The sequence below is a fragment of the Saccostrea cucullata genome, unplaced genomic scaffold (genome assembly GCF_032062105.1).
Source record: "Saccostrea cucullata isolate Sc308-1 unplaced genomic scaffold, CSIRO_AGI_Scuc_v1 ctg2366, whole genome shotgun sequence".
Lineage (NCBI taxonomy): Eukaryota > Metazoa > Mollusca > Bivalvia > Ostreida > Ostreidae > Saccostrea > Saccostrea cuccullata.
Genome location: NW_026940676.1, coordinates 32596 through 104684, shown reverse-complemented (window position 1 = coordinate 104684; position 72089 = coordinate 32596). Strand labels below are relative to the sequence as shown.

The 72089-nt window shown below is 33.0% G+C and overlaps 4 protein-coding genes across 5 annotated transcripts in view; 1 reads left to right on the top strand and 3 right to left on the bottom strand.

The window, feature by feature from the left end:
• LOC134255986 (uncharacterized) overlaps positions 1-2741 on the top strand; it is a 7642-nt gene extending 4901 nt beyond the window's left edge. The window contains exons 4-6 of the mRNA XM_062738584.1: positions 373-487; positions 1833-1917; positions 2318-2741. Coding sequence (XP_062594568.1) covers positions 373-487; positions 1833-1917; positions 2318-2641 — 524 coding nt within the window. The 3' untranslated portion in view covers positions 2642-2741. The remainder of the gene's footprint in view (positions 1-372; positions 488-1832; positions 1918-2317) is intronic.
• Positions 2742-4999: 2258 nt separating this feature from the next.
• On the bottom strand, positions 5000-7474 carry LOC134255983 (perlucin-like). Its single transcript, XM_062738581.1, has 4 exons — positions 7315-7474; positions 6780-6859; positions 6303-6399; positions 5000-5214 (listed from the first exon to the last, which is right to left on the bottom strand). Exons 1-4 carry the CDS (start codon positions 7472-7474, stop codon positions 5000-5002), a joined length of 552 nt encoding a protein of 183 aa, XP_062594565.1.
• A 31306-nt stretch (positions 7475-38780) lies between these two features.
• On the bottom strand, positions 38781-44111 carry LOC134255985 (uncharacterized). 2 transcript variants are annotated; one of them, XM_062738583.1, is made up of 2 exons: positions 43791-44111; positions 38781-41755 (listed from the first exon to the last, which is right to left on the bottom strand). In XM_062738583.1, the coding sequence occupies exon 2, from the start codon at positions 41743-41745 to the stop codon at positions 40333-40335; it is 1413 nt and encodes a 470-aa protein (XP_062594567.1). In that variant the 5' UTR covers positions 41746-41755; positions 43791-44111; the 3' UTR covers positions 38781-40332. The 2 variants fall into 2 exon arrangements, with proteins under 2 accessions (XP_062594567.1, XP_062594566.1); XM_062738582.1 differs by lacking the exon at positions 43791-44111 and adding an exon at positions 43021-43160.
• Positions 43001-43624, bottom strand: LOC134255982 (uncharacterized). The gene has a single exon (XM_062738580.1). It carries the CDS (start codon positions 43622-43624, stop codon positions 43001-43003), a length of 624 nt encoding a protein of 207 aa, XP_062594564.1.
• Positions 44112-72089: the final 27978 nt, after the last annotated feature.

Sequence of the window (72089 nt, the reverse complement as noted above, 5' to 3'; positions counted from 1 at the left end):
TACTAATATGAAAGTTTTCAAATTTAAAGTAAGATTCATTAATCTAATTCTTGGTTTTATTCATACTGGTGTTATTAAATCAAATATTTTAGCATAGTAAAAACAATAACCATATATTTTAGCAGCATTTTATTTTCATAACACAGATTAGCAGAAGTAAAAATGAATGTATATTATAAAACTAAAAAAACACTTTTAAAATGGTATTGTGACAACATGCATCTAATAGATTTTTCAACACCTGTGCCTTAAGGCTTCCTGTAATTAAGGTGACACTACAGCTATCTTGAGGTAAAGCATTTTAAATATGCAAAGCATCGTATTATGTTCAGTGTTATGATATAAAGAGATTAATTAAAAAATGAAATATAGGTTTCTCAGCTGGAGTTGTGGTCGGCGTGATGTTCGGTGGAGTGTTCCTTGGATCTATCATTACCTCATTTGTTTTTATTTTCCTTTGGCAAAGAGCAAGAAAAGAACAGGAGAAGTATTACATTTTATATTTTCTTGTTTAACGTATTGTTACATATATTAAAGATAACTTTAATAAAGATTCTATGTTCTGATCAACATTGTCCCACTGACATGTTGCAAGAGACCTATAAGAGATTTTTAATAAGACTTAATCTACTATTTATTCCTTATACATGTATCATTTTCTATGCATAACCATCTGAAACTGAAATACTATATAGACTCAGGGTCCACATCGCTCACCTGAGCACATTATATTGCCTAGGAAAAAACAGAAAATTTAATCACTTCAGTATTGAACATTAACACTACCACGGGATGCTCTTGAGCAGAAAAACTAGAAAAAAAAACTTTATGTTACTACTGTATGTGAAATTCTGATTCGTGATGTTGCCCCACATATCTACCCTTAATTTCAAGAACTTTGAATCTGCACGACCTGAGGAAGTTTCGATGATGATATGATCAATTAATGATTTACTGTTCTTGTGCAGACATTTTATTTATATTCCTAAACAATTTGTTCTTGAAAAGACGACTTAAAACATGCCACTCTGGCATTTTTTTTTTTTTTACAAATTCTCAAATTTTCAGGGCATAGAAAATCTATCTTGTGAATAAACTTAAATAGTACTGCGTTCATACTGACATGAATGTTTCTATTAGCTTAGATTGATAACGAGACGAAATATTGATTTTGCTATATGCTTGTATTTCGTTTCTTTATACGTCTTTATACATACATATATATATATATATATATATATATATATATATATATATATATATATATATATATATATATATATATATATATATATATATATATAAAAAAATGCACAAAGAAATTCACTTTTACATGGATACCCACTTCCGCCCCAGCCCGGGGTTGAACTCTCGACCTTCGGAACCTGCCACGGCGCTGCCCTACACTACACGGTCATTGAGAATACTCAATGACCGTGTAGTGTAGGGCAGCGCCGCGAAATTCCATCGGCATCGAAAGCAAGTTTTTTTAACTTGCCTAGATAGCCGAGCGGTCTAGCGCGCTGTATATCCTGCACTGCTAGGAGACAGGTTCCGAAGGTCGAGAGTTCAACCCCGGGCTGGGGCGGAAGTGGGTATCCATGTAAAAGTGAATTTCTTAGTGCTTTCTATATTAATATTTCTTCACTTAGGGCAGTTATGTTAGTTTAAGAGTTGTTGTAAAATGTGCTTTATATATGTATATATATATATATATATATATATATATATATATATACATATATATATATTTCCTAGTTTTATTTATTATATTTTCGAGATTAACCTTTGGTTTTATAGATAAAGTATAAATACTGATTTCTCCCTACTAGAAAGAAGAATGTCTTGGAAAATTGTAACCATAACCCAGCGTACGAGAACGGAGATGATGATCAAATGAATACAAGAAACAGGACAGTAAGAACAAATTGTGTCTTTTATTATTATTTTAATAACAAAGATTTTATTGCAAATTTGACATAAAATTACACTATCCAATTTAATGTGAAAGTAATTTTTTTTTAATTAATTTATATCACTTTGCTTGTATTCAGTATCGATACCTAAAATTTGCATATTAAAAGATTTATACCTGATTATGGAAATAAGGAATTCAGAGAAAAATAATTCTGCAAAAAATGTTAATTTTAAATCAAGATTTATTTTCTTTTTAATGAATCAAGACATTGAAATTATAAATATCAATTTATATGTTTCAAGGTTTCAAATAAATACGCAAATATTGTTGGCCATGTATACTTGATAATGCCTAATGAATATTTGAATCAAATGCACATATGAAAACGCAAAATTTCAGCCAAAACCTACAAAAGTATCACATGTTAATCCCATTCCAAGGGAAAATATTCCTACATCCCAAGCCACGGAAGACGGTGTATATAACCATTTAAATGAAGCATCTACATCTACAAAAACAGATGACGTTTACGACCATGCTAGACCGCATTCCTCGACATCAGTACATTGTGAGGGGTACGGAACGTTGGTGTTTGATCATGAAGGAAATGATGTTTACATGGAAGGAGATGGCAAGGGAGCTGGATGTAGTGTTGAAATGGAAACTAAAAATGAATACACTGCTCATAATTACTTTGTCCTTGAAAAAGAAACACCAAAATAGATGTAATCTATTATTAGTAAAAAAAAAGGTGTTTTTTAATTATAATGTAGATATAATTTCAACATGTGATTGTGCGCGCAATTATAAATTCATTTTTGTAAGGATTAAAACTTTGTTGTTGAATTTCAACTCAAAACGATGTAAATGTTAAAAGTGTTGACGAATTTTTACTACTATTAAAACAGTTTAATTGCTTATTTTTTCTAAGTAGGTGTCTTTTTTATTGAAAACATCAAACGAGGGGTGATCAAAAAGTTCACGTACCATCTCTGTATTAAAATAAACAGCAATTCAGATCAGAATGACATTTGGGATACATAGAGTAATACACGTGTTCTATACATAGCATATATGAAATGAAAGTTTGCTCTATGTCTGTGACGTCACGATGTGAACATGACGTCAATAATCAGATCACTTTTGACAAAAAATGGTTGACTATGTCATACTGGAGAAACGAACGGCTATTAAATTAATCGAATATCTTGGAAATTTCTTTGAGGTAGTATATAATGAAACATATGGGGATGACAAAGGGTATTCAAGATCAGAAGTCCATAATACAATACAAAATAGGAGCAGAGCAAACACGGACTTCTAAAACATCCGAGGTGAGATAAAGTGCCAACGAGGAGTGCGCATCCCCTGCCGATCTGATTTGTTTGTGAAGACAAAAGACTTGAGTTTGTCTTCAGAGGTTTATTCATTAATTTGGTTGATTGTTTTAGTGAAAGTAGGAAAAAATAAAAGAAATGTTTGTTCTTAGAGATTAGAAAGAGATTACATGTAAAAAGATTAGGAGACAAATATAATTTTAGGACAAAAAATACTACAGACAAGCAGGCAGGCAGTTAATTTATTGCATTTTTTTTACCAATATTTTCCATTATTTTACCGAGCAAAATTGTCCGTACAATCCATACTTTCTCCAGTTCATGAATAAGTCAATTATATAGAATTAGATTGGTTGAATTTAAAGATTAACATGGGTATCTTAACTGTGAAAACAGTTCGTAAATTAACATTAAACTTCAGACATTCAGGGAGAGATGGAGATTAAAAAGATTAGGACACAAATATAATTTTAGGACAAAAAATACAACAGACAAGCAGGCAGGCAATTGCTTTATTGCATTAATTGCTTGCATGTTGAGATGAAGAATATTTCTTGTTTAAAATTATTTTATTTAGAACATCATTTTCTAGCATCGTAAGAAAAAGATACAGTCATAAACGTTTATGAAAAGAAATTCATTACACACACACACTATTAGTTACACAGTCAGTTAGTGACCTAATACGGAATCATACAGGGTGTGAAATGGAAATCCGTATTGGACTCGGCTTCGTCTCGACCCAATACGGATTTCCATTTCATATCCTGTATGATTCCGTATTAGGTCACTAACTGACTGTGTTACGAATTTATCCAGCTGAAGACGTAACGTTAATTCTAATTTTTTTTTTTAAATCTATGTTCATATTATGAAAATATGATGTTTTAATCCAATAACAATCAACATATAATATCGTAACAAGAAATTTAAGCAATCAAACTACCTACGCAAACCGTTTCTTAACCGCCATTTTTACTTACAATAACAAAGCTTGGAACGGAATCGCGTGCCCGATTTTCATATTACGCTTTGACAGAGTGACGTAATGCGGAAAATTTCAGGGCGTCACGTGATTCGCTTTTATCCAATCGGTAATCGACAAATTTGTCTGAAGCGGGATAAACACACACACACACCCTCACACACCCTCCCTTCCTCTCTCACACATCCTCACACACCCCCTTACACACACACACGATAACTGTGATATATTTTCTAAGAGAACATAATATTACAAAGAGTTATTAAGGTCAGACGACACGTTCCTCAAATTTATGTTTTGTATCTCTTGGTATCATTTAAAAAATTACTCATATATGTCATTCCCTTCTGATTTCTACATTGTTTTCAAAATATTTTTCAATATAAGTACACCAAAAATTGCGATATAGGCCATTCAGAAGATAACCCATAAACCTTTAGGGTTATATAAGTAATATGACCCTGTGGCATTTTGTCCAAATGCCTCGTAAGGTACCCCTACTTTTTGTGAGTAAAGTTGTTTAAGTACCTATACATCAATGAAAAATTCTCAGCAAAAATTGAATATGTATGTTTTTGTCTTTACCATTTAGTAAAAAAAGTGAGTTGGTACGATGGCTTTAAATGTGATTATCACTGCAATCACATTCTAAATTATACACATTTTTCTGCACAGTATCATGGTGAGACATTATATTTAACAGAATATTCCAAAATGTAAAGTGGCTTATTCTTTCCATCATTAGAAATCTCTTATGAATTAAAGGTCTTTTTCACAGACAAACATGAACAAAGCTGAACATGGCAAATCATTCCAAGTTCCGTCCTGGGAAAGTATTCCCATGCAATCTTCACTTCCTTCGTCATTGTTTGGTTCTCCCTGCCTCCAGTTAGAGAAGCGTAATGGTAACCCTGAGTAATTCCAAATCCAGGTGTTTTCTTGTGTATTGTCTGAAGCACCCAACCAGGCCTGGCCTTTATTTTTTAAATAAAAAAAAGATAACATTTCATTTTTGATTATCAGAAAGATTAATAAATTGCATATTGTTTAACGTCCCTCTCGAGAATATATAAGTCATATGGAGACGTCACCGTATGCCAGTGAAAGGCTTCAAATTTAGACCTATGCTCGGCACTCAGGGCCATTGAGCAGTGAGGGTTCTTTATCGTGCCAACGTCTACCATGACACGGGACCTACATTTTTAAGGTCATATTCGAAAGACCCGTGACTTTCACTCCTAGTGCCGAGCAATTGGCGAAGGAACAGTCACTACGGTTTACGTCTAAGGTTTGACGCGGCGCCAAAAATAGAATCGAACCCAGGCCTAACGATCACGAAGAGAACGCACTACCACTAGGCTACCTTAAACGGTAGTATAAGAAAGAAAAAAAATATGAGAAAACTGTATCTATGGTAGTAATTTCAATAAAAAGGTAAATGAAAGAGTTTCTAACAGTCCATCATATGCATTTTTTGAATGCACATGTATATTGTATTTTTGACATTCATCGAAAGAGAGGAAATTCAATAAAATGAACTTAAACTGTACACCATACTGAACACACAGTGTAAAGTTATGTACTGAACGGAGCGGAAAGATTTTATGTGAAAATAACAAAATTTTATTTCCGTAATTAACATTTATAGTCTAAATACTAGACTAAGAGTTATTGAAATCTGCTTAAAATATGTATGTGGATTGGAAGCAAAGTTTCCATATGCAACAGAAGTTGATTATTTGTCAATCAATACTTGAAGTAAAAAAAAAACAATTAAAATTGACATATTCGTAATACTGTATACAGGGACATTTTCGTCTTCGATTTATTTTCGCCCCTTTCGCCCTCATTTGGGCGAATTTAAAACATGACGAAATGAAATAATATGGTATAATTTCTCTAATGAAACTCTGATTTGGCGAATTTAAAACGGGGCAAAATTGTTTGCAAGTGAGAAAGAGCGAAAATTAAATGGGGCGAAAATAACCCTGTATACAGTATTCTCTTATGTCAAGTTCCTTCGTAGGTCATGTAAAATTGTTATAATAAAACAAACACTAACCGTTAGCTTCTCTTTTCTTTATGATGTTTTCTATAAAGATGTTCTCGGGCTTTGTCTCTATTTCAACCAACCTGGCTGACAATCCTCGACAATTATCCTGTAAGATTATGAAATGTGTACGTCTTTTATGTTATTGCACACCTACTCTGTGTTAGTGCAGCCTTGACAAAAACTGTATTATAAGATGGTGGGACTATTAGACCTTGAGGCAAATCCCTGAAAAGTTTGTAATTAGAAATTGATATTTATTTAACAATATGCATTACAATGAATATACATGTATGTTAAAACAGACAAAACCAGAGTAAAAGCAAGCTATTATAAGGTGCATACTAAGTTAATAAAATTGTTTTATACCTATGAAAGAAGTGCAAAAATGTCTAGTATTAAATAATGCGCTTTGTTCTATTTTCATTAAGTACTGAACGGGTCATTATTACAGATTATCTTCGAATGTAAATCTTGTAGATTCCTCACGTTTGCTTGTTCCCATGTTAACTTCTGTGTGTTTAGCATGTAGCATGAATTTCCATGCTTGACCCATCCTTTTAAACAATCTGAAAATAGACCATCAAATAGATTTTAGGAATTTTTGCATTTCATTGCTTTATATTTTTAAACAAACGTTTAAAAGAAATTTGTTTTAAAAAAGGGAATTACAAAAGAAATCGTACATGATACATGTAAACCATAAATGTATATAGAAATATTTGGTTTTTTAAATACTTTGGAGCACATACTATGTAAATTGTTTATCTGTGTTTGAAGATTTTGGAATCTCTTTATGATTTCTTTTTTCACTGAAAGTAAAAGAAGTTTTGAACTCTAATTTATCTGGGTAACCAGCTGTAAGGTTTATAACCACAAAGCAATAATACGTGTGTAGAATGAAATAATTAGTTTTTTTACAATGAATTCTTTCACCAAAGAGGATTTCGGTTTGGTTAGAATACATAAATTTTCTTGTAACTATTCCTATACAAAATCAAGATTCCAAGTTGATTTAAAGAACCTTTCTGTTCCACGTCTTGTAGTTGGGAGTTTAATGACAGCAGAGATTTGTCCGATGCTCCTAGCACACATTTATCATCGCCATTTTTCGTGTCCAGACTTTGGGAAAAACTTATTTGTAGCTGTGACAAGAGGAATATGACAGCAAACATTTGAGCCATAATCTGAAACGATATGCAAATCCTGATATTATCTGCCTTAGACAATGCAGCTAATATAATTTTTTCTTCTTTCTGCAGATAACTGAGGAAGATTTAAGCAACTTTTGTTGGAAGACAAATCCATGGCTAATTGAAACTGTTAATGCAATACACTGAAAACTGAATTAGATTCAGACGTTTAAATTAGTTCTTAAAGGATTTTTTCTAAATCTATATTGTATATAAAAAATTATTTAATTACCAATTTGATCATGAATAAAATTCATTTTCCAGACAAGAATATTTAAGTCTTAACATAATTCGTGCAATTTTGCAACCCGTCCTCTTTGTTTGTATTTTATATTTAAATGAGTTTTTGTTGTTGTTGTTGTTTTTTTAAATAGCAAACACGTAATGATGTTCAACACATAATGATGCTGCAAATAATTTTGATTAGGTACATGTACATATATCATGTTGTTTTATTTTTTGTCCTTTTCATTTAGAATTATACTCGTCTGTCAAATATTACTTTGCTTCGTCTTCCTAAAATTAGATTTCTCATAATTTTGCAGCATTTAACCGATTGTCTTTAGGACTGATTTGAAGACAAGGGAAGAAATATTGCAGGTAAAATAAATATTAGAACATCAAAATATTAGGATAGATATTACAACCTGATTTTCATATAGCCACTGGCAATTATTTCAGGAAAAAAAAGTAACACACCTGTGATTCTTCAAAGAAATCAACTCGTTCAGTATGATAATGGAAATGTGCCGATTTACATGCGAATAAAAGCTTTAAAAGAAACTATCATCTTTTGTTATTTAAATATTTACAAAGCATGAAAACATAACATTTAATGTATGTTTTAATTGCTACAGTCAATTTTAAAAAAAATAAATTTATAGTAAATATATGAAATGTGGTAATATGGAAACTTTATTACATAGGTACATCTTATGTCGTACAAAGCATAGAGTATATTGTCAAATAAAAAATCACTAAACATGTGTCTTTTAATATATATTTTCATATGATTATAAACCTGTAGATCACTTTATTTTCACAACACATTATGCTTGCGAGAGAGTTATCCCGAGATGAAATTTTCATGAATTTTGATTGTTCTTCTTTGCAAAATAATGATATACTAGAGGATGAAATTTTTTGTTAGCACACTGTCTCGCGTAGTTTCGCAAAAATTATAGATGGTTTTTCCACTATGCCCCTCAATCGCTTAATGCGAGATTTTAACATATATATACAAACATTCAACAATTGAGACAAAGTGTTATGATCTCTTGCTTCATGTCTTACCCATCGCCTGGTGTAATTTTTCATTGAATCCATTTTTTTTTATTTTGACTCCAGTTCAAACGTCGGGATTCCCTTAATTTAAGGCCTTTTGAAATTTTTAATACAAGGCTCTCAATATCTAATTGATTTACACAACAATTAATGAAGTGTCCATCAGGACTATAGGTATAGGCGAAGAAGAACTTGAGCACGAAGGAGAATTATGTTTCAAATATTCGATATCTGGGCTCTGTAAAGTTTTATTGTGTTTAAAATGTTTGGAAGTAATAGTCGATGTATATGAAATACAAGGTGCATGTTGTCTACACCTTGGTGGATTTCAAGACGGGACCCTTTGTGATTGAGAATATTAATTAATTAATATGAACCGTATCAACTCCTTTGTAGGTATATTGGAGTTTAACAAAAACACGGGTTGCTTTAACTACATTTTCTTTCGTAAAACGTGGCGGTTTGGTTTAAAAAGCAATGATTTGCAATACAATCAGAGGACCGAGTCTGTATTCAGTCGAGTAAACAATAAATGGTCTTTCTTGACCTACATGTATTCAAGTAGACTATTTAAACGACTTATGTGCTGATTTACATAGAGTAGAAATTTATCAAATGAGACATCATGAGTAAAAGGTTAATTGTAAGACCGATGTCAATGAATTCGCTTACTATTTTGTGTATGTTAAAATAGTCCCATATCATTTAATGTCACTGTGGACTGGAAAGATTCTATGTACACTATAGAATAGTGTCGACACTATCGACATTGTCATTGCACCCATAAGGAAAGACTGTCCTTAGTTTTCTAATATAATATTCTTCTCCGTTGTCTACGGAAAGGTGTACTCACCGTTGGAATGTTTGTATGAAGGTAAATCATTCTACATTTTAACTTTTATTGACAAAAATAGCATGATCGGGTACGTTGACATGTTTGTTTAGAAGCTGTTTGTACACAGTGTTTATTTGAAATTAATGTCCTGATATTCTTTTGAACACTTGGGTGCACCAACATTAAAGCAATATGAGCTGCATGTTTGACATCGGAAATTTTTTTTGCAAGTTTGTAATTAACTATTTCAATGACAGAAAAATCGAACATTTTTAAACTTCTGTTGTTGTTCATATTTGCTTTGAAAGAACTTTTTATACACGTTGATTGAAGCAAAATTGAATTATAGTCGTCCTGTACAATAATGATTTCTTACATGATACTGTATATTCGGTCGTACAAAAATATTTCTTCTGAAACATTTTTAAACTTTATTTTGGTTTTATTGATCATAAGGGTGTAAATTACATACAGATTAATCAAAATAACACATTTTACCAGCAAAATAAAATTCTCAAAAATTCAGCTCATATTGCTTTATTATGTCCACAAGGATTACATTCAATTCCACAGGAAACTTTTGTAGAATATCCACATTTTGGCAAAGAAACTCTGTCCTGTAAGATTACTAGTAAAAGAATTGTACATTATCAAAACGTGACAGGTTTTAAAGTTTTTCGCAGAAAATTTTGAAATAAAAGACATTCGATCGGAAAAAGAAATCTTCAAATATATCTGAATCAGAAACTTTATGTTCTTTTATATTTTGTATGATCTTTTTGTTTAATACCAAAACTCGGATTATTAGGACTGCACATATGGCATATGTTTAATACCCCTGAGGATTATGAGAGGGGCATAGAATGAACTCGTTGAGCCTGTGTCACTTATAAATTCAAAAGAGTGACGCCTTTTTATACTGAGTGACATATCTACAAGTATCATTTCATGTTTTTGTATACTCCTGAAGGAATAGGTAACAAACGACAAGTATCCTCGGTGAGCATCCGTTGCCGTCCGGTAACCCGCAATGTGCTCCTTGTTATGATCGGGAAATCTGTCGGCAATTCAGTGCATATATAATGGTCTAACAGTTATAGAATAAACTAGATGAGATCTCGTTGCGAGCAACGAGTAGGTCTTCCGCTGAATTTCTCGATAAGATGAGATGTGATTTTGACTGAGATATTCGTTAAAAGAGAATGACATTAAGTTTTCCTTCATTAATTTTAAAGTTTCTGTTTTTTATCACGATATCCTGAACATCTTTTGTTCAATATGGCTTATAAAAATACTCCCGCTTTACGAGACGTAAAGCATAAAAAAATAAATAATTTTGGCCCTTTGCAACCAATTATTACGTAACATATGATCAACATTTTATAATATATTATTGCAAATCGTTAAAATGAATAGCTTTGCTTTTAATAATGGATACTTATAAAAAATTATTGATGATGAAAGAGTTGAAGATGAAAAACTTTTGATCCCTCTAAGCCCCTAATTCAAGGAGTCAGCCCCTTTTCTTGATATCAAATGAAAGGTCTTGTGATTTCAAAGATTTTTGTTCAATACCTATCAAGAGATTTCTTTTCCTTGTGGAGATATGCTTCATATACATATTTAGAGGTCAACCCTACAAGTCCTTAATTTGACCGTTTTACAAATATTCACAGTAGGCATATTGTTCAGAACATTATTCTGACAATCTTTTGTTCAATATTGCATATCAAAATATTCCCCCTTTTCGAGATATAAAGCATCAAAGATTTGACATTCTGGCCCCTTATGACCCCAATTACGTAACATATGATCTAAATTGTATTATATATTGTTGCAAATCGTTAAGATAAATACTTTTGCTTCAGTGATATATAACAAAATATTGATCATTAGAGAGTTATAGATAAAAGACTTGCGGCCCCTCTGATCCCCTAATTTGAGAGGTCAGCCCCAGTTTCTTGATATCAAATGGAAGGTCTTGTGATTTTGAAGATTTTTTGTTCAACACTTATTCAGAGATTTCTGTTCGTTGTGGAGATATGCTAAATGGAAATATTTAGGAGCCGCTCCTACAAGTCCTTAATGGGGTCCTTTTACAAAAATTCAAAGTATGCATATTGTTAAGAACATTATTCTGGCCATTTTGTTCAATATTGCTTATCACAATATTCCCCCTTTTCGAGATATAAAGTGTCAAAGATTTGACATTCTGGTCCCTTGTGACCCCTAATTACGCAAGATATGCTTAAAAGTTTATAAAATATTGTTCCAAATGGTCTAAAATTAAAAGATATCAAAAAATCAAGCAGAAAAAATGATAAAATTATATGGTCACAAGGATCGAACCCGGGTCGGCCGTGTGACAATCCAACGCGCTAACCATTTAGCCATTGGGATCGCCGCTTCGTGTTTTCAAATGCAAAAATCTCGAGAGTGGCTTTTTCGATTTTCAAACAAATTACATATTTGGCTTCTGCAAAAGGGTCTATATTCAAAGCAAAAACAAAAATATTAAAAAACAAAAGCTGAAAAAATTGCGGTTTTTAAATTCGCTTCCGGTAGCGACCGGAAGTATTGATGACACACGGAAAGGTGATTCTGCAAAGCTATAAGTCATGAACTGTCATTTCAAATAAGTTTCCAGTTCAAATCTTAAGCAGTTTTCGCTACTAAGTTCAGACAAAATTGCATTTTAAAATCAGGAAATTGTAGATATCTCACGACCGGAAGTGACGTCATAAAAACGCTCTAAAACCTATCAAGATCGATTGATGATCTATTATCTACGTAAATTTCATGTAAATCGACCGAGCCGTTTCTGAGAAATCGCGTGCACATAAATCAGTTGGAAAAAAATAATAATAATAGGGAAAAAGAAACCGAAGAATAACAAGAAGGTCTTCCGTTGGAAACGAAAGACCTTAAAAATGTCAGTCAGCATTTGACCTAATGATAGATTTTCTTTGCAAAGAACGACAGAGGAACGGCCGATTGGGATTTTAACACAACATGTGTATTCATTATACAAAAAATTACGAAAATAAAATAAGGCTTGCTGATTTCTTAATTTTTAAGTCCTTATATATCAATTATAACATCCTTGGTATATGCTTGTAAATTTTATTTCGTATGCTAAAGTTTGTTTACATTAATTCTCGTTACTTGTTTTTTATATTTATTTAGAAACTGTTTGGTATGAAGGATATGAAGATAATGAACAGTAATCAATATCAAAGTCCATAAAACAATACAAAATAGGAGCAGAGCAAATTCAGACCTCTAAAACATCAGAGGTGGGATCAGGGTTACCGTTTGGTATTTAATCTTAGTGGTAAATATATAGCTACATGTATAAATACCTCCTCAAAACGACAGGATCTTTTTTTGATATATATATATATTTTTTTTTTGCATGTTTCCGATCATTTTTAGGAACGGAAATAAATTTTTCAATGCAAGATGAAAAATAATCTCTATAACAAAAGGGTTGATATAAGCAAGTGTAATATATTAGTGTAGCGTTAATTAACGTTCTCGCGAATAAAACCTTCTCTTGTACATCTACTTAATGTATTTTCTACATCAAAGCTTTGTAAGTGAAAACATTGTGCTGTTAAACACTTTGTGCTTTAAAAGTTAATTTCCATCACGGAAGTACATGTATTCAATAAATATGTTAAGAAAAAAATATGAGACTTGTTTTATTTTACATTGGGATGGGGATCTTACATAAAATGTTTGTAAAAAGGGGTTTCACAGAAAAAAAGTTATTTGTTATCATACAAGTATGACAACTGATCAAGAAAAAAACACTTCGTTGTGAAGACAGGATTGAAAAAAACTTTTTTGTCATAAGAAATAAGTGGCAAAAAGTTTAATAAATTAAAAATTATAATCGTTGAAAACATATTTTGTTGCATCGTATTGAGGGTTTTCCATGTAATTGCTTCTATATTTGGCAACGTTTTAACGTTTGTACATGAGTGAAAAAAACTTAAATGAGACGTGAAGTAGTATCAAATTAATCAATTAATCTACATGTATCTTTTTATCTGTCTATAATAATGTTGTACAAGATAGATTCTAAATATATAGAGTTTAAAAGTATTAAAATTAAAAAGAAATTTAATGCAATCTAGATATTGAAACCATATAAGATTTCATGACAACGCCCTATTAATATATTTATACAATCCAGCACCTTCGTTGAATATCATGTCTGTGATTTTTAAGAAAAAAATTTAACTTCACATAACGCGTCATGAGATTGCACTGTTGTTATTCAAATGATTTCCCATATTGTAACAATTTTCAGAAAACCAAGAGTAATAATAATCAAAGGTCAAAAGTTGGATCAGATATCATGAACGAGATCACATCCCCTGTTGACTGGTAACAATTGTCTTGTCTCATAATCAGAAAAGCACATATGTCAGTAAACAATTCCGAGTGGAAATCATGGCCTAGTAGTGGTTTGAATATATTTTATATTAAAACAACTGGATCGGACACTTATCCTTGAAACTAGAATGTCCTATCTTTTAAAGAAAACATTAACATAGCAAATTAAGAATATCAAATAACTGGAAACAAAGGCAAGAAAGATTACTTACATGTACCTACATAAACGAATGTTTAGATAAAAACAATATATCACAAAGTAGTGCTGAACATTTGAATCTTTTTTTTTAAACGACAAAGGAAATGTTAATGCTGATCGGGATTTACAAGCACTGTCTGTTTTTCTTATACGAATATTAAATAAGCGAATATAATTCTTAATCTTCACTCCTTAAGAATTATAAAAGACATTCTCGGCATATGCTTGTAAAGTTCAATTTCGTATATATTTTTTACATTAATTTCGTTACTTTTCAGTTTTACTCCACAAATATTAAATCAACATCAGGAGTTTGGTATTTGCCCTTTGAAGTTTGTACAAACATGTATATAACCTTAACATATCCAGGGATAATACCTTCGGTTGTGCATCATTTTATTATCAACATTAATGCTTTTATAAAAAATGTAGTTTTGAAAAAAAAAATTAAAGTTGATTTCCAAAGAGATAATTTTTGGTCATGCAATAATTTGATTTAGAAAGAATAATCTAACTTCATTCATTTTATGACATTTCTTTTTAGGAGAGTATGATTTAATATTTTCCCAACAAACCTGCTTAGTAAATTATCAATAAAAACGTTTTTATAAATACCCGCAGTGTAAGCAAAGTTTACATACCTTATTTCCTGTTTTGTATTCTAAAGATGCTAATTGAAATAGGTAGAGTGAAGTTTGTAGTTATTGTGTGTGAAGGCGTGATTTGCTGTATTTTAATTATTTTATGATCTTTTTTTGACAAGGAAGTATTCAATGTATCTGTAAGAAAAAAGATTCTTTTTTTTTTCACTTTTTTTTTTTACATTTGGAGAGGATCTTACAATGAAAGTATTTTAAAAATGCATTACACAAAAAAGCTTCTTGCTATCATGCAAGTAAAACATTACAATTGATATAAGGGAAAAAGATTGTTTTAATGAAGACAAAACTGTGAGGGACTTGTTGTAATAAAGGAGCAATGGCAATACAAAATATTTAATCCTAAGAAATTCTATTCGGTCAAAAAGTTTATTTCTGTTGTATTGCCTCAAGGATTTTCGATATGATTGTTTCCAAATTTGACAGTGTATGTATATGAGTGAACAATTCTTGAATGGGACACAAAACAGCATTAAAACAATCAATCAATCAATCTATATTTGACTGTGCGGTAATTGATAAGCTCTTGAATAGAAAATAAATTACAATCATATGTATGTAGTATGTATGTTTTAACTTTACAGTTCGGAAGTTTTTAAATAAGAAATTCAAAGCAACTTGTAAATTGACACCAAATAAAATCTCATGAAAACGCTATATATCATAAATTTACACGCATCCCCAATCTTTCGTTATAGAGTGGCACAATTCATGTGTATGCTTTAAGAAGAAAATAAATTCAACAGCACTTAACAAGTCCTGCAATTGCACTACCTATTAGGTTATCCAAATGAATTTCAAGAAGAGTAATACTAATCAAAAGTAAAAATACACAAGACAAATGTTATTCAGAGCAAATGCAATCAGCCAGAAACAGAATTGGGAAAAGATACCATGGAGGAGTTAACATCTCCAACTGTGGACTGGTCATATTTGCCTTGTTTGCCTTGTCTCTTAACCAGGAAAGCAGAAATATCCGTAAACAATTAAGGGTTTAAACAATGAAAAGCTGGACTTAGAAAATATTCTTTGAAACAAAAAGCTCGGTACTTTTTAAATATTCCTAAAACTTAGAACATATTTTCTTTTCTATAAATTAAAACACAAAATAATGTTTTAAAAGATAAATAGTTGAAAACAAAAGAGAAAGATTATTTGTTTACAAAAACGATTACAGAAGGTGTTAAGAAAAGGTCGGACAAGATTCAACATGACAAGGTTGTATAATATGAAATCTATACATGTAGTATTCAGGTAAACGGACGCTCTGTGCTATGTGAAAGAAAAAACCAAACTTATTACAATTAATGCAAAATCGCATATACATGTAACCCATAAATATCAAATTATATGGCAATACTGCGGCTTCTGTATATGAAATTAAATTTCATCCATTCCATGTTAGTAGGGTGGAGGTCATTTTAATACATAGTATATCTTAGTCAGTTTTGTGTACTTAAACCAAACTTTCAGGAAATACATTTCTGTTCCTTAGTTCTCCTGCCAAACGACTGAGCTTGTTTTTTTTTTTTTTTTTTTTTTAGTTTTTGTTTTTTTGTTTTTAAAAAAAGTCTAAACATCATGTAGAAGTGAAATATATCATTTATTAAAATAAATGACGAAAAAGTAAAACACAGTTAAAAAAAATGGTGGTCAGAAAAAGGAGGACTAAATATAGAGTGTTACACATCGTAGGCAAAATATTACACAATCTAACCCCCAGCACCATAATGACATTGCATGTAACATGATGTACATAGGCAAAAAAGGGGGCCAGTCAGACGAGAATAAGAATTCAAACCCTGTAATCTTTCACATGGTACAATATACATGTATTTCACGTTGATCCCTTTATAAACATCATATGGTTCGAAGACATATATACAAAATGCTCTAAACTGCTTCCTGCTATAAAAGAGATGGAAAAACAAAATAACAAGCAGCTAATAAATCAACCAGCTAAGCATTGAAATGAACACAACTATGCTTCCCTCGCCGCGCAGGAAAAACCCTAGATGAAAAATAACACTGATATATGTTGAAAAATCATATGGAAACCTGCAGTCCGAAGCAATATTGCGAGGTATACAAAATGAATGTCGGACTCATTACAATGTACAAAAATTTTACTTGTTCAGTTAGAGCATGTGCTAGTATTTTTAGTATTCTTATACTAAAAATCTCTTTAACCCATTCGAACACAATCAATAGAAATGGGTAAAACATAAAGTGCATTGAGTGTGTCCAAAATCTAACCTACTTTGAATTTTTTTTTCAAAGTGTGTTGTTTTTGTCCCAATTTTAAATTACTTTGAAAAAAAATTTCATAGTGCGTAATTTTTTCGAAGTGGGTGGTGGGTTCGAATAATTCAGCAGTTCAATAAACCTTAATTCTCTTTTCGTTAACCCATCAATAATAATCATGTGATAAATAAGAGCTTTGTTGATTGGTTGAATCCATTTTAAGGGATAGGAGAAGGGTAAAATTAGTTCAATAAAATGAACGGTATAGCTGCTTAGTATAAAGCTAGGTACAATACAGACACTTTTATATAACATTAATAAACAAGAACATGTCACATAAATGAAATTATTTGCAATAATTATTATTTTTTGTTACATAAAGGAAAGGATTAGTTTAAATGATTTAAGAATAACCTTCAAATATCAAATGTTATAAATTTGAGCAATGAGTTTTAAAATTAAGGAAGTAATGATAAGACGAGGTATGGTGAAAACAGTAGGTATATTTTCTTTCACACAGCTTATTACTTACTGTCAAAAAAATAAGTATTCGAACTTTTACAGGTAATCGTATTTTATTGGTTGATGGAATTTTCGAAAGTGTGTTACATATTGTGATTGTGAACCAAGTGGCGTAAGTCTAATCGCAAACAATATGCTAAGTCGCTGGACCAAGTCCTTGACAACGTTGCAGTGGGCTCGAAAACATGAACATTGTCCACTGCATAGTTAACATGTATTATATTTGTAGTACGTCATAGTACAGAATATCAGGAATTCTAGATTAATTAATGAATACTTACTCTGATTAAAACATGCATTGATTTACAGGGTCATGTAGAAGACGTTATCCTGCATGTATAAGAAATCGATTTTAGTTTTTTTCCCCTTTTTTGAATAAAATATTTCAATAACAAAAGTATTATTTATCGAAAAGAAGAAAAGGACCGTATATGTATTTCATTATTAAGATAAACTATTCATTTTGGATTTATAATTACAGCCTCCCCCCCCCCCTCTTCCCGAAATTGATACAGGTTAATGACTTCGCCTTTTAAAATCAATTTCATGATTCGATAAATACTGCCTCTATATACTGATAAAATACTTATAATAAAGTTTGAGACAGAATAAGATTCTAAAGTTTTTATTTTCATAAGAAATGTATACTTGCAAGCAAAAAATAATGAATGCAAACAGTTAACATATGTAAACCTTTTGAGTCAAGAAATAAATTTTACACGTTTACTTTTAAGCTACATATGTAAGACAATCTTCTCTAAGTCTGTTGAATTTTTGTTAATTTAAATGATTAAAATACAAGTTTTCAAGCGATTACCTATCAATAAGAAATTTAAGCTTTCTAAGTATACACTAGACAAAATTCCTAACGCACCACCAATGAAATTTATATTTTACTTTTTAAAACTTATGATGTTTTCAAATGGTATATGATATTTGTATTTTAGTAGAAAATGAGGCAATTAAATTCACGTCTAGACAAAACGGTGCAAAGTGTTAGTTGGAAAATTGTTTTTTGTGCAATAATGTCATTCAAAGGTCTTGTCATGACACGGACATAAATTTGTCATTCAATTGTATTGGAAAATATTAGCATATCATTAGATCCATAGTAAAATTAAGGCAAATGTTGAATTCACAAACAAGAACATCAAGTGGTGCGTTAGCAATTTTGTCTAGTGTATGTAGACGTTGAAATTTAATTGAACGTCAATTAACTCCACATACAACATCATTTATGCAAATTAGAAATAACAGGGTTAACGTTTGCTCTATTTGATTCCATTGGAACTACTGATTTTAAAGAGACATATTAAAGAGTTTACATAATGGTAATTTTAGTATAGAAGCCGCCTCCCTAAGAAGACGCTGATTAATGAGATCTGGGCCTGTAGCTTTAGAAGTTTCCAAGGATAGATTGATTGATTGTATATTGTTTAACGTCCCTCTCGAGAATTTTTCACTCATATGGAGACGTTACCGTATACCGGTGAAGGGCTTCAAATTTTGACCTTTACTCGGCACTCAGGGCCATTGAGCAGTGAAGGATCTTTATCGTGCCAACGCCTGCCGCTGACACGGGGCCTCGGTTTTTATGGTCTCATCCAAAGGACCCGCAACTTTTACTTCAAAGTGCCGTGCGCATGGCGAAGGAACAGTTGCTACCCATTTTAACGACTAGGTCAGTCGCGGCCGAGATACAAACTCACGACCTCCCGATCACGGAGCGAGCACTCTACCGGCTGAAATACCGTGAACGGTCCCAAGGATAGAAGAACTGTTTCAATCTCGGTTCACCAAGAGTTAAGTCATAGAGTGTTTCATAATAGAAAGGAAACTGAATTTAGTTATCAACAATTGATGACTGTTTTAGGAAAAAAGTATTTTAATTAGTAATTCGGCTTTTTTATTGTCTCTTCGCATGTTTTACCTTCGAAAGTACATGTAAGAGGGGTATTTGTTAAAGGTTGTTTAGAATTTAAGTTTATTACCTTATTTACTATTTTCCGCCCTGTTTTTAGAATCATTGCACCCGTTAATTTCAATTGATAGCTTACTGTAGAATATTCTTCTCTGAGCTTTCGGACAAGACCGACACATTGATTACGAGTACATCTATAGTTTTCTCGATCTTTACCTCATTTTGTTCGTTTATCAAAGATGAAAGCAGGCATTACTAGTGGAATAATTGTATCAACATAATCGACATAATAACAATAGTTCTAAGTGATTTAGTATTTTATTTGAATGAATGGGCCACGGCCCCTTAAATGCAGGAACCAAGGCATCAATATATTGCTTGTAATGGCATTCTTAGAAAATGTGAACCCTGAGCACAGATGTCCACTGACTAGTTCATACTTGATAAATGTAGAAATGTTAAAAAGAGTTCAATGAGCCTACTGGTAAGCCCAATATCCCCATGCCTGGCGTGAACTGGTAGTATGTGAGGACGCTACAATCAGGCGGCCCTGACAAAGGGTTCCTTGTAATGATGCAGCTGGGCTTGAAAAATATAACCTGAAACAATAAAAACATACTCAGCAGAAAAAAAAGGAAAAAGGAGAGACAAAAAACTGTGAACAAATATTCGGAAAAACCAAACAAATGTGAACTATGGACGGCCAATTTATACTGTTCTTAGTTAAGCACACAATTCTAGAAATTCTAGTAGGCCTCTGTTTTATAGGGATGGGAGTTTGGGTAAAGGTTTCAGCACAGACTGATGATGAATAAGTGCCTCGACGTCAGAGTTCCCTTGCTAGATGCTATTTATATCCCCAAACTATCAATGGATCTGATTAGTCAGCCCGCGGGCTGACTAGTTATGGTACGAAGAACTTCAAATGCACTTGCGCGTTTTGGAATTCTGGGAGGTAGTTCTGCAGGAAATCACTCTAGCTATTTTCATTTCAGTAAAATCAGTATAGATTAAACAAAGAAATCCCCATTTAACACCACGGTAATCTGTAAATTTAAATTCAACTTAAATAAGAAAGTCTTTTATGCTTATTTATTTCTAGAACCTTTGTGTACAATCTTTAAAACCTCGTTCGCAGTAATTAAACTGGTTCGCATCTGATCGTGAAATGTGTTCTACGCAGTTAAGCATACAGTTGTATAAATTCATATCGCACAGTGTTTGACGCGTTAATTGAAGGTCTTTTGTAAAGTATGTTGAAGGTATTTTATTTATGTATTTAAATCTGTAACATAAACATTGGTTTAATAGAGATTTTGAAGTTATTAAGTTTTTATTAGTTTTACTTTCGTTTTCATTACATCATTTCGATCCCGATGCAATTTAGTGAACTGACTTGTTAGAGCTTGCAACGGATACTTCGAGAAGAGACACAACTGGCTGAGCTTGCTCGTTTGTAATGTGACCCGCTGGAAGTGGAGGATATTATTTTATTTCGGTCTGCCTGTCCTTCCGTGCCCCTGTCTGTAGTTCTGTCTGTAACACTTTCAATTCCTTGAAATATTTCGAGAAGCCCCTTGAGCTTTAGTTGTGAAATTTTACACAACTTACTATGGAAAACCCCTGTTGATTTTGAGATAAAAATATCAATGATCAAGGTAATGAAATCAAAATTATGTCTGTTTGAACACCTTTGTGTCCGTGCAATATCTCGATAAGCCCTTGAGCTTTAGAAATGAAATTTTATAGCACAACAACCTATGCTGAAAAGAAGAAACCTTCGTTATTTCTGCACTCGCAAGCAAGTTTCGTCTGTCGTTTGTTGCTTTCAAGTAAGCTACATCGGACGCAAGCTTTTATTGACGTCAAGTATATTCCGGTTCTTTCAAACGCGCAACTGACGTTTTGAGAATTCTACGGTGAACCGTACGTACATAATTTCCACGCATGTGACATTACCGTTGTGTTACCCGTTGTCACGTGTGTTGCTAAGGCTGGGGGTAATAGAACGGATTGTAGCTGCAGAAATGTAGCTCTCCGAAAAATATTGACAGACCGGAGAGCTACAGTGCCACCCATTGAAAAAACTGTACATTTATTGCGCACAAAAAAGTTGGGTTAGGTTCTGTATAAATTCTTCCAAATTCATACCTCAAGTGCGAAAAATCTTAATTTCAATATATTCCTTACCCTTTTATAAATTCTTCCAAATTCTTACCTCAAGTGCGAAAAATCTAAGTTCAAAATATTCCTTACTTCTTTATAAGGTACTTTCTTTGTTGACATCTGCACGAAGCACATTTGACCGAATTATCTTGCAAACCAAAATGGCAGAATAAATAGACACAAGTTTAGCTTTCAAAAAAAGCTTAGAGAGTCAGCCAGTGGATTTTTCTTCTCTGTAATAATGTTTTGAAGAATACATGTACTACGGTACTGAAAAAATGCATTATACCGGTATTGCATGTTTTGTCTCTTAATTAAAAGACAGATATAATGTAATTAAAATTTAAGTTCAATTTCAAAAAACATAATTCCATGAAATTATAAACCAATTTCATCGGATCTAAAGGAGTTACATTTATGGGGATGGGGGACATTGCAGTTTTAACAATCCGCGGCCACCAAACGGATCCTCGTAACCTTCATTATCACCCTGTTAGAGTTTGTCATGTTGCAGGTTGAATCACTCAGTGCTACTGTGTTTAGACAACAAACTTAAGACACTCTTGCCCTTGCGATAAAGTAACAGCCATACCGAACCCTTAATTGAGAATATCAATAAAGGGCCACTTAAGTACATGTAACCAGTATGTACATTTTCTAGTACTTTTAGATTAGAAAAATTTCATTCAAACAGGTGACATGTAAGCTTTGTTCAGCCTAATCTTTGCATAATTTAAGACATAAGTATTTTATATTTAAGTTTGTTAACTATCCTACTTTAATTTGACCTTGAAACTTAAAAAAACTGAATCGAAACAAAATAAACAACACAATGACTGGTAAACAAATTCATTTATTAAACCTCTATAACGTAAGAAAACTATAAATCCCTAAATCTGATTGCCACAACATAAATGGTCTCATTCAGTAAACAAGCTAATTCAGAGAATCTGCGTCTCCCATTTAGGATTTAGGAAAAAAGCATGCGCAGATCTAAAAAAAAAGTGTTAAATAGGGATTATTTTCTTTGTTTAATCTATACTGATTTTACTGAAATGAAATTAGCTAGAGTGATTTGCTGCATAACTACTCCCAGAATTCCAAAACAGGCAAGCGCATTTGAAGTTCTTCGTATCATAACTAGTCAGCCCGCGGGCTGACTAAACATTTTATATGATCTCATTTTAGGCCCAGAAGGGCTATTAACAATAATTAAAAGGAATGTTTTGTTGTGGAAACAGTGAAAGAATATGTTAGGAACAAACGGTTAGTAATATTTTGAAGGACAGTTTGAAAAACACGGAGAAATAAATCCAGAAACAGCGCACGTTTTTGTGCGGAATAAATATACAGTTTTTTTTCAATAGGTGGCACTGTGGCTCTCCAGTCTGTCAATATATATTTTCGGAGAGCTACAGTTTTCAGCTAAACGGATTGTTAACTGCGTCTAAACCAATCAGATTTTAGTATTTAACATGAAAGTATAATAATATTAATTACTGATACAAAATACTGCAATGTTTACTTTCTTTACTCTTTTTGCATGGAACAAAGGATTCTAAGCGATTAATCGTTTCAACATGTCCGTGTATCTTTTTTGCATTTATTTACCACTGGATCAGTCCATTTATATTCTACGAAAGAGTTAAATCGCTCTTTTCTCGCCAAATGTCACTAGTAAGCTATCTTTCCGCATTTTCCCTGAATTGTTCTACTGTATGAATGCGTGTGCTAACTTCCATGGAATTAAATAAAGTTTATCCTTTTAACCTCCTTCTAATGCTTCAGAAATTCTATGTACAAGATTTATCTCATTTTTTAAACAACATATCATATATATCAGTATATGGACATGTAACATTCGACAATTTTTTCTCTGTTTCCTGATCCCGATGTAGGTTTTATTTTCCATAAATGAACTAGAATGGAATGGATTTATGACAAGCAACGCAGTTCATGCAACGAGTCATGGTCTCCGTGCAGATGCATGATCTATTCTGTTCAGATACACACAATCAATAAGAAACCAGTGCAAAATCTTGGATTTTCCTTTCCACAAAGGCCTAAATATTGAATTTACTTATTTTATTCTCAATATATGATAGTGGCACTGACCATCCCACCAAAAAACTGTTACTTGTTTATATTATAGACACTGTTATCTATGTCGGATTCAATGATTAAATCGTCCTAGTTTACGTTTGCTAGATTTTGTCTGTAGGAAGTGTGGTCACCTTTGTCAAATAGCCATATTTTCCGTTTCGTTTGAAATAGTGAGATTCTAGAGGGGGATGACTGATGAAACCGTAGATAGGATAATGATATCGAACCAATTGGTCTAGGAAACAATCACCAAGTGAGGAACTGAGGTGTTACTTACGAGCATAATATCAAGAAGTGACGACGAATGCTCATTAAAGTATGTAGGTTCATCAATAACTAGAACATGATATAAGTCTGTATTATGTTTAACAGATGATTTTCTTGAGTGGTTGGTGAAAGTAAATTGGCATTAGTATTGTAAGCTTGATCTATAGAGAACTCAATGTCGTCCTATGTACTTGAGGGTGAGTTTGGGGTTCGATAAAATGTACCGTATAAATATATTTGTCCATGAATAACAATTTCCAGCCAGACACATTCAACCATAGAAATGGTGTTTGGCAATTTTTTAACGCTTTGGACGTCCATGATTGGACGTGTAGCTTTTAAGAGTCATTCTCTGTAAGAATCAAAGAATTTAGAAAAAAAGTTGGAAATGGTACATCACAGATTTTGATGATTTTTTGCATGCAATGTAGAAACACCATGTATAGAACATTTTGGGGGATAACTTTTTATTTTGAGTCCCGGTTGCCATGGTAACCAAAACCACCATTTTGAGGCCAAAAATACAGAGCAACCTACTGAAAGTATACAATCTTTATCATAAAATTCTATTTTCTGCATTTTATTTACAGATTTAATAGTTGCCTACTCTGATAGAATATTTGTTGGAGTAACTACCACAACTGATGAAATTATTCATTCAAAAATAATTTAATTCTCGGTATAGTTCTATTTTTTGTTGAATTTTTACTTTTCAAACATGTATTGGTCAGTTTATGGACTTCTAAAAACTATGCTATCGGAGATGTGCACATGTCGACAGCCAGACTAGTAAATCACTCAAGTGAAACAATTCGTCAAGGCTATATATAGCAGGTACAGGTGGCCAAAAATCTTCGATTAAATATGGCGGAATAGAAGAAATATGTCGGACAATGGCGTACAGGAATGTGATAAGTCGTTCAAAGATGAAAACTGATGCATTTTTGAGAGTTCATGTCAGCTTTAAATAAGAGTATAGTGTTTCACATATCATTGTTATAATTATCCAAATTCTTTGATACAAAACTTTTATTACATATGTAATTACAATCCAGACTTTAAATTTCAACATGACAAAATATTTTATGTAATGTAGTACTCACTACTGATAAAGAAAAAAGTAGAAATTCTGGTATTGTAAAAAGACTTGGTTATATATAGTCTTCATTTTCATGGGGAACATATCCCTACTGCCAAGTTAATTCATCTATAGTTGGGCGTGTACTTGAATGTGTGTTCCCTTAAATGGCCATAATTCTTTTTATTTTTTTAATGAAATTTGGCAAGTATGCATGGTTTTGTTCTTCTTTGTAAAAGCATGAACATTCTTAATATGATAAATTGTGAAAGGTCTAAGGACTCGGTATTCTAATAAGGGAGAAGCCATCATAATGCTATACTTGTACTGGTGTGTTCTCTTAAATGGCAAAGGATAATATTACTCCTAAGATGCATATTACAGTAAAATAGGGTGTTATTTTTTCGACAATTGCAAATCCCTGCAACGATAGCAGTTTTCAGATAAAAATATTTTTATCGCAGCGTTCAAAGCATTTTCTCGACCTCTATGCATTATATCAAAAACATTTTTGCTGTAGATGAATGCATACCGAGATTGTGTATTTCTACATTTCATTTACATTGTACAACAAATGCATTCAAAAATGATTTACCACTAAGTATAATTCTACTTTTTGATGGTATTAATCTTTTCCATCATGTATTTGTTCAGTTTATGCTGTTTTTGAAAACTGTGCTATCTGAAATGTGTTCATGTCGACAGCCAAGCTAGAAAATCATTAAAGTGTAACAAATGCACAAGAGTTTATATAATAGGCACAGAAAGCAAAGGAATTTCAAGTAAATATTATGGAACAGGCATGAAGTAAATCGTACAAAGATTTAAAAAAATGCATACTTAAGAGTTCATAGCAGCTTTAAACGAAATTCCCTTTGAAAAATCATCAGATGTTCTTCTTTTAAAAATTTCCTTTAATCAGATTGCTGTTTTGCATAATTAGATATTTATTTCATTTCACTTTATTCCATCAAAGAAAGTATGACACATTGTGCCAAATATTAAGTTGATGGAGGAGAAAATACAACCTCGGTATAAGTACACGTTATATACTATTTTCTTAACTGTATCGATATAGGAAAAATTGTTTTACTGAAATCAAAAATAATTTTATTATAAAAGCCATGTGTCATTACAACAGGATTTTTTTTTCTGTTTTTTTCTTTTATTATTATTATTTTTTTTTTGTAGTCAAAAGTATTTATTATAGCCATTATTGATCTCCATGACATCAAAGTACTTTTTCAGACAGACTTATCACGTACCGTGTGTTTTTAAGTCTCTGTATGAGTATGATTTCACCTGACAAAATTCTACAAATTCATATTGAGAGAGAGAGAGAATTTATTTATCTTTTGATAAATAAAATAAGTCATGTTTTACAGCTGATAATATTTCTTAGAATTCGACGTTGACTGGCAGCATTGAAGGTAGTTTTAACTTTCGTTTAATATATTTGTTCGCACTGTCTGTTTAATTTAAATAAAAGAAATATCGTTACTCTGTTTAAGGAAAATCCTATTTATAAAACATAATGTATTTTCCTTGTTAATTTCTGGTAAAATTGATTTCTCAACTGTAACCCTTGTTGGATCTGCCATTGGGTACACTTTGTTTGGAGTACTCATCACCTCTGTGTTCGGAGAAGTAGACAGAGAAATCAGAAAAGGTAATTTTAGATCTAATTTTTTTTTCTATTTACAATCTTAGTTTAGCAGACATAATGGACATTCCTCAAATGCAGAACTGAAAACAGTAGGAACAGCAAAACGGAACAAAAACTGAAAATCTTACATCAATTGATATACGTTGCATATATAAATCAGGCTACATCCAGTATTCCCTATTTCCTAGTTCATTCCATCAATTTCACAACAAATGACAAAATGATCTTTTTTTATAATTTCTTTCTCTCACTGCGGGACGTGGAGTACACCCTCGCTTATCGTAAAAAGCCCTCCGATGAGACCGTATAAACAGAGGCCCCGTGTCGCAGCAGGTGCTGGCACGAAAAAGATCCCTCACTGCTCAAAGGCCCTGAGTGCCCGCATGGCGCAATTTGTAGCCCTCCACCGGCAAGTGGTGGCGTCTCCATATGAGTGAAAAATTCTCGAGAGGGACATTAAACAATATACAATCAATCAATCAAATGCAGAACTGAAAACATTAGGAACAGCAAAACGGAACAAAAACTGAAAATCTTACATCAATTGATATACTTTGCATATATAAATCAGATTGCATCCAGTATTCCCTATCTCCGAGTTCATTCCATCAATTTCATAACAAATGACAAAATGATCTTTTTTTTTATAATTTCTTGCTCTCATAATTACATGTATGTATTAAATCCTCTGCAACCGTATTCATTCTGGGTTAAGTCTTTTGAGGTTTCATCTTACGGACAATGCAACCAAAAGGGTGCGTTACACATGTAAATGGTAGATTTTTTGTCAAACTCTACCTACTGCTCTAATAAATACATATAAATTGATTAACGGCAGTCAGAACTTTACATTCAACATTGAGATCTGATGTAAAGTACATTTCAGGAAAATGCATGAACATGCCATTTTGTTTTGAGTCTATCAAAAAGAGTCAGAGAGAGCGATTATTAGTAATAAATGAATAACAGGTAATTGTTTTTTTTTTTTTTTAGAAAAAATTAGAATGCAGATAAAATTGGCATGTGTTTCTCACAGAAATACTGTCATGTGTTTCGGAAGACTATTTTATACAGAGTCTTAATAATAATAATAATAATAATAAAATGTTTCCTCGAAGATTATGCTCTGTATTGTCATTTTCATTCATGAAACCAAATTCTGATACTTCATTGAAACACTAAAGAAATAGTTCCCTTTAAAAAAAATTAGCCCCTGTGATTCCTGAAAAATTTAGATTTAGATAACAATGCATGAAATATAAACGTGGACCCTTGATGACTGCATATCTGTTCTAAATGATGCATTTTTTTTCTTACATTTTGAAAATGGTGACAATATGTAGATCAATTGTGACAAAAAATGGTCGAGAAATTATACAAGAGCAATGAATGGCTGTAAGGTTAAACGGATATCTTGGAAATCCCTTGGCAGTAGTATAAAATAATTCTACAGGGTTTATGAAGACAAAAGAATTCCAAGAAATGTAGTCATTAGTTGGATTGATTGTTGTAGTGAAGAAGGGAGGTGTTTAAAAATGATGTTATGTTGCCCAGTAAAAGCAAGCTTGAGAAGAGATGTGACTTTTGTTAAGCAATTTCCTTTTGTTAAATAAATACTGTGGAATCACAAATTTTCGTGGGTGTTTAATTTTCGTTGTTTTCGTGGTATGACAAGACCCACGAATTCATGTCCACAACGAAATGTAAAATTTCACACACATAAGTACTCATTAATTCTTGATAAAATTAAATCCCCACGAACCAAGAAATTTTCCTCAAACCACGAAAATTTGACCCCACGAAAATATGTGATTTTACAGTAGTTGAAAATGTTAACAATGAAATAATTATAAAATCTCTATCTCTAAAATACATGTACCGTTCACTTTAGACTTTAAAATATAAGAAATGACAAATAGGTTGCACCCATACTTTATCCTTATTGAATAAACGACGCTCCCAAGACAGATGACTCGGGTAATGATGGTCAACAAGCTCATTCTGGAGAAGGGTATCCTGATCGATTCACCCATACTTTTGCCGAGATTTTACCATTTCTGACAAATGGACTGCTTAATTATTAAAAAAATAAATTGCATCGTAGAAAGTATAAGATTCGGAAAAATATTTTAGCTGCTGTGGCAGAACTCTAGGGAGCATGTCACGCAGCCGCCTAGATCACGTGATACGCTAATGGGCAGAACGGTTGCAGATGCTCTGGCATGTCAAAATCGGAGAGGATTACTTAAGTCAACACTGAAACTCCATATCATTTTTTTCATGGAATTTACTAAATTAGTTCACGAGCTTTTTGATCATACCTCGTAAACATATACAGCATTTTCCCCAATCCATGGTCTTCGTCTCAAGTGGCCTAACATGAAGATGATTTTCAATATTTCATATACAGCACACCCCTGTCTAGAATGTGCAGATATTGGCAGAAAGAACTCCCTCCTTTTGAAGACTATAAAACATATTCTATTTTTTTTATCAAATGATGTGGTCATATTTTATTTCTTAGCTGAATATATTCAAATATATCTTTTTTCTCAAGAATGCTGCAATTTTTTACACAACCATTTGTGCAATACCGCGAAACTTAGACAAACCTTTTTACAGGAAATTGTAGCACTTAGTCTCTGCTTTATATTGATTTAGAAAATGAGTAAAATGGGTTTAGTCGTTAAAGAACTACGCACGCTTCCTCTTGATTCCCTCCTACATTTTACAACCATTTAATTCAAGATTGACGACAATTTGGCCATAAAATCTTTGTTTAATCCATGTTAAATGTTGAAATTTGCTGCAAAAAGCTTTTCTGTCTTTTTTATTTCTTTAAACATATATATTAGTAAAATACTATGTTTTAGTTGTTAAGCACTTGAAATTTGCTGAAAAAAACTTTTTGACGTTTTTTTCTTTATAAACAAATGTCCCGACGGGAGATGTTTTAAAAGTATTTTCTGTTTTCCGTTTATTTCTATTTTGAAAATCATCAGTCTTAGCAAAATTTTCGAGATATTACTCGTTGTTTTACCAAATAAGAAATTGTTTTTTTTTTTTTATGACAATCAATATCAATATCAAAACAGTGTGTATATAATGTAAATTATTCTAATATCTTTACTTTTGGAAATTTACTTGGAGGTAGGCGTTAGAACAATACAATATGTTTCATATATATCACACATAAAGTGATTCTTAATATCGCTTATTTTATAGTTTTATCTTTAATTATGATGAAAAGTATCTGAAAATAATAATATACCAAAACTGTTATATAATCATGTGTCTAATTTCAGCTGATCTCAAAACGGAGTATAACTTGCAGCAAAAATTTGTTGTAATTTTTTATTATAAGTTTCTGTGAACAGGATAATCAAAAACAGAAATGTACTTGTTTTCATATATTAAAAATAATTAAAGAGTTTGAACAAAATTATAATGTAAAGATGAAATTTATATCTTTAAAATATTCATATTTTATAACAGTTGAAAACCACATGAAAGTTTCTGACAAAAAATAACAATGCTGGTAAGTGTATCAATGACTTTTGATTGTGTGTCTAAAATAAATTTTCTATATTGATGCCTTAGCGTATTACGAAATTGAAATATTTATAACATGCACATGTATATAGTTTCTGGTATGATTTATGAAAACTTTGTAAAATAAATATATGTTTTGTTTGGTCAGATATTAAACAAGTTCAAGAAAAAGTTTACACATACATGATGAATTTTTCAATCATTAGTTTCTTTATTTAGGACAATGTTGTAAAAACAATGAAAAACATTTAGAATTTGTTGCCATAGTTTTAAGTGAAATTATGATTACAAAAAAAATAATTTTGAAATAAAAAAAATGAATGATATAAATTTTGTTGCCAATGAAAAGGTGTAACTTATATTGTGAAACACCTTGTACATACTATGGTATGCCTGTAGGATTATTTAAGGCATAAAGTGATTCTAGCTTCTTTTTATAGTTTTATTTCCAAGGAAAACCATGCAGATAAATGTATTAACTGTCATTTCATGTTCTTCTGTGCTCAAACCCTTTATAACAAGTCATGCTCTTTTCTGAGCTTTTAAGTAATCAAAAACATGTACAGCGTAAACATATTCCGTTACAGAATAGTAGGGAAAATTTATATCTTTAAACATATTTCATAACAGTTGCGGCTTTCTAACACAAAAATATGTCCTAAATGACTTTTGATTAGCTAAAATAATTTTTGTATGTTGATGCCTTAGCGTATCACGAATTTGAAATATTTATAGCATGAACATGTATATCGTTTCTGGTATGATTTATGTATTTGTCAAGTGATGTACTATTATGTAACATGCATAAATGTTTTTATTCTGAAGAAACGAGAAAAAGCAATTTTTCCCCGACATATTAAAAAGTGCCTGGCAAAAATATCGATATTTCGGTATATTGCAATACAGTGACAAAACAAATCGAACCGCAATAAGTTTTTGAAATATCGATTTATTGGCAAAATGCTTAGACTAAGCAATTTTATGATTAAATAGTAAAATTAAATTTAAGAAAGATTTGTTATTAAGCCATACAGTAAAACATAAGCTGTTTTATGGATGTACTTCTGAGCATATCTTTAATAAAATCAACTCGATTTTTTCCCTTTGGGTTACTTTGCATAGTTATGTACACTCTGCACGTAATTTAATGTTAATATAACAAGAAAATTCCATATTATTTTCGTTGAAAATATTGCAATACATATCGCAATACGAAATCTCTGGCCAATACCCAGCTCTAATATTAAATGCATTGATATTTTCTCTCTATTTTCATATTTGAATTCATTGTTACAGAAAAAATCAGTTTGTACACAGTTTGCAAAATCCAGTTTATGAACACGGAAATGACACACATGTACAAACACACAATGATCTAGATCAAGGAAAGATAAAATAGCATTATACAGCGAAATGAATGATGACATGGTATTTTCCTTTCCCATTTATATTTTTTTAGATGTCTAACAGATGAAATTAAACGGGAAAAAGTTATATAAATAACGTCGTGTGCCATGATGTGATTCATACAGTGTGATTTTAACAGAAATCGTTTTTTCAGTTAAAATTTATTGAATACCTCAAAGTTTTCTTTCTTTGGTAACTAATAAGTCGACTCTGGGCATGTTTACATTTGACTTATTTAAATGCCAAAAATAAGGGATATCTATGTAAAGTTACAGAGTCAAAAGGAATTAAAAAGCTACGACTATCTTTAAAATCTTATATAACAATGCTCCAGTAAAATAAATATACAAGTGTACCTGTTTCCAGTACAGAAATCTTCGATGACTACAATCTGCATTATTTATATCTACAATACATGTAATAAGTAATTAGATAAATCGATATATACAGAAATATGATGTATGTATAAACACAATACGTTTTAAAGCACTTATTTACGTTCAAATATATTTTAGCTAAATCTCCCAACGGGCTCCAATGCAACTGGGAAAAAGGACCAACAGAACATCACGGAACATCTTTCAACAGCAGACGAAACTCATGTGTATATCCATTTGTATGAAACAGATAAATTGAGGAGCGGCCATCTTCAAAATGAAGTTGCTAAGCTAGTACTATGTTTTTCTAAAAAAGATGTTGTCATGCCAGAACCGTGTTCTTTGGAACTGACTGGTGAAAAAGACTCTATGTCATTTATAGGTACACAGAAATTGAAAATTCATCGGAAAAAATTGGCAAAGTGAATCAGAAAAGCAAAATAACAGTACCGGCCAATACTATGTGCTTGAGAAAACAACCCAGTTATCAACATAAACATAAGAACTCTACAACTATAATTAGACTAAAAATTCAAGCATTATATTGGTTTATTATCCATGAGAATTATTCACTCTTTGGTTTAATGAATGTCATGTGCATAGATGTCTCCCTTACTCCTTGATACTCAGTGCTTACGATTGTGCTGCATGTCATCTGATTTGTTTAACTTATTATGAAAATAACAATTCATAAGCCAACAGACCCATATCAGCAGTCTTGTTCAACTTAGTCATTTCTAAAGGTCTATGGCCGATACAATGACCTTGTCAGCAAATACATTTTATCATTGAGTGCAATTCTAACTAAAGTTTTATATACTTTTTGTTGCGTTATAAAAACGCCTTGAATTGTTGACGGGTTTCTAAGTTGTCTTATGGCATGTGTGACCGGTCGCCCGGAGATGCTCACTCTTCAATGGCACCTGATGTTTTGGAGGTCCGAGTTTGCTCTGCTCATATTTTATATTGTTTAATGGACTTTTTAGCTTGAATACTGTTCGTTGTCTCCATGTATTTCATCAGCACATAATTGATATCATTAGATCGGTACACAATAAATATTACATCTAATCTTGACTTCAGAGTTGTTTGTTTTTGGAATCATAAAGGTTGGACTTATACAACTGGAGAAAAAAACAAGTTTACGTGTTGTTATTTAATTTTTTTTAAAATATTTATGCTATATTTTTTGCTCACAGCATGTGAATTGCGTATATTCTAAAATTAATGAAAGGATTTTCTTGCAAGTAAATGTAATTTAAATGTAAATAAATTCAAATGCTGACTGACTTTTTACATACTTTTTATAGATCATTATATATTCAGTGAATTGTCGACGGATTTTTACCGTTACTTATCGATTATGACAAGGAGCACAAGGCGCCGGTCGGTAGGGGTTGCTTACCCCTTCATGACACCTGATCCTACCACTCATTTTTTGAGGTCCGTGTTTGTTCTGTTCTAGTTTTGTTTTGTTTAAAGGAAGATTTAAGCTTAAATACTGTTCGTTATCTCCATATTTTTTATCTTAAAAGAATGAAAGATTGGTGGTTTAATAAATAAAATCATATACTAATAGTATGTTCAAATATTCGCAACTGTGTACATATGAAATGCGATAAATTCGGACCTTTAAAAACTGGGCGTCGTTTTTTTAACAAATCTACAAGTCAATTATGTACACGGTAATACTTAATTTATGTTTCTATCAAACATGTCTCTATATATTTCAGAATAAAGGAGTTACCATCGTAAGATAATTATGACGATATCATTAAAAAATATCTCTCAAAATGACTTACTAAATGTAAGTCATTTTAGAAAGTCGAAAAATCTGAAATTAATGCCATACAGTGCGTTATCTTCAATGACGAGTAGTATCTGATCACAAATAATTAAGCAAAACGACATGCAAACTTGATAGCTATTATTCATTAAGGTCGGTAGACTAATAAACGAAAATTTAAGCCCAATACAGACTGCATTTCCACAAAGATCCATAAAAGATGCAAAAAATGCAATTTTGAACTGTGATATGTTAAAACATGCCTAATATCTACAAGCATTCAGAAATTATGTGCCAAAAATTAAGTACGATAGACACACAAAGAGGTGAAGGAACAGCATGAAGAACAGATGAACAGGTGAGATAAAAACATAATATTCTCCTTTACATACTTAGATTGCACGTAAACGATTAAAATTTAGTTTCTTTAAAGCAGCAGTGTTCTTGTTTGATAGCGTACACAAAGAGGAAATAACAAAGGTGGGCGATTTGACCAAATTTTCAATTCAGATAAAACATTTCTAATATTCAGTTTTTGGTTTCTTTTTTCATTTCGGAATGCTATTCTAACCTGCGTATTTTCAATTTGCAAAGCAAAAATAAATTAATAATGCCTCTTACCTAAACAATAAGGAAATAATTTTGACGTTTTAATGATGCATTAAAAAAGGAAGAAATTAAATGACTTTTATTTAAACCTTGATAATATACTACTGTACATGTATGGTCAAAATTACAGCAATAAGTTTTAAGATTGGGAAGTAATTTATATGGCAAAGACATTAGCTATTTTCACAAAAAATATACATTATAGAATTGTTTGTTCGGCTACTTTCATGTTGCAAAATAATTGAAAATTTGTTTTGGCGAAATAATGAAATTAAATGGACAAATCAATTTTATTATTCGATGTTATTCAAAAGTATTGGAAAGGGTGGAATAATATTTTTAAATTGGCAAATGAGGTATAAATTAATGTAAACGTTCTGATAAAGCAAACTACTTTAAAAAACTACTATAAAAAAATACAATTTATCTGAAGATCCACTGCCCTTAAAGAGAATTATCAAAAATCTATTTCTGCAAAGGGGGTGGGGTGTTTATGGGGATGGGGAAATAACTAGAGCTAAAATCAAATACCAATACATCTGGACTTGGAATGGGGGACAATTATATATTTTCATATTTTAAAATTAATTTGAACTTAAGTAAAATGTATAATAAACAAAGGCCCAGGGGCCACATCGCACACCTGAGTACTATGGTTAGAAAAAGAGCAAAAGTCAGTATAGTATTAAAAAGCTTAAATGCATGAGTAGTCCTTATCTACCCCTAAAAGGTAAAAGGAGTTGGTACGATATGAACAAACTTGAATCTACACTCCATTGTGGCCCCACCCTATCTCCGGGGGTAATGATTTGTACAAATTTGAATCTACACTACCTGCAGATACTTCTTTATAAATATGACAAATATATAATGGCTTTGCTGTTCGTTAGAAGAAGAATCTTAAAGATTTTCCTAGTATATGCCTATGTAAAACTTTGATCAGCCATTGCGGTCCCGCCCTATACCCGGGGGTCATGAATTATACAAACTTGAATCTACACCACCTGCAAATGCTTCAATTTAAATATCACCAATCACAGCTTTGCTGTTCTTGAGAGGATTTTTTAAGGATTTTCCCTGTATATTCCTATGTAAAACATTGATCAGCCATTGTAACCCCAACCCTATCCCCCGGGGTCATGATTTGTACAAGTGTGAATCTACACCACTTGCAGATACTTCAATATAAATATCACCAATCACATCTTTGCTGTTCTTGAGAAGATTTTTAAAAATCTCCTATATATATATTCCTATTTTAAGCTTCAATCAGACATTGCGGCCCAGCCTGATCCCCGAGGTTCATGATTGTAAAAACTTCAATCAACACCAGATGCTTTCATGTGAATATCACCAATCATGGCTTTACTGTTCCTGAGTAGAAGATTTTTGAAGATTTTCCCTACATATTCCAACGTAAAACTTTGATCAGCCATTGCATTCCCGGCCTACCCTGGGTGTCATGATTTGAACAAACTTGAATTTGCACTACCTAAGGATGCTTCCGCATGAGTTTCATTTTTCCTAGCCCAGTGGTTTTTGAGAAGATTTTTTAAAAGATGCGATTAATTTTTCGCTAATTCATAATTATCTCCCTTTGGAAGAGGGCGTGGTCCTACATATGAACAAACTTGAATTTCCTTTACCCAAGATATTTTGTGGCAAGTTTGGTTAAAATTGGCCCAGTGGTTCTTGAGAAGATGAAAATGTGAAAAGTTTACGACGACAATGCAACGACGACAACGACGACTACAACGACAACAAAGACAGACAACAAACAAATTTTGATTCCCGATTTCCTTACGTACGTCATACGGATTATCAGATTACATTTATTAATCATCAGATAATTAAAATTATTTGCATGATTATAGAACGGGAATATTTATACAAAAATACTTCCATACACTTACTTTTATCATAATTATTGTTTGTACATTATTTCAAACAAAACAAAGCAAAATCCTGAATAAATTACAGATTTGAATATCTTAATGCTTGAGTTTGTTTTCTGGATGAATACCCCTATATAACTAAGTTCATTCATATTTTCAGTTAATATATGTAATACATGTAGTTGTAAAATTTTATACATACATGTACTACGTCTATGCCAAGAATATACCAAGAATGTCTTTTGTAAAAAGCTATACAGTTTCTTGTACTCATGATAAAGTGAATATTTCGAATGGTACTTTTTCTCAACCCCAGTTTTACAAAACAAATCATAATCTATTCTCTCTAGGAATAAGAGGAAAGAATAATGAAAAGAAAGTTTTCATCCCATAATCGTCACTCATAAATTAAAATCATTATTACATCAAATAAAATTAATATAAAGCTCACATTATGTCAGTTGAATTTTTTATACCGTTTTTATTTGTGACTCGTATAATACTGTAATAAGTTTTCATGTAGACTTCTAATGAATTATTACTTTCTTTTAGGTTATCCTCCCTTTTATAATACATCTCCAGCAATGAACACTATCGGTTCCACACCTAAGATCATTACCACTGGTACAGACTCCATTTTATCTTTAATTAATACTTTCAGGCCCTTATCTTTCTATATTGATTGAGAAAGAAAGCACAAACGATTTATCAGATATGTCTGGGTATACCAGGCCTATCCTAATATTTACAAAAAGAAAATTGACAGCAAGTATTAATAAATAGAGCTTTCTAGATAAAAGGTAAATTTGATAGCATATTTTGGGTTGAGTTATGACGGGGGGTATTTTTCTCAAGAAATAAACAAAAATTGGGCAACATGCTAGTTAATTGACCTTATCGGGAAATAGGGAAATAACGGAAAAATCCTTCATCAATGCAGTGTGTAAATATAAGACTAGCAATTTGTATGTAAAACGTAAGTCAGCATTTAACTTAATGATGAATTGTATCTGCCGACAAGGTCATTGTATTGACCAGAGAACTTACGAAGTAATGACCTTATACAAGACTGCTGATATTCTTCTTTTATCAACTTGTTTGTCAATAATAACTAGGTATTAGAAATTATAAATATGTAGAGCATGTACTTACTTACATGTATCGAATCAGCTGGAAGATATTATCCCGTATGCAGATGAGGAAGGTATATTGCTGCATAAGTATGTAAAATTGACGATTAGAAAGTGTAGCTTTTCATACATTACATTGAGCTTGGTTGTGATATTTCCGTTAACGTCTTTTTGAAGTAAAATTATTTAAATATAAAACAGATGTGTCAGACTCTGTTGTATATTTAATATGAAGATCACTGGAATATATCCTATGGATATAAGAAGGGAAATTTAAATTCTTGACAATACATTGTCCATATATCTAAATGACGATTTGAAGGCCACAGCAACTGTTTTCTTCTTTTTACGTTTAATATTTTGGACACATTCTGCTTCATATTATGACAAAAATAGGTGTGCTTATCATGGGGCGCGATTGCTACCGATAGGAATTCTAATAGATTGTTCGAAAACATTGTCTTAAATAAATATTGTCAATCAGAAAGTCAGCATCTTTTTGATTTTAACTTCTAAGTAATTGTGTATACAATCAGAATTTTTTAAAAATAAAATTATTTTGCAAATGACGAATGATATGGTAAGAAAATTTACGAGTTTCATTTATACTGAAAAAAGTAGCTGTCAATTATATTTTAAAAAGCCTGGACTTTAATCATTCGAAGCGTATTAGTCTGTATAAAGTTCAAAAGTCGTAAGATTTGAAGCTTTTGAATTTGGTACATATTTTGTTTCCAAAAGTTCTCTAGAAAATTATTCCCTTAATTATTGATATTTTAGAAAGTTAAAGCATTAATGATAGTGGATGACAAAAGAAAATTTCAGGTAAGTGTCTCTAAATATCAGCCATCTACGTTTGAATGTTACAGGCGAGGAGTACTGTAAAATTGTTGACATATGACTGTTGAATTAAAGAAATCTCTTGACAATATTGTGTGAAATCTCACTCCTGGATTTGACAAGATATATGATTTTTGTAATCTTAATAGTATATATAGCCTCAAACGCTTTTTTTCCACCAGATATTTTATGAGATTAACAGGCATCTATTTTATATAAAGGAATGATTTCAGAACGTCGATATTTGAGAAAATGATAACTTACGGAATATAAATCAATTTATGTTCCTCTGTTATTATGCAAGACCGAAGCCAAGTCAACTGAGCTAGTTTTTTGATGGATTAAAATTAAAATAACAACAGTAGTGAAATTGAAAAATTGTCATTTATTGAAGTAAATGACGCAAAACAAAATATAAACATATTATAAGGGGGTCAGACAAGACTAGAACAAACTTTGAAAGAATACAAAAATCTTTGGTAACATATTATGCAATCTGACCCCCTAAAATTACATATATCATAAAGCAGGCACTGATATGCCTGTCATCAAAAAAGGGTGGGTAAAAAGAAAATAAACGCCAAACAAATAAATATGAACACTAATATAAGTACATATATAACAAATATAATATAAGACGGTGGAAGAGAGGGGGTTGGATGGAGGGTTTTTCGATAAAAAATTTCCTTGCAAATTTGTGTGGCTTTCTCCTTTGGTAAAAAATAAAACAATGGTCACGTGATTAGGAGAAGCCACGCTGATTGGCTGTAAATTAAGACAATGGTGTCATAGATTAAAATTAGGTAATTGATCCCGATCTAAAAAGTTATAAACATGAAACAACTTTACAATTACCAAGTAAAACATGATACCTTAGAAATAAATTATAACAAATAAAACAATTATAGTTAATATAACTCTGTCACATAAAGGATATTATTATTGTAATAATAATAACTTATTTATGTTCCTCTGTTATTATGCAAGACCGAAGCCAAGTCAACTGAGCTAGTTTTTTGATGGATTAAAATTAAAATAACAACAGTAGTGAAATTGAAAAATTGTCATTTATTGAAGTAAATGACGCAAAACAAAATATAAACATATTATAAGGGGGTCAGACAAGACTAGAACAAACTTTGAAAGAATACAAAAATCTTTGGTAACATATTATGCAATCTGACCCCCTAAAATTACATATATCATAAAGCAGGCACTGATATGCCTGTCATCAAAAAAGGGTGGGTAAAAAGAAAATAAACGCCACAATCCAATTGCAAATTGGATCCACCCACCCAAGGCGACTTGGCAAGGCGCAATTTATAATTTGAGACGATTTTTTATAGTACATATAACGTTCATGTCAAATAATAAATTAGAAAAGAAACACATGAGTATCAAAAATGACAATAAAATACAACCTTAGGTAATGAACAATAGTTCAATATAAAACATTTTGTTATTTGACATTGAGAGCATGTGGTGGCCAGCAAGGAAAATATATTCAATATACCCTTTACAAAATGACTATATCCTATGCCTATGACTATATACCTATGATGATATGTACAAATATAAAAAGACTGAAAAATATGTCAGCAGAAGACTTCTGAACTGACATGCTGAATAATAACTTTTAGGCAGCAGAAGACTTCTGAACTGCCATGTATTCCTAAAAAATTATGGATAGGACTTGGGAATAAAATACAGCAGAAAACTTCTGAACTGTCTCCTATACTATGACTGATCCAAATATGAGCAGCAGACAACTTTCCTCTGCTCTTCAAAGTCTATGTGGTTATTTGTGACAGCAGAATACTTCTGAACCGTCTTAAAGTTTTAAAACTTATTGACATGGGGAACTAACACAGGGATATGCACTGAAATCTGAACTTGTACAATTAGCTATATATGAAAAGACTGAATACGGATGTAGTGTTTAAAAGCATCAGAATTCCACCTTCCAAGCTTCTGAATGACATTGTCTGAGAAACCAAGTGAGGCTGCATGTGTTGCTGCCCCAATTCTGAAACTGTGTCCCTTAAATTGATCTGGACTTAATCCAATAAACTGAATTGCTGCTTTGAGGTGGGAAGTAACAACCGAGTAAGTAATCGGCAAGCCATCCATAGTCTGGAACAGTGGACCGGATGAATGTTTGTACAAGGCAAGGTATTTATACAATGCCTGAACGGGACAGTAAAGAGAATTGGGACAAGCTTGTAAGGAAATGATTATTGGGACATGATGTTTGTTTGTTTTATAATCTCTCATAACTATTTGAACTCCCTCTAATAGATTATTTTCTTGCTTGAATGTGATATCTGACCTTTGTAAAACACTATTTACAGCATTCATTGATTTTGCTGTTATCTCACCTAATCTGAGAAAAGCATGAAAAGCTAACAAGAAAAGTGCTCGCAACAGGAGTCTGAGCGAGTATTGAGACACAGTGTGTTCTAAAGCAACAATGAGTTTTTGTAAGATCGGTGCCGTGATAGGCAAGCGTGTGTCCCTCCTTGAGCCTACTGCCTGACACCCTTTAAGAATTTTCTTGGTCACAAAAGCTTGAGTAGGGTCTGGGATACTACATAATTTATGCATAAAACTGATAGCTGATATGTGGGAAAAAATTGTACTGGGTGAATAATTTTGAAGAAATAGATGACCTATAAAGTTACAAACATCTGTCACAGACACTGGAAGTGAGATGTGAGGGTTCCAGGTAAGGAGCAAATTCCAACTTCTGCGATAAGCTTTAGAGGTTGATGATGACAGAGACGATTCTAGTAGTTTCAGGCAAACTGGATTCAAATTGTTAAGAGGTCCTTGGGAACTTCTGTCTGTACTGGACTGAGATGAGGAGCTATCTGGAAGGCTTCCTGCAAAAACTTGATCTAACAGAGTCCCCAAAACTGGTGTTGAACTTGACACACTGCTTGTCGGCTGCTGAGCTGAAAGTTGCTGAGCTGAAGGCTGCTGAGCTGAAGGTTGTTGAGATGAAGGACCTGGTACTGAAGATGATTGTGGATCTGCTGTAGATTTTGGTAATGTGTCAGATGAATGAGAAGTAGCTGCTGGAACTGAAGGGGCCTCTTGAGGTTGAACACTTAGTCCATTGTGTGCATGTGATTGTTTTAGAATAGCTGTAGCTAACTTGTCATAGTCGATATTTAAGATTTCATTTTGCACAGGTGGTTCCACAGGTGGCAGTTGTAGTGTTACGGCTTCACTAACATCTGTGCCAGTGGGTTGGATTGTCTTCCGCCTTTTGGTGGTTGTGGGAGCGGAGGACTTCTGTCCCCTCTTTGGAGGCATGGCTGTACACCTGAACAAAAAAGCATATGAAAGCAATTAAAAAATATTTCATGAAATAATTCTTAAATGTCCAAACTGCCCCAGCAGAACAACTTTATAAATTTTTATATACACATGTATATATCTATATATAGCATTAGATACATGTGACCATGTACACATTACAAATGTAAAAAGTAAACAGCTTCAATGCTGCAAAATATTAATTTTGATTAAAGAGAGGGTAAGGGATAAACATTATATAAATGTTATTATCATACCCAATAATATAAAAACTGAAAATAGATCACCAAAGGAGAATTTAAAGCTAGTCTGACCCAATTTTTAAGATATTATTTTTCGGCTAGTTTAACATAGTAGAAGATTACAAACTAATACAAAGACAAGAAGCTATACTTCATAGAAATATTTTATGTAGATGTTGCGTGTGGTCCCGCAACAGTTGAATATGAATATATCCATTAACAGAAATATATTCAGTAAACAGTATTGTCTTATGTGGATGCTACACACGATTAAGACCAACATGAACAAATATTGAAATAAAGTGTGCTTGATCCTTCATAAAGGAAAAAGTGCATATGAAAATAAAATAGTTTATATCATATTACTATGTTGTTGCGTATGGCCCCGCAACATTAAACAGTAACAAACAATTAATACATGTGCAGTCATAAAATGATAATGCGTATGGTCCCGCAACATCACCACAGAATCAACTGCAAATAGTGTACATGAAAACAGTTGTGTAACGTGTATGGCCCCACAATACAACAACCAAATAAGCATGTCTTAGGTGGTATGGTCCCGCACCAAAGGAAAATGCACATACAACAATACACTCGTACAAGATGAAGCGTATGGTCCCGCAACATCCAAAGTAAGCATTCCGTAATGTGTATGGTCCCACAATACAAAGAGAAGTTGCTTACAAAGTGTATATACAGGAGTAAATAAATGCCTACTCCAATCAAGTTTATCTATAAAGCTGAATTAAATTTACTCCAAAAACAAACTAACTGACTAATCATCATCATGTATCAGTTATATAAGGCACGTACAGCAATAAAATTTAAAGTTTATGACATAAACAAATGCAATGCATGCACCCATTGACTTGTGACTAGTAAATCACCGAATATTGGGGTGAATTCTTAATCAAAAGGACATGTCAAGTAAATCACTGTTTGTACTTAATTATAATATATCGCTATGTATATGAAAGACAATTGAAAACAAGGTCAGACTAGCAAATTTAAGCAGAATGATACTGGCCTGAAATGTGCCTATGCTGTAAGATAGCTGAGCGAACACTTCGCCAAAACCGGTGCATAGGAGAGGTGGTCACAACATGGGATGACTGGGAGGGGCATCGGAGATGAACCCCATCCTGACACAGAAATGTCAAATCTGTCCAGAAGCCTCTATGAGGCCAGAAATGCACACCCGAAATGTTTGAGCACTGTTCCCGGAGCATGACATTTATGGCGATGATGCGTTCGTTGAAGTCCGGTGACGAGGCCCAAGGTTGGCGGCGCAGAAGTTGACCCACAATAACTGTTTGTATGCCTATTCCGGAATGTAGATACGATGCTAAAGATAGAATGTCACGTACAATCATTTCATTGGTATGCAAAAGAATGTCGTTTTCCCCAATCTGCATAAAACACACGTGCGGCAACATATCAAAAGTCAAGAAGTCTCTGGAACGAGCGACGCTCGAGATCCGTAGACCACCACGGGCCCGCACTGAAACACTGTAAAAATCCTGATGCAACTTTAAGTTCATTAAATCTGGATGCGAGTCCATATATCGCCGTAAACGAGTTACAAACGAATGTCCAAGTAAACAAATCCTGAGGAAATTCGGCTCTTCCATGTTGTGACACAAGTTCTCCCCAAACCGGTTCAAACCGGATCGCGCACCTTACGTAAACAAACAAAGTCACTTATCGAAACTTATCAAAACCCTTATCCTGTGGAGAAATATCCAGCAAATCACACTGAAAACTAAGCACATCGAAGGTAGAAAGGTGTTACCCTACCTAAGTTGCGTGAAACAAACTGGAAATACTTTTTTTCGATAAAAAATTTCCTTGCAAATTTGTGTGGCTTTCTCCTTTGGTAAAAAATAAAACAATGGTCACGTGATTAGGAGAAGCCACGCTGATTGGCTGTAAATTAAGACAATGGTGTCATAGATTAAAATTAGGTAATTGATCCCGATCTAAAAAGTTATAAACATGAAACAACTTTACAATTACCAAGTAAAACATGATACCTTAGAAATAAATTATAACAAATAAAACAATTATAGTTAATATAACTCTGTCACATAAAGGATATTATTATTGTAATAATAATAACTTATTTTTTTCAATTATGATCAATGCTTCATAGAAATCTGAAGAATTTGTTTTATCTCACATTGCTTGATCCATTGTGAATTGGGAGGTACAAAACCGATGAAGTACACAAACTGATCAAGTACCTGTGCCTTTAGAAGTTTGAATTTCGTAATTTGAATTAACATTTTAAAAACGTGAAGTTTTGAAAACACTTTTTTTAATATAAGAACAACCGTGAAACTTAAAAGCTAGTAAAAAAAACTTCAAATATGGGAGCGATATAATGAAGACAATTCATAAACAAGTGACTGAACAATTAAAAAAAGATGTAATTTTATACAATGCACCTTTTCAGCTTCAAATGATTACCAAGGGCTTTTGGCTGGAGTGATTATATTTGTGATCTTGGTCATCATATTATCCGGAATCGTCATCTTTCTCGCTGTACTTATCATTAAAACTCAAGAAAGGTACAAATGATAATGAATCCTTATTGATGAAAATATAAATTTGTGCAACGTACTATTTTTCTTAAAGTTATTTAAATTATTAAAGTATTTATTTTCACTTATAAAGCTCCTTTTTCCTGAACATGTATTTACACTTCCATTTCAGTTTGACATAATGCAACTCCATGACAATACAAATGAATGCCTGCCCAACAATTTAAAATGTTGCAACAAACAGCCATTCAAATTCATCATATAACCCTTTAAATTCAGACCAAGCTTATGATCAAACTGAAAAACGCCATGAAGAACAAGTCAACGTTTCTGAGTACTTCGTTGTTACTTCGAAATACTGAAAACTTTTCTACATTGAATATTCTTAATCATAAATATATTGATTACATTCAATGTATCTTATTTAGATTTTTTTCCAGAATACAATATCCTGACGTCAATAGTGATACTTTGACAAAAAATGCAAAGCCTGTTGCAACAACAAGTCGTTCAACTTCAGCCTATACGACTTTAAATCCATAGCAAACTAATCTACAAGAACATCAATACACAGAATTATACAGCTCCTCATCTGATTACTTTGAAATAGCTTGAACAATGTATGAAAATTATTATTAAATGCAAGAGAAACATCTTGTAAAACTTGCACGATGACACGATGATAGCTACAAAATTATAACGTTCTTTAAACTAAAGTGAAACACAAATTAACAGTATGTTTTTATTTAAGAATGATAATAAAAACAAACAGTAAACATTTAAAAATACAAATCAATTGCAGAGCAAAGATAGACCTCTAAAACATCAGATGTGTTATCAGGTGCCATGGATTGATTGATTGTATACCGTTTAACGTCCTTCTCCAGAATATTTCACTGATATGGAGACGTCATCATTGCCGGTGAGGGGCTGCAAATTTAAGCCTTTGCTCGGCACTTACGGCCTTTGAGCAGGGAGGGATTTTTATCGTGCCACACCTGCTGTGACACGGGGCCTCAGTTTATACGGTCTCATCCGAAGGACTGCCCCATTTAGTCGCCTTTTACGACAAGCAAGGAGGTACTGAGGACCTATTCTAACCCGGATCCCCATGGAGCCAGGTGCCATGGAGGAATAAGCACTCCCCGGCTTCCCTCCACACCCGCAGTGTGCCTCTTGTCATGATCGGGAAATAACGGAAATATTCATAATCAAATCGGTGTGTTAATATGGAATTACAAGTATAAACAACGTCAATCAGCATTTGGCTTAATGCAAGATTGAATATGATGACAACGTAATTGTATCGACCATAGAAAAACTTACAAAACGATTGCTGATATTCCTGGCCCGTCAACTTGATTTTCAATAACTCTATCCTACATTCTAAATAAAAAAATCAACTGTTAATTTATATATAAAGAGAGGGGTATAATATTTTATAAAATGTTAGTTTAAGCAAATCTTCTGAAATGATAGGATAGATTATATCACAAATATATGATGCATATATAATTTATGTGAAAAAAATTCTAACATGCCCGGGGGTCTATATTGGGGGGGGGGGGGGGGGGGGGGGCTGTCCTCAAGCACGAACCCTTTCACTGAAAAAAAGTCTGTAATATAAGACGTATTTGAAAGTGATATCTGTTGGTATTTCATGTGTATCCTTTCTACGATACGAAAATGGCCAGAAAGAAGTATCAAATAACAACAATTATTAGAATAATAATTGTATTTATGTATTGAATGCGATAACTTAGTTGGAGGTTTCCGATAGGATTAATTTTGGTAAAATGTGAAAATTCTTAGATCCACGCCTTGGTTGATGAATTACGTGTGATAGAAGGTGTAAGGTCACGTGGTCAGCTAAGCGAGTCATTTATTTGTATTGTGATAACCCGCATGCTGACCACGCTAATCTGAAGCACGTCTATTTTGAAGATTTGTTACAGCGTCTGTGATTGTTTAACTTAGCTGAACGTGCCCTGGCTTTCTGTCGAGATGAAATTCCAAAGAATTGAAAGGAACAAAATATTGTCCGTGTTATAAAGTGCCGTTTACAAGAACGTGTGGATTTTCTGGTTTATTGTTTAGTGATGCGGTGGTACATAATATGTGCGCGGGTTATCATATATATTACCAGATTACTGTATGATACATTTGGTGCAATTTTCTGCCGATATGAACTTGATTTATGAGCAGATATTCATGAGAAGAACATATTTTATGGAGCTACTTTATTGCGACATCAGACGTGGAACTTTTTCCTACAGTCTGAGTTTTGAAAGGATTTCAAAGTAAGCTATTTGTTACTGGTTGAACGAAACAAATGGATACCTTTAATGATTATTATCTCTATACCGATCTCCATGATCAGTGGACACAGAGTTTGATCAACAAAATGTTGTGATAGATAACGAACATCCTGCAAGTATCTGCCGCAAGCATCGCTATTTCACAGCTGGGGCCACAGCGGGAGACCCTGAACCTCAACGACTTGGGCGTTTTTAGGTCCAGCCGGCGTACACCTGTGCTGCTTCTCCGCGTGCATAAGAGAGTTTGCCTTCCCGTGTAATTGAGGACGAAGGCCAGTATTATGTTTACTAAATATAAGTGATTTACAATTATACATAACGCGTTTGGGGTTTCCCAAATAGTTTTTCTGTACAAGTTATCACTTTCAAATCATATATACTCTATCATGCTCTATGGTGTAAGCTTTTAAGTTAGCAACGTTATGCAAAGTTATTTAGTTTCGTTGAACTACAAGAATTACCTATCATAGTTTGCATATTTCAAGTTTTTGCATTCAACATGATGTAAAACAGCTAGGCAACATGGTTAAGACACTGTCCCTCCTTAACAGGCATCTGAGAGGTAATGTCAGCTATCTTGTACAGTTAGTTGAGAAATGTGTATTGTAATCATGTTCATACAGGTACCAATATCTCATTTTCACTCTTGGGAGTTTAAAGGGTTGTGGACTAAGCTTTATATACATAGTTCAAATAGTTACTATACTTTGGTATTTCTTGAATTGCCCGTTATTGTTTGATCAGTTTTGGTACAAAGTTTATAGGTAACATTTCATGTTTTGTATATTGATAAATATTGAATGAATATTGAACATGTAATATGTAGTCAAAATATATGTACTAAATTGGTTGGTGTAGACAATATTTACATAATTACTCAAGATTTTTATCATTTCGGTACATAGTGGATAATTTATGTACTTATTGGATTGGTGTTGTTGATGGTTTAAACTGTTGATACAAAGTTGATACTTGCAAATTGAATCAGTGTTACTCATGTGGTTGATTATTTTAGTACATTGTACAAAGTTTATAATTATGTACTAATGGGGTCAGTATTACTCTTTCAAGTTTATGGGTTTGATAAAAAGTTGATATGTAGCTATTTGATCAGTGTTGCTTAAGTTGTTTATTGTTTGGGTACAAGGTTTTACCTATTGAGTCAAAGTTAATCATTGGCATAAATTGTTTATTGGTTTGGTATACAGTAGATAGGTACTTATTGGGTCAGAGTTACCCATATTGTTTGTACACACAGTCGATCTTTACTTATTGGATCATAGTTACCTTTGTTGTTTATTGTCTGGTACACAGTAGATTTGTACCTTTTGGGTCAGTATACCCATATTGTTTTGGTGCACAATATTTGTACTTGTGGGTTAGTATACCCACATTGTTTTGGTACACAGTAGAATGTACCTTTTGGGTCAGTATACCCAAATTTGTTTGGTTTTGGTACACAGTAGATTTGTACCCTTTGGGTCAGTATACCCAAATTTGTTTGGTTTTTGTACACAGTAGATTTGTACCTTTTGGGTCAGTATACCCAAATTTGTTTGGTTTTGGTACACAGTAGATTTGTACCTTCTGGGTCAGTATACCCAAATTTGTTTGGTTTTGGTACACAGTAGATTTGTACCTTCTGGGTCAGTATACCCAAATTTGTTTGGTTTTGGTACACAGTAGATTTGTACCTTCTGGGTCAGTATACCCAAATTTGTTTGGTTTGGTACACAGTAGATTTGTACCTTCTGGGTCAGTATACCCAAATTTGTTTGGTTTTGGTACACAGTAGATTTGTACCTTTTGGGTCAGTATACCCAAATTTGTTTGGTTTTGGTACACAGTAGATTTGTACCTTCTGGGTCAGTATACCCAAATTTGTTTGGTTTTGGTACACAGTAGATTTGTACCTTCTGGGTCAGTATACCCATATTGTTTTTTTTTGTTGGATGCTCATACTGACAATCAATTGGCGTCGTATGAAGCTGTTCGGTTTATTGTTGGGTCGATGTTACACACATTGTTAATTGTTGGGTCTCAGTTACTTATATTGTTTATTGTTTGGGTCGGAGTTACCGATATTGTTTTATTGTTGGATGCTCATACTGACAATCAATTGGCGTCGTATGAAGCTTTTCGGTTCATTGTTGGGTCGATGTTACCCATATTTTTTTTGTTGGGTCGGAGTTACTTATATTGTTTATTGTTTGGGTCGGACTTGTCCATATTGTCTCTTGTTGGTCAGAGTTACCTTTATTGTTTATTGTTGCGTCAGATTTATCCATACTGTTTATGGTTCGGTCGGAATTACCCATGTTGTTTATTTATTTTTGGGTCAGAGTTACCCATATTGTTATCAAAGAGTCGGGTAACCCATATTTTTTATTGTTAGATCACAGTTACCCATATTGTCTATTGTTGGCTGGGAGTTACCCATATTGTTTATTTATTGTTGGGTCAGAGTTTCATATATTGTTTATTGATGGGTCAGAGTGTCTATTGTTGTCTGCTCATAATGACAATCAATTGACGTCTTATGAAGCATATCTATTCATTGTTGGGTCGGAGTTGCCTATGTTGTTGATTAATTACTGCCTCTAATAACAATCAATTGGCATCTTATGTAGCATATCATATCTGTTAATGGTTGTGTCAGAATTACCCATATTGTTTTTATTCGCTTATAATGACAATCAACTTGATCAAATGGTGTCTTATGAAGCACAGCTGTTGGTTGGGTCAAAGTTACTTATAGTGTTGATTGTTAATTGCTCGTAATAACATTCAAATTGTGTCTTATAAAGCATATATAACTTTTGGCACGGTTTCTCCTATTGAAGCTAATATTAATGTCATTAATAGTACATTCATTCTAAAGAAAGTTTCCTTTCTTTTGTTGTTGCATTGTTTGCTCATGTATACCTAATTTTGCATCCCAGTTTTAAGGTTGTATCCTCCCTTGTGAGCACTTTGTACTTAGATGAGTAATGATACAAAATTAACTTTAAAGTACATTGTAGATACATCCCGAACAGTCGGTGAGAACACAGATCCTCAGGAAAGAATCCTTATAACCCTCATAATAAAATTCCACTAATTCCAGTTAAGAGGGAACTGAGATAACCTCCATAGCCTGGGGTACCAAATGATGCTGTGCCTGATCTCCATAGCCTAGGGAACCAAATGAAGCTGTGCCTAATGCCGTGAATTTTATATTTTATATCTATATTTAAAAGTTCAAAACTTGGTTGACACTTTTTGACTTTACCATGCAATAACCTTATATAAGATGCAGATACATGTATGTGCCACCAAAACTTCAGCAGTGCTGCCATGGATGTGCCCTAGATCAGCTGAATGACCAGATATCTGCTAACGTTGGTTGAGAAAGCATCCATACTAGCTAGATCTTGAAACTTGGTTTCTTATAAAACATTTGCAGGTGAGTCAGCAAGCAAACTGTATTACAGATTCCAATTTTCCACATCACAAATGATCCCCTTTTACAACTGACTTTTCTATTAATAAATTAAGGATAGGATTTTCACTTCTTCAGTTTTAATTACTTATGGGAGGGATATGTCCTTCAACAGGTAAACAATCCACTCTATATGCTAGGACTATCCAGTCAAAGGAATGAGTAATCTTGTTTGGAATCAAGATTAAAGATGTGACAAATTTGAACATGACAAAATCAGGATTAATGTTCCTTTAATGCAACAAATTAAATAATGTGTCTTTAATAATAAACATAATCTATAGGGAAGGAATTTGTCCTTAAACAAAGTATTTTTACAAATATAATGGGTTATGTATCTTGCAAGAAAATATTTTATCGATGGCTTAAATAGGCTTTGGTATAGGCTAATTATACCCCTTCAATTAATTACCTTTGTACTATGCCTTTAGTAATAAGATTTTAAGACTTTAAACACCTTTAAGTTTACTAGTTTAACATTAAGGCGACTTTCCATGCAATCTTATTTTAGGGATATTAGATGCTATTTACAAAATTCAGTATAATCTGGGAAGTTCACATTATATTCACGATTTGCTTAAGATCATAATACAGTAATATTAACCTTCACCTTGTAAAACTTATTCATACTGTCTGGAATAACCGCATGGTATGTTCCTCCATTAAAAGGAAGTAATTCATGAAATTAATGTATACCACAGTTGGTTCTACAGTTCTAAGAGGAACAGTTGTTTTGCAGGTATAATTGGGATTGTTGAAGATTTTGTTCAATTTCTAATTCAAATATAATTTACAAATTGGAACTAAACAGTTAAAAGTAGTATAAGTAGGGAAAATTAAATAATTCAAGGTTGAGTATGTAAAATTTTCACTAACCTTGTGTCATACTCAAGGACACTATCACTCATCACAAGGTAGAAATTGCAAAATTTAAGTTTGCTTAAATTACTAGACCTCAAACATATAAATTTTGTTCTACTCCCAATGGATAACCAGATTCTAGAATGGATTCTATAATGTACCGATACTTCAAATGATGGTCAGTGTTTAATTGCTGTTTTGTTCCACTCATGATAGATAGTCAGATACTAGAATGTACTTAAAATACAGGTCAGTGATTCACTGCTGTTTGTTCTATAAACAATAAATAGTCAGATACTAGGAGGTAGTTCAGTACAGGTCAGTGATTAACTGTTGTTTTGTTCTACTCATGATAAATAGTCAGCTAATAGAATGTAGTATTAATACAGGTCAGTGATTAACTGCTGTATTGTTTTACTCCTACAAGTATAGTACCTTAAAGAACATGTTCTTTTGCACACTGACAGGTCAGTGAATAACTGCTGTTAGATATTAAAGCTGACATGAACTCTTAAAAAGGCATCATTTTTCATCTTTGTACGGCTTACTACATTCCTGTACGCCTTTGTCCGCCATATTTCTTCGAATCCGCCATATTTACTTGAAAATTTTTGGCCACCTGTACCTGTTATATAAAGCCTGATGCATTTGTTTCACTTGAGTGATTTTCTAGCTTGGCTGTCGACATGTACACATCTCCGATAGCATAGTTGTCATAAATCCATAAACTGACCAAATACATGTTTTAAAAGTTAACAAAAACTAGAACTATACTGAGAAGTAAATTATTTTTGAATGCATTTGCTGCAATTTAGAAAAAATAACACGGAAAACAGCAAAAGCCGTTTGGATATGCACGCATGCAGGTCGAGAATACGCATCGAACGCAATGATAAAGATATTTACCTGAATACTGCTATCGTTACAAGGATGTGCACATGTCGAAAGAAATATCCTATTTTACTTTTATTGAAATATGCATCTCAGAATTCATGTAATCCATTGCTAACTGAACAGTAAAAAATTGTCACCACATAGCACTTGGACACACGTGGTCCACGACGATAGTCTATTTGGTCAGGGGAAATTTCAAAGGTGGAAAGCTTACTGGTATTTTGGTTGACTGAAAAAGTGCAATTTTTTTTTTCAAAAATAAATATTACTCTTGTCTGTATATGTAAATGTAAACAAAATTTTTAGACATGGCTTAATTACATTAAATTTATTTTATAGCATCCTTTGACGAGATTCTCCCGTTAAAGGGGGGGGGGGTTAAAAGAAATGCATAACGCTCTCTGAAAAAGATCGGATCTTTTTACGATCAAATATTTTCATTATAAATAATGTGTATTGGCTTTATCTATTAATTTTTTTTTAATTAAAGACCTTATATAACTTGATTTAAACTTATTTTCATAATTTTATACACAATAAACGAGTTTGATTCTATGGTACATGAATAATCAAAATAGAATTCATTGGCGGATACAGAGGTGGAGTGGGGTTCAGAGATTTTCGCGGATTTGCTTTCCTCCGCGTACCTTCAATCATTTTTCAATCAACTATTTGAATCTCTTCACCATTTTACAACAGTATACAAAAATCACAAAATATATAGGTGATTTTATACATAACAGTAGATCTATAAAGCATGCGTGAATAAGAAACGAAACCAAAAAATTGTACGTTGCTATAAATGTGAAGTATGGTAATTTAGGCGGGGCATATTTTATTTTTTTTTCTTTATAAACGAGAACAATTTTCTCAGGAAACAGTGTTTATTGTTATTCATAATGTGTTTAAAATTAATCACATTCTGAAATTTTATGCTTTTTTTCTGTTAAGCATAGCATTCTTTCTGAAAGTAACGAGCTGCACTTTAGTATGTAATGAAACTCACCTCTGAGTTCTTTTAAATTACAATGGGGACAAATTCTATCTTGTCTTGGTAACCCTATCTAAGGGCTTCGACCACCCACAAGTAACATGCAAGGAAGATTCCAGCGAACTTTTTCACCATTTTTGGAGGTCCCCCATCAATATAAATTGAAGTGGCTGTGTTGTGATTCTATGCATGAGTGCCATGCCCCCCCCCTCCCCTGGGATTTGCAAGGTTATTAAATTTATTTACTAAAGCAAGAAAAAAAGTTACGTATGAACCCCCTCGGAAAACGCAGACTCCCTGGTAAACGCCAATTTGTGTTAAATTGGTATGAAAAGGCTAAGGTTTGAAGCATTAGAAGTCATCGGCTACCCCCCCCCCCCCCAAATAGGTTTTGAAGTTTGGGCGAGTTTACGGGGTTTTTTTTTGCATGTCAGGAAATATCTGGGTTGGATATAAATTATCAATAGTCGAAACATATAGGAAGGGAAAGCAAACTACCGATGAGAGTTCCACATTCTACCAAAAATTAGCTTTTTTATACCTCTTGTCTAAATAATTTTTATTCAGATTCCTTACCTGAGAAGGTACATGTATTTGAGAAAGTTCCCAATGTTCCGATTCCTATGATGTAGACTTTTTTCCTTTCAATTTCGGCGTTTAGGTTTATTTTCTTGTCAAAAGTAAAATTATTATTTCAATTTTTGACCAAGTTTCGACATCCCCGCCTGACAAAAAAAAATCTTTGATCTGTCCCAAGGTCTAATAAATGGTACAGCACAAAATACATATGATTTTATATCTATTATTGCGCTTACAGATGGTTACAGGAGGAGAGAGAGCGAGAGAGTTCAATGAATAAAAGAGTAATCAAATATTATCTGTATTCCACCAGGTTTCAAGTTCCTTTACCAAGGTTTTTAAAAGTATCTCCCAAATATTGCAACAGAAATTATTTTTATTTTAAAAAAAACTAGACTGTCAGACAGGGATACTGAAATCTCGAAAGACTTCCTGTAATAATTATAAAACAGCCACATTCCGCAAAAATGTTCATACTTTGTGGTCGGAGTGAGACAATAAAAAATCTTCAAAAATGGAATTGGCAGAAATGTCTGTCTTCCAAGAATATTTAGGTAACGGCCATGTCAATTATTTCTGCCCCCCGCCCTTAAAATACAAATGCCTCAATATCAGTCTAAAAGGGGGATGTTTTTTTCCGCGTGTGTGTTAAAGAACGTACAGATGCACACATAAACTTTTGTATTCTGGTTAATGTTTTTAAGTCTTGAACTAAATATTTACCGTATATCAAGTTACTTGGTTTAGATTTGAGCTAAAATAATCAGTTGTAATTGACAAATGAATTTTGCGATGCAAAACAACTGCAGACTATATAAAGAATGTTTATTAGAACTAGATAGACATTTTTCAGTTATACCTTATGAAGCCGTTATAATTATACTTTAGACCCCCCCCCCCCATTTCAGCCGCGCAAATTCCACTCTTTTCCACTTGTGATATTTTCCCTGACCAAAATCTGATCAGCACGGACTAAGTGTATCGACGCGCTAGACTGTACGGAGTAGATACAGTGTGTTTATTGAGTTTTTATGGAGTTTATTTCTTTTTTGTGATGCATATTTCAATAAATGGAATTCGGGGTGTATTTCACTTGACTTGTGCACATCTTCGAACCGATGCAGTGACTTTATTACCAGGTATGGGTACGTTTACAGCGTTCGACGCGTTTTCTCGACATGCATCAAAGTCTGCATAAAACCTGTAATCAAAGACGCTGATTATTTTGTTCCATTCAAATGATAATAATTTCAAAGTGTGCTTACGGGTTTTAGTGCTTTTTATTCATGTTTATTCTGCATAAATTGGCGCAGTGTAAAAATGCGTACTCGTGCAACTAAATCTTTCTTTCAAACTTGCATTTTCTTTCTTTTTTTAATTACATTTGATTCAAATCTATAATTATTCAGAAATATGATTATTATGTTGTGTGGTTTTGAAATGTCTTGATCAACCCATGTGTTTTCAAATGTTTTACCATCGGAGATGTGCACAAGTCGATAGCCAAGCCAAAAAATCATTCAAGTGTAACGAGGGCATTCGGGTATATATCGTTACAATAAGACAAGGTATCTGGAAGAAATATGGCGGAATACGGCTATAGTTGGTATGAAACAAGTCGTACATAGATGAAAAAGTTGCGTTTTTAAGAATTCATGTCAGCTTTAAAATACACCCCTCTTTACCTAGCTTGCTTGCTGGCTCATAGAATACTTTGTGATTGTTATATCATTTATTCTAAAATTATTGTTCTTTCATACTTTTAATTACTTAGTAATGCCTATATTTCTTAATATTTCTCGGATATTATATCATTAGATGTTCTTCTTTCATTTTGTATTACATATGACAATTGCGTGTAAACCGTGATTTTGGAATAATGATAGGAAGATTTTTCATTTCATTACTTTAAAACGAAATGTATGGAGAGGCCAGTGATTAACTGCTTCCATGAATAATTCGTATTGTGTGCAAGCTCACCTTGGATGGCACGGATGTGATCTACATGTCACATCTAACATGGATGTGACTTGCATGTCACATCTTGTGGCCTATTTTGTTTTGATGTGCCATCTTTTTGCTAACTTTTTCATATGAAGTTTTCATTGTCTTGTCTTACAGATACTTTTTTCTAGTCAGTTTTGGGGGATCAGACATTATCATATTTTACGTAACTGCTAATCAAAGCTTGTGAATCTGATCCCCTTCTTGTTTGTTAAATTGTTCACATTTATACCGTCATTTTAATAAATGACACTATTCATCTCTATGAAAGTGTTTTATTTGACTTATACAAAATTAGCAAAAACAAGCTGCGGTGAGCTTGCTTATAAGCATAAGAATACATAAAACAACAATTATTAGAATAATAATTGTATTTATGTATTGAATGCGATAACTTAGTTGGAGGTTTCCGATAGGATTAATTTTGGTAAAATGTGAAAATTCTTAGATCCACGCCTTGGTTGATGAATTACGTGTGATAGAAGGTGTAAGGTCACGTGGTCAGCTAAGCGAGTCATTTATTTGTATTGTGATAACCCGCATGCTGACCACGCTAATCTGAAGCACGTCTATTTTGAAGACCCTCCACCACCCCTGCATTCCTACCCCTAAAAATGGGTATTAAATGTGTCATGTAAAATCATATATTTCATTAGTTCTGACTCGATTTGTTTATACTGTTCTATGTAGTTTGTTCACTACTATCCTTGGCCTATTTTGTTTCGATGTGCTATCTTTTTGCTAACTTTTTAATATGATGTTTAGATTCTACTTTCTTTTTGTTTTGATGTGCCACCTTTTTGCTAACTTTTTCATATGAAGTGCCTATTTTGTTTTGATGTGCCATCTTTTTGCTAACTTTTTCATATGAAGTTTTCATTGTCTTGTCTTACAGATACTTTTTTCTAGTCAGTTTTGGGGGATCAGACATTATCATATTTTACGTAACTGCTAATCAAAGCTTGTGAATCTGATCCCCTTCTTGTTTGTTAAATTGTTCACATTTATACCGTCATTTTAATAAATGACATTATTCATCTCTATGAAAGTGTTTTATTTGACTTATACAAAATTAGCAAAAACAAGCTGCGGTGAGCTTGCTTATAAGCATAAGAATACATAAAATATTTTTGAAGCATTAAAATCCCTTAATCAATCAAAAGTTTCCCACATGTCCCTATTCGTGGTCGTAAATCGCGGACCTACTCTGGAACACTTTCTCACAGTACTAGTATTTGCATTTTTTATCCATCGTGCTTAAAATTTAAAGATTAAAATTCTTTATCTGTACTTTTGCACCTGAAATTGCATAGTTCCTAGCAATTTTTAAATGCTGATCGTGGGACTAATCGTTATTTTGTATCGTGGTTACTGATCATTACTCATGACACAACATTTTGAGTAGTTTTTCATAACATACACTAGATATCAAGATATGGTGAGTATCTCCACATCACTAGTGATAAAGTTTTTTTTCTTTTTAAAATGCAAAACGCTTTGAATTTCATTAAATTGCTAATGAATTGTAAAAGATATTAAGTCCGTGGAAACAATCCCGAGCAACTTTGGCCGAGTCGGAGATTGTGCACGAATGTTCTCGCTATACGCTCAAAATTCCGACATTATTGAACTAACACCGTATCTATTGTGAAAATCATTATATTTTGGCGAGGGTTAGATGGTGAAAAACATAGAAGAAAGTATTACTTACTGTTCAAATATCACTCGAAGTGGAACTTCGATACACCATTTTTTCCGTGGAATTAATCAAACGCGTATCACGTGGTCTGCCACAGTGTAAATGTATTTACATGTTTTAGTTTCGAATGTTTTACTTCGGGAAAAAAGTATGTCTCATCTCTGGAGACTTTTTGGCTAATTGATAAGATATTCCGCGTCCAGGAATAAATTGTATTTGTCTCTTGTAGTAGAGTTCGATCATTTTTTCTTTGGATGTCGTTATGAAATCGGTCTATAATTCACATGAGGAACCTGTAAGTTGTCAAACTTCTTTCCAATCCTTTTGAATATCTCAATAAATGCGTGTTCAATAAAAAACAATTAATATTAGGTGCATCAAATTTTAAAGTGTTAAATTAAAGTTTAAACCATTATTTCTTGTAACTCTTTAAACCCTGTACTAGTTACTAGTTTGGTTCCAGTGGATATACCAATTACTAACTCTGATATAAGAACGGTAACTGTGCTGACAACATTGTTCTAACTGTATATGCATGACGTCTATATTGTGCAACAGTGACATAATAAATATATTATATAACCAAATAAAAAGCATTGTGTTATAGACGTTTATTTTGGTGCCGTGACCAGGATTTGGTTTTGGTTTCGAACGGGTGACCACTGGAATTTGAAAACTGCAACTTCTTCTCCGTTCTGTAAGTATTTATTTTCTCTGCCATAATCTCTTGTAAAAATGTCTGAGCAAGAATTTATAACTGCTGTAAAGGGTCTTTCAATAAAGATGGACAGTTTAAATCAAAATTTGGGAACTAATCAAATTACACCTTTTGATGGGGATTCAAAATTATTTAAGAGATTGATTAAAGCGATTGAAAAACATGCATTTCTGGAGGGGGTTCCTGCTGAAAATGTAAAAATGATAGCTTTCAAAACTAGTACAGGGGCGGTAAGTGATTTTATTCAGAGGTATTTCAAGGCAAATCAGAGGGTAGAATGGGATACCCTGAAGGCAGAACTCTCCATGAGATTTGCAGAAATTACAGATTCGCAGCATGCTTTTATGCTGCTGAGACAAGTTAACCAAGAGAAATTTGAAAATGTACAGATCTTTGCTGAACGGTTGCTCTCCATAGCGGAGGAAGCATATCAAGGTGCTCAAGATATGCGAGTCACAGAAAACCTGTGATGGTCTGTATTCAGACAGATTGAAAATAAAGGTCATGCGAGATAATCCTGCTACCATGCAGGATGCAATAATTTCTGCAAGAGCCGAATTTAATTTGCAACAAAGGTTTCAATATATAAGAACTGGGAGAAATTATTTTGCCCCGGCAACCTTCACGGGAGAACCCATGGAGGTTGACCATTATAGATATAAGAGGGGAAACAGATATAACGAAGGACAACGACCAAGGCAATTTGTCAAAAAGACATACACCCCGAAGAAAGTTTTTGCAGTTGAGACAAAACGACCTCGCAGTGACGTTGTATGTTGGACCTGTAATAAAATAAGGCATCTGCACCATCACCAACTACTGCTCTCATCGCTGGAGTTGACCCTGTCGACACCATTACGAAACTGTATCCGAAACTAAGGACGGATGTATTAACACCGAAAACTGATGACCTGGCTACATTGTAAATAAACACTTGTGTAAGTCGATTCCTCTTTCGAATAAGAGCCGAGGATCGTGAATATTGGACAGTCTGTTGATTTCGAGACTAATATTTAATGAAACATACATTACTGTGTTGTTCGTACTCCAGGTGGAGGAAAACTTTATTGTCTCGTAAACTATGTGTTGTAACTATTTAACCAGTCCTCATATATTACTTCTCGTTTAATATGATGTACCTTACAGACGAGGGACATTTACATTATGCCGATACTTTCAAACCAAAAATGGCATAAATTACCATGGAAAAATCCACGAGTTCCAATTCCATCGACTATGAATTAAACTAATTCATCTCTTGTGTGGGAGGAATGTAACACAATTGGACCATACCGTACATATAAATAAATTACATATTAACTTTTTAATATATATTGTGTTTCGTATATTCGTTTAATAAGGACATATGTGTATAAGGCATAATAAACCTTATATGTCCTTGAGAGCCATTTAGGTTCTTACGCACATTATTTGCACTTTATTTATCATTAACTAATTATGTGTTTGATGTAGTTAATATTGTTGTAGATATTAATGTTAATTATTATTGGTCAGCGTTGATGAATTATCATAATTAAATCAAAGATCAATATCTGAGCATTTACGTGGTCAGTATCCATTATTGATATTTAATAGCTTATTGAATCGGAAATGGCTTAATAATATTAACTGACCACAATCAATAACTACAGTCCTGATTGTCCAAATAAAAAGAGAAAAATTGAAGCTATTAATGCCCTACCAGCAGAAGCTGAAGAAGAAAATTGGGAAGAGTTAAACTAGGAAGCTCCGCCCAAAATGGGACCTTTTTGGGGAGCTATTTAAAGAAAAAGAAATATTTAAAGAAAAAGAAAATTTTTGAAAGTGTTAAAAATCTCCCCCCCCCCCCTTTGACTGTTAATTCAATAGAAAATCCAAATTCATGTATTATAAAAATTGGGAAAAGAAGATTTAGACCTCTTATAGATACAGGCGCCGATGTTTCATTGGTTAGTTCAAATGTTTATTGGTCCCTTTCTAATCCTTTTAAACTTTCAAAACCAAAAGTGAATTTGAAATCCGTTAATGGCGCTGATTTGAAAATTGAAGGTTGTACTCAAATTGAATTTGTTGTAGGAGGTCTCACAATGTCTCATCAATTTTATGTTGTTCAAAATATAAACAGGTCTTTTATTTTGGGTATAGACTGGTTAGTCCAAAATGGTGTCAGGCTTTATTTTGATCTTGGCAGTTTACGTATTGGTAAAACATATGTTCCAATGGTTGAAGATTGATAATTTTGCACAAAACTCCCCATATACGTATGTACATGTATGTACATGTAGGCATGCATGCATCGTCGAAAACCCACGGATGATCTCAACTTTACTTATCACAAGACGAGATCACCCGTGGGTTTCCGACGATGGCATTTATGTACATTGCAACTTCTTCAGGGAAAAAATTATTGAAATTGTTTTAATTTAATACATGTGTATATTAAATCACGTGTAATTGGTAGCAAACTTTCATAAATTGAAATGCATAAAAAATTCAACATAAGGAAACAAGATTATTATTTTCCAAGGTACACTGTAGATGTTAAATCATAAAATGTTGGTAGTAAAGTCTTTGTCGGGGAAATAATTATTACAGGTTAAATAAATCCTCAATATTGAAGGTTAAAATAAAATCATTAAAATGATAATTTATAATTCATAAATGTTTAATGTAACCTGTTATTCTGTTCTCAGTTCAAACGGCTTAATAAGCACCGGTGACTGCGTTACAAAATGTTTTCAGGAATCCAAAACGTTAAAGTCACCTCTTCACCTTATTTTTTCTTCTTTGGTAGAAAAATCATGCTTATTTAACATTGGCGTCGGAAGCAAATTGAAAGGGGGGGGGGCGAAGTGTAAAAAAAAAATTAAACCTTAAAAAAAAAACTGACAAGCAAAAAAAAAAAGGGGGGGTGAATGGCCTTTTCACAAACACGAAAATCCTATTTTGGGGGAGAGGGGGGGGGGGTAGGTTCGAACTTCAATACCAAAATGTTTTTTTACCCAAATACCACAATTTTCCTCATTTTTAACTAATACAGCGAATTGTCTGTGGAAAGTGGGGGGGGGGGGAGCTAAACCTACGCAGCCATGTTCAATGTCTATACTAAGTATATATTTGGAAAAAAAAGTGGGGGGGGGGGTAAACCCCACCCCCACCCCCGGTTCCGTCGCCTATGTAAAATAATAATAGATTGGAATGTTTTAAAAGTGTTCAAACAATTTGTATTAATTTGTAACAATTTGTATTACTTATGACAATTTTAGCGATGTATCCTCAACAAACGGGTTATGAATACATAACAGTGAAGCAAAATAACGGAATTTTTAATTTTTTCCCCGGGAATGTTGATAAACATATTATTTCATTCTCAATCATAAAATATCGTACAAAGTTGGACAGTCACTGTACAATGTATGCGAGCAGGAGAACAGGGGCGAATTTTTCCTACTTTTTTGCGTACAACATGAGAAAGTGTTAAACAATAACAAAATAAATTGAGAAGCTCAAAAGCTCTTTCTTCAAAATATTCATTTTAAATCAACAGCTAATAATTAATTCCGGAAGAAGTGGCCAAGACAAATACTCTTTGTCTATAGAGAATTACATTTTAAAACTTAACCTCTCTTCATGTATTCATCAATATCCTTGGCAAGCTATCAAATATTATTTACAGTTTTATTACTTGCACAGAAAAGTGCAACAAAGACGATGTATTTTTCTATAACTTACATCATCTAGGGAAGTGAAAAAGATGTAATGTTATATACTTCTATATATATGGTTATGACGTGGTATTTGATATAGAAATTACTTTTTATTGAATAAAAAATTGGGTTACCTATGACACAATCACTTGCATAAAAACACATCGATCCGCCTGATGTAACATTTCAATATTGTACAATTTTTGTACGATTTTTTTTTTTATAAACCACAGCGTAATTATAAAAAATAGGGTAGCTAAGAGAGGTAATTCGGGTCAATTTTCATTGCATCGCTATTTTAAAAAAGATACCTTACCTGTTTAACTTTTCTTGCATGTACATCACGATAAAACAGCTGGAAATTAGCAGTTTGAATTTAAAAATCTTTAAAAACTTGTTTGTTTGACATTTTAAGATGAACCGACTAAAATTTTTTTAAAATCTCCAAATTCTGCATTCCGGAATTTTCTCATCCAATCAACAACTATTTTTTTTTATTTCAGAAACGCCTTCATTTAATATTGAACATTTCCGACAAAAAATTCGATCTATGCCTACCGACGCATTTTTTTAAGTAAATAGAAAGACGGCAAACAAACTCCATTTTAACGTAGAACCTACGTCGTATGACATCATAACTAGTGAATGTGTTTAGCCTGTGCTAGATCCATTATGACGTCATAATTAATTCAATGTCATTTCCCGTACTTTACAGCCTCAGTATAGAAATGGTAGAAAATACTGCATTTTTAAATTCACAGAATTCAATTTAAAATCATGACGAAATAATCGTAATTCGATTTACATATTTTTTTTAATATAATGCTTATTAAATGAATATATTTTTCTTGAATTAGAGAATCCTGTAGGCTCCTTTCATTAAATAGATCTTGACCTTAATTAAGTTGACAAATCCAAGACTATCTTGTGTATATGAAATTACAATGTTTACAACTTACTGCAATAATGTAAATGGTATGTAACTATTTTGAAGAAATGCAAAAATCGTAAAATATCTTCAGTTGCCAACTAAATAGTGTAATATCTTGATGAAATGTGTCTTAGTCAAAGATGTACGTGTTGTAGATTGTGTGTACATTTTGTGATATCTATCATGAAATGATGTGCATTCCTTTTCATAATCATTTGTTACTTATTCATATTCTTGGAGTTTTATTACAATTTCTCTATTAGATATGATCTTTTAAATCAAAAGTACATTTTAATAAACATTTTTAATCTGAAAATAACCCCAAACAGTCATTTAATAATAAAATCCGTGTAAGTGCAAAAAAGGTCAAGAATATTAGCGTCGGTAAATAACATATCTCTCATTAGTTAGTGGGGAAAGGTATATATTTTAATCACTTTTTGTAATCATTTGGGTATGTTCTTCATCATATTAAAGATTGAAAACATTCTGACAAAGACTTCTGAAAAATATTTACAAATGTAGGATGGAAAATTGACTGAAAATAAATAGAGTTCATTTGCCTATAGTTTTAAAAATGTGGACTTATCTTTTATGTCAATTGAATAAAAAAGAATTTATTCTCGGGAAATATTGTTTAATACTGTTCAATTAATAAACAGTAAAAACAACGATGTTTAAAGAAGTAATTTTGGGATTTTTTTTTTGTCTTCTTTGCATGACAAGTACCCCTAAAATGACTGAAATTGTGAAGTCACAATATGTAATTATCATTCCATGTTTAACTGGCTGCACTACATTCAATAACAAGGAAACCTGTCATGTGCTTTTAACTGATTGATAAAGCTACGTTTACAATATGTTCCCGGCAGCCACGGCAGCCCCGTTTGCCCGAAACGTAGTGCGCCGTGAGATTTTGGTTATTTTCCCCTCTACATCCAAGTCTTGACAAGTTCTTTTGCGGTCTTCTACGGAATCCGTGATGGGCCGTAGGAAGAAGTTGCCGTGGAGTGCCGGAGGCTCCACGGCGCACTACGGTTCTGCCACGTATGCCAGCACGTTCCCCCCAGGCCTCTTACGTTCTGACAGGTCCCCTCTCGTTTCTCGCGTTCTTATGAAGTTCTTATACGTTTCTCACGTTCTGTCAAGTCTTTCTACGTATGAAACATGGACGCCGGGAAACTATGGATCACGTTTGTACCAGAGAAGGTCTCCTAACCAGAAACAATCATTGTATCATGACCCTTCGAAGATAAAACATCATGAATTCCCAAGACGAAGATTTTATTTTCGCGTGTTTGCTGGGTGCATACCTAAAATTACTTCGTCAAAATGAAGAGAACCAGCAGCAGTTACAGAGAGGGAAGGCAGGAGTGCAGCAACTAGGAATGAGACGAATAAGACGAATGAAACTTCTCTGCAGTGCCCGGCTTTTATTTGCTTCCTCTCAGACCGCGTGCGCCGTGTCAGACCGTAGTAGAACGCAACGCACCTGGACCATAAACCGTAACATGCCGGGACGAACCGCGATTGAACGGGAGGAAACGGCTACCATACACCCTAGTTTGCCGTGAGGACCGTGATGAAACGTGGCAGAACGTGATAAAACGGACAACGACCGTGAACTAGCCGTGACAGAACGCGGACTAAACTCAGCAAAACGTCTCAAAACGTGAATGGACCGTGAGATGAATGGAAATATACATTCTCCCGTCCCACTGCGGACTGCCTCCAAGTTCTGTTACGGTCTATTACGTGCTGTCGCGTTTTGTTGCGTTTATTCCGTTTTACTACGACCTACTAAGTTTCACATCTGCAACGTGGCCGCCGTGGCAAATTTTTTGACAGTTTAAAAATTTGGCACGGCATCCACGGCAATCGCGATGAGTTACGTTTGCCCATCCCGTTGCCCCAAGTTTTCTCACGCCCGTCCCGTTTTTTCCACGGTGGCCTGAAACGTGATTGCCGTGGCTGCCGGGAACATAGTGTAAACGTAGCATTAGCAAGTGCTAATTTATCATTATGAAAAGTTTGAAAATCTTGTGACAAAGACTTCTCCGACATAGGTTCTACCTAAAAACGGTCTTACGGGAATTTTTTAACCATCACTGGACATCTTTAAAAATATACTCTTAATAATTGTGAAAAGGATACGTCACACAGATACTGGACGGAGATTAACTTCTTAAAGAATAAACTACATAAAACCACACCCAAGAATCTTTCTCAGCATATAAATTAAACAACATCCCCTTGTTCTTCAGGGGAGAATTTTTTCTCGAGAAGGCGATTTTACGTCGCGTTTACCTGGTTGACTTTAGACGCGTCTTTTGACGTTACGTCATAATAGAGATAAGGGAGGTTTTTGCTTGGCGCGTCACATATGTTAACCCTGTATAAGCAACTTTGTTTCAGACCACAATTGACCATGGATGCTGCTTCACTAATACAAGCTCAGGCGGATTATGAACAGGGCTCGGCTGCTGCGGCAGATCCTGGGCCTCCTCCTCCTCCTCGGCCTTCCTTTTACGGTTTATATTTTGTCGCTTCTGCTCGTGCACCAATTGTAAAAGGCCCTTTAAATATCAAGAAACAGATAAGATTATGGCATGAATGCATTTTCTTTACATTATCAAAGGAAAGACAAGCACTTAACTCCTGAGCATGTGACCACATTTGTTGAGGATATATCCCTGCTCTTCATACATTTATATACAGTAACAATTTATGAAAAGTTTTCCTTTATGTCATAAATGTAACTAGATGGTTACTGTATACTGTATACATGGATATTTTCACCCTTTTGATTTTGTGAACAATTAAGCCCCGTTTTAAATTCGCCCAGTCATAGTCTTTTTTTTAAAAGAAATTATGAGGTGTAATCTGAATTCGCCCCGTTTTAAATTCGCCCAATCAAGGAAAGGGCGAAAGGGGCGAATATAAAACGGGGGCGAAAATTTCCCTGTATACAGTAAATATCAAAATCGACCAATGCAATGCAATGTTTCTTAGAATTTATGTTTACATTTGAAAATTCCTGTCCTGTCAATTTTATCCTGAGTAAAGTTTGTTAGAAAAAAAAATTAAAGCATATCATTCAATGTAGATGATGAGAATTAACTAAAGGTCTGCAAGAAAATAAGGTAAAACGTAGAGATTGTGCAGGTAACATGAACGTTATTCACAATGTTTCTAAGTACGCAGATTAATCGATCGCCAAAAAAGCACAATGCCAATGAAAATTGAAAATACGTTTCGTCATATAAGTAAAAATATTGTCAAACTAATGTATAAATATTTGATGCTTGAGTAAACTCGAAAATATGAAAATCATGGAGCTAAACCTTTTTTTCTTCAATATGTTCTTTTCAAAACAAAAAGGAAATACATTTTTATCAAAAAAGAAAAGGAAGAATTTAAATGATTTAAAAATAACATTTAAATACAAAATGTTGAACACTACAACATTTATTTTAACTAAGATATTGAGGAAGTAAAGTATGACAAAAGCAGTAGGTAGGTTCGTTTTTTACTACGAGTTTAACAGGTGTTATCAAAATACGAGGGCCGTTCATAAATTACGCGGACTGTGCTATTATTTACTCTTACAGACGTCATAGAGTTATGAAATTTCACAGAAATATGTATCTCAAAGATTCCAATAAATTTTGGGCAAAATTTCTGTAGTTAAAAAAAAATATACTAAAATTATCGGTATACTGATATCGCTGACAAAAAATTTGAAGCAAAAGCATGCGGAATCTAAAATTTAACTCATTTATTTTCTATAATTCGCAATATTTTTCGACAATTTTCTCAAATGTATCTTTAAATTGTTCTATTATTATGTATTTGGATTTCTGGCGTGATATTTGAAGTCCTTATAGAAATATAGTGATTTTCCTCTGATGCGATCCCCGTGAAAACGACTGTGAAAATGAAGTCTCGTGAATTGACGGCGCACCACACTTTAGTTAAATTATGTGTAATGCTCGAGATGTCGCCAACATAGATCCAAAATATGCATAATAAAACAAGTAGTAAACTAGGGTATTTGTGACATTCGTCCACAAATAGCAAATTGACATTTTAGACCATTAGACCTCTGTAAAATGGCTAAACGGGAGGACTGGAAGAGGATTATCGACGAAAACTTTATCTGGACTGTAAAGAACGTGATTGAGAGTTATCAATATCACACTATATCTCATAAATACCTGCAGTTTTTGGTTTTAAAACAAAAAAGAATATTCTTCACTTGTTCAATAGATTTAAAGCTTGACAAGAAATGGTGTTTTGATGTTGAGTAGATAAGATGACTCAGACTGCACAGGTACTCTTGGGTAAATGTTGAGAAAATGAAAGCTCAATCACATATTTTTTTATGTCTATGACGTCGAAGATTTTGCTGCTTCGTGACTAAATGATATGTCCTGAAAAATCACTTAAAATTGATACCGATTTACAACATTTTGATTTGAAATTTTGTAGACCATATAAGTAAATATTCTTTTATATTGTGTGCAACATTTTGCCCGATTATGTCGTCAAATATTTTTTCTGTGCAGCAAGTCCGCGTAATTTTTTAACGGCCCTCGTATAGGCTGAAAGTATTCCTCTTTTTAAAAATCTTACATAACGAGAATTTGAATGAAATTTTTAAATTGTATACGACATTGAGATAATCAACATTCTACAGGAAAATTTTTCTTCATTCATTCATGGAGTGTAATGGCGTGAAACGTATAGTCTAAAAGTAATACGTTAACTGTATGGTCAAAGATGTACTACATTACTTGTAATGAATTTCTCCTTTTAGAAAGCCCTTTCTCCATTATGATATTTTCTCCGTCAATGATATCAAAAAGTCGTGACCTTAATTTATCGTTGGGAATGGTTATGTGTAAAGTTGAAAAGTAGATATATCGACTTCATAAAAATGCAAATCGTGCAGGTTCGATTTCTGTGAAGTCGTTTACTTTGTACCGATAGATAGATTGTTTGACTGTATGATATTTTATTCGATATTCACATTCGAGAATTTTTCACTCACATAAAGACGTCACCATATACCGGTCAAGGTCTTCACCTTTTGACCTTTACTTGGTACCCAGGGTCATTGAGCTGCGAGGGATCTTTATTATGCCAACGCCTTCCGTGGAAGGGGACTTCGTTTTTTTTTTAAATATCGCATCTGAAGGAACTGCAGCGTTCACTTCAAAGTGCTGATCGCATGGATAAGGAACAGTTGCTTCCCATTTTTATCGACTCACGGAGCTAACCTCTACAGACTGAGCTACCTTGAATGGTTTGTACACTGTACCGCAAGAGTAATTAAGGGGATTTCTTTTTTAAAAAATGCTAGACTTGTTTACTTAATTTTAGTCTCAATTTTTGAATATCATTTTCTATCAGGACAAAATTTGCAGCTCTCCACTGGCACGTGATGGTGTCTCCATATGAGGGAAAATTTCTCGAGATGAACATTGAACAATAGATACTGAAAGGAAAAAGAAACGCATATAGTAAACTTTTGATTAAGGATATCCGATCCTCAGCCAGGAAGGATAACTCCAAAAATTAATATTTATTTTAAAATGCATCAAAATAAAGCTTGAGAATGAAATATTTTCATGCAACAATTTTCACTTTATTCATCTTTATAAGATTCAAGGTTTTTGGAAGTCTTAGAAAAAGTTTTTTAAAAGTTAACATTTGTACCCTATAAAAGGAAAAAGAAATAATACAGTTTTAGAGATACAAGATTTTCTTGATTCCACCTTAGATACCAATGCTTATTAGCATAATATGAAATAAGAAGTGATTTGTGGTGTCTTGCAGTAATAGCAAAAGCCTTTTACACTATGTATTATATAATACATGAAGGAAATAGAAGACACAGAATACCAAATAAGTATAAAAATAATGACAGTTTCTCTGAATGCTTGGATACCTATCGTTTTTTTTTTTTTGACCTAAAATATATTTGTTGATCAATTTACAATTAGGAAATGCATTGCTGATATTCCAATTCGCTTTTTCTGCAACAATATTGGAGATTTGACAACTTTCCCTATATAATATGATTAACTTTAATCTTCAACTTTAAAGAAATACTGCGGATAAATTAACATAACTTTATGAATTCAGAGATACTTTTATGAGTATTTCTGATTACTTAACTGCTATATTTATAAACATGAGGATCTGACTTCCAAAAACCTTGAATCTTATAAAGATGAATAAAATGAAAATTGTCGCATGAAAATATTTCATTCTCAAGCTTTATTTTGATGCATTTCAAATCAAATATTAATTTTTGGAGTTATCCTTCCTGTCTGAGGATCGGATATCCTTAAATCATTTAGAATATGTTTTCCTGTATTGTTATCAAACATTTCATTTCATGTTTTATCAACAAGTTACCAAAATCTTACATGTCTTTGACTTCTAATTCATAAGTTATTGAAGTTGCTATGTCCACACCCCTACAAGTTGAAATAAAATTATCATCTTTCTTACGCTTGAGTAACAGCCTGGATTCTTCTGTACATTGAGCTCATCAGAACATTTATTTTTCTCATAGATTATTATTCAACCCTTCCGACGATAGTCTTAATTGCTGAGAGTGGTTGTAACATTCCAAATTTAACAAATCATTTCGCCCAACGAATCCCACGAATTTTTGATTAAGGATATAATTTATAGAATCCAGGTGATTTGGTACATGTGAAAATTTTATAGAAAGTATCGACAAACATGCACTGACTACATTTTCCCAACGTGAACTTGCTAAAAAAAACATTATGCATATCATGCATACGTGCGCGTTTGAGAGTATAATCGACGTAAAGTTACCAAGCTCGCGGACCTAATTAGAGCAGAGAGTTTCTTTCAGTTTTAGTGTGAATGCTACGCATATGATTGTCTACAGTATAAATATCGGTTTCAGTGATAATGCCTTGACGATAACCGAGATGGCATGATGAAAAGCCTTGTCTTGATGTACGCGCCAACGTCACTTTCATGATTGGTTGGAAACCTTTTTAAGTTACTCTCTGAAAATCGAAAAAAAATTTGGTTGAAAGGTTTACAAGATTGATTGATTGATTGTATATTGTTTAACGTCCCTCTCGAGAATTTTTCATTCATATGGAGACGTCACCATATGCTGGTAAATGGCATCAAATTTTGGCCTTTACTCGGCACTCAGGGCCATTGAGCAGTGAGGGATCTTTATCGTGCTAACGCCTGCCGCTGACACGGGGCCTCGATTTTTAAGGTCTAATCCGAAGGACCCGCAACTTTCACTTCAAAGTGCCGAACGCATGGCCAAGTAACAGTTGCTACGCATTTTAACGACTAGGTCAGTCGCGGCCGAGATACGAACCCACGACCTCCCGATCACGGAGCGAGCGGTCTACCGACTGAGCTACCATGAACGGTAAAAGTTTACAAGAAACTGCACAGCAAAATGTTGCCTTTTTATTCACTAAAACAATTCAATTACTAGACCCAATGTATTTTTCGTAAACCATTCCATGATTGCACGAAATTTATGCTGACTGCAAATCTGCAAAAACGATGTCCACAACTCTAGTGCATCGTCTGAAACTACAAAATTTGATCCAAAAAAATGTCAGCATCAATATGTACGTGTTTTTGGCTTTTTATCACGTTCCAAACGTGATGCCATACATTTCATTGTTGAGTAGTTTTGACCAGTGATTTAAGTGCAAATTAACCAAAAGACACATCTGACCAATTTTCATAATTTTCGGCCACATAGTCAAAAAAATTTCACACATTATGCTCTCATGCGTTTCTTTATCCTTTCAGTATACAATCAATCAACCTTCTCGTATTTATGATATTGATGTTCGGTTATCATGGTTATAATTAGTGAGACGTCGTCATAATGTCTTGAAGAAGGATCATTTTTATATTAAAACTTATACTCGGCGCTGAAGGTTATTAAGCAAGGGGGATCTTTTTCGTGCCAGCAAATATTGCGACACATGACCTCAGTTTATACGGTCTCCTCTTGAGGACCGTTCTCCACGTCCAACGGTTGGATTCAAACCCGCGACATCAATTATACATGTAAATAGGTGTACCTTATTTTCTTTTTGGAAAAAAGTCAGACACTGTTTAAATTGTTTTGAATTAAGCATTATTGTTCTCCATTTTATATAGAAATAAGTCGATATGCATTTTATATTCTTCAGATTGTAACTATATAAAGTCTATATGCTTGATCATGCAATCAATTTTGAGCCAATCAAAGAGCTTGGAATATATTTGAAAAATAATAAAATATTATATACACGTACGTATAAAAATAAGAAAATGAGGAAGCAAGACGTTTAAACGCTCGACGTTACACTGAAGGTAGATGTAAAACCTTAATGTTTATTTTAAAGTCGCTTAATCCGAAACTTGCACATATTATCTTACACAATGAAAGTACGTCATTACATAGAAAAAATATATAAATAATTTATAAGATTAATTTAATAGTTTATTACAACAATCTTTACAAGGGAAACAAAGATTAAAAACCTTATTGACAAACAGACGTTCCTGACGGGAAGTTGAGATCTGTTGTGAAGTCACCTTTGACAAAAAGTAAATTTATCGGTTTTATCTAATTATGAAGATAAATCAAACCCGAATATGTTTTTTTTTTCATTAGTTTAAGCCATAGAAGTCATAATATATCTTTTAAAAGTTAAGGAATTAATTGAATTTAATCCATAGTAGTTTTTATATTAATATACTATGCATATTTAAAGAATAAAGGAAAATCATATATTTTTTAAAGGACGTTTAGTAACCGTGTACAGGTATATTTATAAGTACTTTGTTGTGAAAAATGCACCGGTTTGTTCTTCACGAGATATAAGCGATAAATTTAATTTTTCGAAAATTTCACGCGATATCAACATAGGATTATTTTTTGTGTGACCTAGCAGAAATTATTTTTTTTTAACTTTTGAATTTTGAAATCTTTAAAAAAAAGACCTAGGGGATATAAATTGAAACAATATATGGACAATTATTTTTCAAGAAGAAAACGAAATCCATGTATTTTTTCGCTATTAGAATCGGACTAAGCGGCTTTAAGCTTTAAACTGAAATTTTGCTGCTGATGTTGAAATTGTGTTTTCACAAACCAAACAAATTTTAACATATATAAAATGCATTGAAGTTTAATGATTATTTTTTCACTTTAAATGATGAGTTAACTTGAGACCTGACACATGTCCACGGGCTATTATTATCAATGATCTTTATCCTTTTTTTAATGTAAAATTGTTATATGTAGAAAAAATATTTCAGATGTTTAAGGGGGGCGACTAAAGTTTTA

Excerpts from the sequence above, each read along its gene's own strand:
- LOC134255985 (XM_062738583.1), bottom strand. The coding sequence starts at position 41,745 with ATGCCTCCAAAGAGGGGACAGAAGTCCTCCGCTCCCACAACCACCAAA.
- LOC134255983 (XM_062738581.1), bottom strand. The coding sequence starts at position 7,474 with ATGGCTCAAATGTTTGCTGTCATATTCCTCTTGTCACAGCTACAAATA. Across the intron at positions 6,860-7,314 it reads ACAAGACGTGGAACAGAAAG|ATTGTTTAAAAGGATGGGTC; the intron begins GTTCTTTAAATC and ends GTCTATTTTCAG. Across the intron at positions 6,400-6,779 it reads TAACATGGGAACAAGCAAAC|GATAATTGTCGAGGATTGTC; the intron begins GTGAGGAATCTA and ends ATAATCTTACAG.
- LOC134255982 (XM_062738580.1), bottom strand. The coding sequence starts at position 43,624 with ATGGAAGAGCCGAATTTCCTCAGGATTTGTTTACTTGGACATTCGTTT.